Genomic DNA, 72,089 nt, shown 5'->3' with positions numbered 1-72,089 from the left:
TGGGGAAGACAAACCATAAACCAATAAATATATACAAAGAGTGTCAGGTGTGATAAATACAAGGAGAAATGAAGCAGTTTGTGGGGACAGAGCTGATGGACATGAGGGGAGGGTGTTGTTTTGGGTAGTGTCGTAAGAGAAGAACCTTTCTTGGGGGGAGAGGTGGCATGTAAGTGAAGTAATACATGAAGAAAGCTGAGCAGCAAAGAATTGATGCATTCGAATTGTGGTGCTGGAGAAGACTCTTGAGAGTCCCTTGGACTGCAAGGAGATCAAGCCAGTCCATCCCAAAGGAGATTCATTGGAAGGACTGATGCTGAACCTGAAATTCCAATACTTTGGCCTCCTGATGCAAAGAGCTGACTCATTGGAAAAGACCATGATGCTGGGAAGGATTGAGGACAGGAAGAGATGGGGGCTGACAGAGGATGAGATGGTTTGATGGCATCATCTACTGAATGGACATGAGTTTGAGCAAACTCTCGGAGATGGTAAAGGGCAGGGAAGCCTGGTGTGCTGTAGTCCATGGGGTCACAAAGAGTTAGACATGATTTAGAGACTCAACAACAACAAATGAAGCAAGAGAGTGGTCCACATGAATACCTACCTGATGGAGAATATTCCAGGCAGAGGAAATAGCTGTTGCAAAGTCCCTGAGGTGGGAGCGTGCTTGTTGGCCTCATGTGGAAGGAAGCAGGAGACCAGCATTGCTAGAGGGAGTTAGAGAGAAGAGGGGTCAGGAGTGAGGGTGAGGGAGGGTCACGGAGCCAGAGCCCCAACCATGGAGGGGCTTATGAGTTACGGAAGGCTGTTAGGATTTGAGCCCAGGACCTCTGTTCCCAGGTAGAGGGCTCTTTACACTGTGCCACGCTGCCTCTGCAAGAAGTTATCATGGGACTTCCCTGGAAGTCAAGTGATTGGGACACAGCTCTTCCAATGCAGGGGCCATGGGTTTGATCCCTAGTTAGGGAACTAAGATCCCGCATGTCTTGTGGTGAGGCCAAAAAAAAAAAGTTGTCATAAGAGAGAGTCTGGCTTTGAAGATCAGCAGAAATGATGCTTTGGACTCTCTATATTTTCTTCCCTTCAGTTTACTTGCAAACCAACCAATAATTGGAGTGAAAGTTATGCACAGATCAAAAATACAAAGAACAAGGCTTCCTAACACCTTTCTTAGTCTTCGTAGAGGCATATCCCAAGCTCTGAGTTCATATAGCCCACGAGGAGAGTGGGATCTGCCATCAAGAAGTGTCCAGAACCATTGGGCTGAGGAGGGTCCTGTTACCTTCAGCGGCTTGGTCTCCAGTGAGTTGTTGCATTCTCCTATGGATGAACTATGTCAACACCAAAATTCATATGTTGAAGCCCTAATGCCAATATGACTGTACTTGGAGACCTTAAGGAGGTAATTAAGGCCCTAAGGGTGGGCCCAAATCTGATATGACTGGTGTCCTTATAAGAAGAAGAAGAGAGCAGAGCCCCCTTCCCACCCTATTCCCCCCACTCCCTCCTGCTCTGTGCAAACAGAAAAGGCCATGTGAGGACACAGGGAGCAGGCAGTCGTCTACAAGTCAGGAAGACAGACCTCACCAGTGTGAAAGGTGAAATAAAATGGGATCACTTATATTAAGGGGCTTTCAGTGGAGCTGGGAGGACATCAAGGTGGGCCTAATGCATGTCCTCACTTGGTGGGACTGCGAACTTTTGAACTGGGCCAAGTTGCAAATATTCCAACAACTCTGCAAGAATACCTGCAACTTGCTCCAGTAACAGGCTTCTGTGTAGTGACCACCTTAGCAACCAAATCTTGTGTAGCCAAGGCAAGCTTTCTGCACCAACACCAATCAAAATTTTTTGTAAACAACTTATACAAGCATTTCCTTTTGTCTTTAAAAATCCCCTGACTGTCACTCCCTAATGGGATACTCTTTAGGTTGCTAATCAAATCTGTGCACCCTGAATTGCAATTCTTTGATCCCAGATAAACAGTTTGATTGATCATTGCCTCCTGAGAATTTAAAGTTGATACCAGGAACCCACCTTGATGGCACCTTGATCTTGGACTTCTATCTTCCAAAACTGTAAGAAAATGTAGTTTAAGCCACCCAGTCTGTGGAATTTTGTTATGGCTGCTTTAGCTTATACACATCCCAGTGATTTATTTGTGTATTCTGTTTATTATGCATCGTTTGACCTCTGGCAGGCCTGGCAATGGCTTACCTCTCCATTAGATTAGAGAAGAAGGCACCCTCTGACTTCTAGGAAATGCAACTTTGCTTGCAGGAGGGCTGAGCAAAGGGCTGTTTGGAATCCAAGATGCTATAACTTGTTTATGCTTCTATTTCTTCATCTGTAAAACTGGAGAAGATAATACCAGTGCTTTGAGGAAAGTTCTAAATATAAAATTCAGTTGAATAAATAGCTGTTGACATCATTTATGCATAAGGTCTTGTGCTGGGAAGGATGTAAGGGTAAATATGTACGTTCACTTGTGGGACATTTTTCTTGATAGTAAGGTGCATTGTTCAATAGCTGTAGAATTATTTTTTAAAATTAATTTATTTGTTTTAATCGGAGGCTAATTACTTTACAATATTGTGGTGGTTTTTTTGCCACACATTGACATGAATCAGGCACTGGTGTACATGTTTCCCTCATCCTGAACCCCCCTCCCACCTCCCCCCCATCCCATCCCTCTGGGTCATCCCAGTGCACCAGCTTTGAGTGCCCTGTTTCATGCATCGAACTTGGACTGTTGATCTATTTAACATATGGTAATATACATGTTTCAATGTTATTCTCTCAAATCATCCCACCCTCACCTTCTCCCACAGAGTCCAAAAGTCTGTTCTTTGTATCTGTGTCTCTTTTGCTGTCTCACATATAGGGTCATTGTTACCATCTTTCTAAGTTCCATATATATGCATTAATTTACTGTATTGCTGTTTTTCTTTCTGACTTACTTCACTTTGTATAATAGGCTCTAGTTTCATCCACCTCATTAGAACTGATTCAAATGCATTCTTTTTAATAGCTGAATAATATTCCATTGTGTATATGTACCACAAGTTTCTTATCTATTTGCCTGCCGATGGACATCTAGGTTGCTTCCATGTCCTACCTATTGTAAACAGTGCTTTGATGAACGTTGGGGTACATGTGTCTCTTTCAATTCTGGTTTCCTCGGTGTGTATGCCCAGCAGTGGGATTGCTGAGTCATATGGCAGTTCTATTTCCAGTTTTTCAAGGAAATCTCCACACTGTTCTCCATAGTGACTGTACTAGTTTGCATCCCCACCAACAGTGTAAGAGGGTTCCTTTTCCCCACACCCTCTCCAGCATTTATTGCTTGTAGACTTTTTGATAGCAGCCTTTCTGACTGGCATGAGATGGTTCCTCACTGAGGTTTTGATTTGCATTTCTCTGATAATGAGTGATGTTGAACATCTTTTCATGTGTTTGTTAGCCATCTGTATGTCTTTTTTGAAGAAATGTCTGTTTACTTCTTTGGCCTGTTTTTTGATTGGGTCATTTATTTTTCTGGTATTAAGTTGCATGAGGTGCTTATATGTTTTTGAGACTAACAGAATTATTTTTTGACATTTTTAGAAGAGGAGGATTTTTTTTCCATAATGTTAATGTTCTGCCCGTAGTCCGGATCTCTGATCGGGAAAGAAGACTCTTCGAGACAATGTAACTTGCAATAGGGGAATTTATTACTGACTCAAGCCAGGGCCTCCCACCCTCACCAAGGGTATGAGGATGAAAAGGCCTCGAGCCCCAGTTCTCTTGGGTATTTATTGCGTACAATTATTCAAATGTAAGCAGCAGGTTAGTTGGCGCAAGTGGATTGGTTACACAGTAGGTAGTTGGCGCAAGCGGATTGGTTACACAGTAGGTAGTTGGCGCAAGTGGATTGGTTACACAGTTGCAAGGCAATTTTTGTTGGCCCAATCCTTGTGGGCTTTCAGCTTTCCCCTGATAGGTTCCCTTTTTCTTGCTAGGCACATGTTGATTGGCTGGCTCCAGGTGGCCTGATAATTATGTTACTCCGGGAAACCAGGCCTACTCCTAATCTAGGCTGCCTGTCATGGTGTTAGCCGTGACAGCCTCACAGTTAACAATCTTATTACTTGCTTAGTGTAAACTTAATTGATTTTTAATCATTATAATATTTTAAATATTGCCTCTTAAGGTGTTAAAACATTTACACATCTAATATATTTGTGACTTCAATTTAACATTTAGAAGTATTAGATTAGATAGATTTGCAATGTCTAAATATTTGAAATAACTCACTTTATTAAATTTATATATTTGATTTATTAGTTATGTAATTAGTCTGGGAATATTTAGAGGGTTGTTGATTATTTAGCATTCAAATAAATGGTAATCATTTAACAAATTGCATGTGTAAGATCATTTCAGGCTTCCCAGGTGGCACAGTGGTATGGTAAAGAATCCACCTGCCAATGCAGAAGATGCAGGACACTCAGATTGGATCCCTGGGTCAGGAAGTTCCCCTGGAGGAGGAAATGGCAACTCATTCCAATATTCTTGCCTGGAAAATCCTGTGGACAGAGGAGCCTGGAGGCTACAGCCCATGGGTTTGAAAAAGAGTCAGACATGACTTAGGGACTAAGCTACCACTACCACCACAAACGGCCTAAACCTAAAATTCCTGCAAAATGACTGTGTCCAAGTTGATTTATAGATAGAGGATGATAGTATTTAGATCAGAGCATTTCACAAAAACCACAAAGGCTGGAACTTTCATCCAATGCTTGCAATGTTTCCCTTTTGACCTACAAAATGACCTCACGCACAAACACACACACACACACACACACATTGTGCTGGGATTCTTTATGGTTCCCTCTTTCATTACTATCTTGCAATACTATGAAAGTTCAAATTTTCTGACCCTGTGGTTTGATGGAATTCAGGACACAATATATCAAAATATGGCATCTTGGCATACTGAATATTTGGGGCTGAGAAAATTTGAAAGAGCAGCAAAAGCAGGAAGTTTCACTCCAATGCTTTCCTTGAGCCCTCTTCCTCAAAACTCCTCAGAAAACTTTCATGTTAGGGGTGTCCTTCTTATACCCAGAGGAAAGAGGCATTCCTATCTCCAAAGATAAAGGGACTCCAAGAAGAATCTGAATAGGACTTGCCAGCTTTCTCCCACTTTACTCCACTCATCTCATATTCCTTAACCTGTCATATTTCTGCTAGCTCTTTCTCAAACCTAGCATAAAAACACTCAGGTCTAAATGTTTCTTCCAGGTCTTCATTTCCTTCATTTCCTGTGACATGTAATAGTTATATTAAATAATTATGTATATGCTCTTTCTTGTTTATCTGTTCTAATGTGTGTTTTCCCAATACTACAAAGCAGTTAACTCAGTTCTAACCCTCTCTACCTGGTTGTTCTTCAGTTGCTCAGTCAGGTCTAATTCTTTGTGACCCTAAGGACTGCAGCACACCAGGCTTCCCTTTCCATCACCATCTCCCGGAGTTTGCTCAAATTCATGTCCATTAAGTTGGTGATGCCATCCAACCATCTCATCCTCTGTCATCCCCTTCTCCTCCTGGCTTCTATCTTTCCCAGCTTCAGGGTCTTTTCCAATAAGTCGGCTCTTCGCATCAGGTGGGCAAAGTGTTGGAGCTTCAGCTTCAGCATCAATCCTTCCAGTGATATCAGGCCTGATTTTCTTTAGGATGGACTGGTTGGATCTCCTTGCAGTCCAAGGGACTCTCAAGAGTCTTCTCAAACACCACATTTCCAAAGCATCAATTCTTCAGCGATCAGCATTTTTTATGGTCCAACTCTCACCTCCATACATGACGATTGGAAAAACCATAGCTTTGACTATACAGACCTTTATCTACCTGGAGAGAGCATCATATTCCCAGATTAAGGGCTCAGTCTCTCAAGACTGCCCTCCTCCACCCCATGTGAGATGTCAATTGCAAATCCAAGTTGTTACCTGTGCTTCTGACCAAACGGCTATACATTGGAGGGTCCCCTGATCGCCTCCTTCAGTTTGGTTAAGTTGCTAAAGTGTTAGCTAAGACTGACTAAAGACTTAGCTAAAGTAAGTCGCTTCAGTCATGTCTGACTCTGTTTAACTCTGTGGACCATAGCTCACCAGGCTCCTCTGTCCATGGGCTACTCCAAGAAAGAACATTGCCTGGAGTGGGTTGCTATGCCCTTCTCCAGGGGGATCTTCTTGACCCAGGGATGGAGCCTGCGTCTCTCATGCCTCCTGCATTGGCAGGTGGGTTCTTTAGCCCTAGTGCCACCTGGGAAGCCCATAGTGGCTCACAAAACTAGGAGAAGCATTTACTTACATTTACCAGTTTATTGAGTTTCTCTGGTGTCTCAGTGGTAAAGAATCTGCCTGCCAATGCAGGAGACCTGGGTTTGATGCCTGGGTCAGGAAGATCCCTTTGAGAAGAAAATAACAACCCACTCCAGTATTCTTGCCTGGGAAATGCCATGGGCAGAGGAGCCTGGTGGGCTACAGCCCATGGGGTCACAGAAGAGTTGGACAGGGCTTTGAGACTAAACAATAAGAGCAAAGAGTTTATTAGGGAATTCCCGGGTCATCCTAGTGGTTAAGACTCTGAGCTTTCGCTGCAGGGGCCCAGATTTGATCCCTGGTCAGGTAACTATGATCCCACAAGCCTGACAGGGCAGCCAAAAAACAAAAAAAAGACAGATTTCTGATCATTTGGGGGGAAAAAAAGAAGAATATTAAAGGATACAGATGAACGGCCAGATGAAGAGGTACAGAGGGGTCCAGAAGGGTCCCAGGTGCAAAGCTTCTGTCTCCATGGAGCTGTGTGCACGGTCCTCTCAGCATCCTCTCAGCACGTGTCTGCTCCTGCTCAGCATGAGCACCACAGACGCTCATCAGCTTTCACTGTTCAAGGGCATTTCCAGAGTTTCATCTGTAGCCCCACCCACCCTATCCCCGAGTCTAGCGGATGGTGCTGAAAGTTCCAACCCTTAATGACTTTGTCTTTCTAGTGACTCCCCTCTGCCTCCCTCCCAGTCACCCCAAGGCTATCTAGGGATCCTACTCTAAGGCACCTCATTAGCATAAACTCTGCATCCTTGAAAAGGGTACTTGTGAGAAACACACTCCTATAGCTCAGGAAGTGGCAAGAGATCCCAGTTCGATTCCTGGGTTGGCAAGATCCACTGGAGAAGGGAAAGGCTACCCACTCCAGTATTCTGGCCTGGAGAATTCCATGGATTATCCAGTCCATGGGGTCTCAAAGCAACTGAGTGACTTTTACTTTCACTTTTCTTTCAAGCTAGGACCTGGAGACAAAGAACAAATAGATTTCTTATTTTACTGCATCCATCTTCATCAGTTTAATTAAAAAACTCTCTTTTCTCACCTATAGGTTTACTCTACTAAAATAAGCACGACTCATTGAATGCCTCCTCTGTACCCAGTACTTTGCGTTATCATCTTCACAACACTGTGAGATTTCAATATTTTCAGTTTTACAGATTAGAAAATCAAAGGTTCTAGAGATTGCTTTCCTTGCCTGTGAATCCAGAGCCACAGTTCAAATGCTGGTCTCCCAGACTGTGAGTCCACAACCTCCCTCCCCATCCCCACTCCCAACTCCTCCACCCCACCACTCCCCCACTCCACCCACCTCCCCCCACTCCCCCGCACCCCCACTAAACTGTTTTTGAGAACCTTAGCTTTGAGTCTTGCATGTGACCCATAGCCTAGTCCTCACTATTCTGAGTGCAGCCTTGTGGTAAAATGAAAAAAAAAAAGCAACACAAAATAAACCCCATAACCTCTGGTTTAAGGTTATGCATTTCAAGCTTCCCTAAAGAACCAATAGTCAGGACTGAATTCAACCAGCTTTGGATCACTCTCGATTTCTAGCACACAGCTTTGAGAGTCTAACCTTTCTCTTTTGAGATTATGGCTCTATTGCCATAATTCTGGAAATGGCTAACTATATTTATGAAATAAGCTGTTTATAGATGCCTGCATTTGAGAAGAGGTTAAGGAGACTCAGAGTGGCTTTGAGTTATAGTAAATTAGGCTCCCGTGACATCACTTCTTAGGTAAAGAGGACCGAAGTCATGTTCCAGGAGCCCTTGCAGGGCACGTTGAGGCGTTCCTGGAGGCTTGCTGGTCGCTCATCACGTGAGCTGATGCCAACATCAGAGCTCCCTCTGTCCAGCGCTGCATTAGGCTCAGCATAATCACCACAATCTTTTAAGTAGGAACACGAGTGCTCCCTATTTTCAGAACGCTCAAAATAGCAAAATTCAAAGAATAGAAAAATCAGGGACTAACATCACAAATTAATTATTTGCTTTAAGGAAAGATTCACTGCCTGATTTCATTTAAGGGGCAGACTCCCCAAAGGCATTTAACATGTAAGTTGATTAATATGAACTCTGTTTATGCAAAACGTCTTGTAGCATAGAATAGCTGACATTTCTGCGGGGGCTGGTGGATTTCAAAAGGATTTGGTGTAGGTTTTCATATTTTATTTTGTCATCAGGGTGAGTATTGTCATTCCAGTGTTACAGATGAGAAAACCAAGCCAAGAGAGCTAAGTCCTTGGCCTGAGGTCACAGAGCTGAAAAATGTCTGAGACGTGGTTAGACCCCAGCTTATGGGACTCTTTGTTAAAACACTTTTTCCTTTATAAGCACACTTCTTTTTTAGAGTTACTTTCCCCTTTGAAGCAGAACTCAGATATTTAAGAGCTATTTTGGAGTATATTTATATTTGAAATGGAGAACTGTTTATAAAAAATGATTTGACTTCTTCCAAAGAAAGTAACTGGAAATCTGTGTGGTTCTGAAAAGAGGATCTAAAAATATACTTCATCATGATGAAGCTTCAAAAAAATGAAAAAGTTGATCATCCTGGACTACAATTATACTCAATAAGAATTTTCAGGTGTGGGTTTGTTTGTTTTTCTTTAAAGAGGCAAGTCAGCCACAACTAAAAAGCACAAGTTCAAATGTGGCCAGAGTGAGGAAATCTGAGGATAGCTGAAAAGACTGAGATTTTCAAAGTGAGTGGCTCCTATGCTCATAGATTTATGCCACTTCCTTGCAGGAAAACTTAATAAAATTAATTTGCTTTTAACTCCTCTAGCAGAGAAGAATGAATCATTTATAATTGAAGACAATCAAGAATAAGTTCTTTTAGCTTTAGAACATGGTTCTATATTTATGCTGAAGATCTAGCATATAAGCTACTTCTAAAGTGATGGTTCTCACACACAGATGGCTTAGTCATTATATTAATTAATACTACTTCTCTCAGAAGTTTGTCATGGTCTCCCATGGCCCCCTAAATACCTGTAAGTCCACCAGTCCACATTAGAGTGCTTACAGTTTTCAAAAAGCACTAGATTTTATTTGTGTCTTTATCCATGTCCCTCAATTAAAATTCCCTTTACTTTTCTGTTCCTCAGTGTCTGCCTGCTAATTTCTGTCTGTGGGTTGACTGGACTCAGCTGGGAAGTTCTCACTTGGGGAGTTTCCTGGGGTGGCAGCTGGAGGGAAGCTGGGGCTGGAGTCATCTGAAAGCTTAGCTGTCCACTGGGGAGGGCTCACTCATGTGGCTGGTGGTTGATTGGCTCTTGGTTGGAACTTGGCCAGGGCTGCTAACCAAAACATCTTCATGTTATCTCTCCAGGTAGTTTGGTCTTCTCACAGAATGACAGTCACATTCTAAGAGTGAGCATCTTAAGGGCAATTGTCCAAAAGACTCAGGCAGAAGCCTCAAGGCTTGTCATGACCAAGTCTTGTAAGTCCCAGAATGTCACTTCTGCTGTATCCTGTTGTCCAAGCAAGTTACTTAGCACAGACCAGATTCAAGAGACAGGAAATTAGATTCCACTTTGTGATGTGATGAACGCTAAGAAATTACAGATCGAGAAGGGCTCAATGGTGACCTTTCTGGAGGTCTACAGTACCTTTGGAATAAAGCTAGAACACTGCTGTAAGTGATGCCAAAACTTGGACTCTGTGTACGGGTGCCAAATTGAATCTCAGAGACAGAGTTTTAGGTGGAAGTAGAAAACAGTAGCTTTATTGCTTTGCCAGGAAAAGGAGAACATACTTAATGCCCTCAAAACTGTGTGTCCTAACATGGGGGATTTGGTGAGGTGCTTTATAGCAATGGTTCAAGGGGGAGTTGCTGATAAGGGTCAGGGTGTATGCAGGGCCTACATTCCTTTAATCTGGGTTTAGGTGGTCTCCTGAAGAGCTTCTGTGGTTTTCAGGATTATCAGACTGTGACCTTCCCTCTGGAATGAAGAGTGCTTCATCAAGCAGTTAACATCTTCCATTTGTTGGGGGTTTTAGTTTTGCAGAAGAGCTCAAAGATATTGTTATATTTATCCTTTGAGATGGGATCAGGATCCTGTCCCAGGGCTGTACTGTTTCTTGACTGCTCCTCCCTTGTTTCTGCATTGCCTTCCTTCCCTAATTAGCAGCTGTTTGAACCTGCTCTTTGGAACTCAGGGAAGGTCATGGAGACTGAAGCCTATTCCCTGCAAACAAGAAACGGGGGACACAGAAAGGCTTTCATGCCCATAGGGTCCTACTTGGTTTCATAAACTCCATTCTCAGTGTAAGAGCAAATGAGAAACAGACATCAGACAGAAGTAATAGACTTTGTCTGTGTGGACCCCTGAGGTGCAGGTGGAAAATTTGAATCACAAGCCAGTTCTTGGGGAATTATGGTCAGAATTTTCATTATTTGTGTGGTGTAAAAAAGAAATCCAGTAATGAATTTAATCTAATGTGGTCATAGGATTGCAATGCATTCAAGAACCTGGCAGAAAATAAAGGCAAAATCTCTAAGGAGGAAAGTCAGCATGAGCCTCAAAATTTTTTCACTGATCAAAGTCCAAAGTATAGGAGCCCATGGTCACTAAATCCCCCAGATTACTCCCTCCCCACTCCCATTCTGTACAAATAGGACCTCTATTTTCAACATCTTTTCCAAGAAGAAAAATGAATTCTCTATAAAAAACCATCTCCCTTACTGATAGTCCTCCGAACACATCTTTGACCAGTTTGATATGATCTCTACTCCAGTTCCTGGTGGCTCAGATAGTAAAGAATCTGCTTGCATTGAGCGAGACCCAGGTTCAATCCCTGGAATGGGAGGATCCCCTGGAGAAGGGAATGGTTACCCATTCCAGCATTCTTGCCTGGAGAATTCCATGGATAGAGGATCCTGGTAGACTACAGTCCATGAGGTCTCAAAGAGTTGGACATGACTGAGAGACTATCACATCACTACTTCAGAATAAATTACAGGTCAGCTTAACTAAATAAAAAACAGAGAATTGGTCATTTAAAATAGTTACAAAATAGAATGGCATTTGCCTTTTAGGTCCCATGGTAAAAGCACAGTCCCAGTATCAATTCTACTAACGTTTACACAACAAAAATCTTTTCTCTCCGTTGAACAATATATGTACTTTTTTGAGGAAATACCTAAACTCTCAAATAAAAAGAACTGTATCTAAAACCCCAGACACTCTTGGCTTTCACTTTGGTAAATGAAGAGCTCCCTTTTGTTTTACTGTTCAAGGACAACGTTCTTCACCCCACTGGGAAAAGGAAGTCTTTGGAAAAAAGAAAAGTAAATCATTAAGTTCCTCTCCCTTATAAACACACACACACCATAGACTTAAAGATACTAACTCACAACTCTTTCGTTAATACTCATCCCAAGGATCCTTGGTTGCTGCCAGTATTCCTGGCTTTATTTAGGCTGACCCTTGTAAAGTTATTGAGATTTCTGTGCTGTGTTGTGCTGTGTTAGACATGTCTGACTCTTTGAGACCCCATAAACTGTAGCCCACCAGGCTTCTCTGTCCATGGGATTCTCCAGGCAAGAGTGCTGGAGTGGGTTGCCATGCCCTCCTCCAGGGCATCTTCTCGATGAGGGGATCAAACCCATGTCTCCTGCGATTCCTGCATTGCAGGTGGATTCTTTACTGCTGAGCCACCTGGGAAGCCACCACTGAGATTTCTAATTGCCATTTAAAAATCTCTAAGACTGTAAAATAAAAACACATCTTTTAGCTTTCACCCTTCTTTGAGAACATCATTCCTTCCACCCTGCTCAGTTGCTGGGTCTGTCGAATGGATACAGATTATGTCCATTATAGATGGCTGGCTGGCTGGGGGTTCTCTTTCCACTTCACTTACAAAACAGAATATGTGGTCTCTGTAAGCACCATTTCAACCTGTTCCCTGCTGAGATTTCAATGGGTTTAACCATAGCCTTCTGCTATGGCTCAGCAGTATCTGCGTGCAATGAAGGAAACTCTGGTTTGATCCCTGGGTCAGGAAGATCCTCTGTAGGAGGGCATGACAACCCACTCCAGTATTCTTGTCTGGAGAATCACTTGGACAGAGGAGCCTGGCAGGTTACAGTCCTTAGGGTCACAAAGAGTTGGACATGACTGAAGCGACTTAGCATGCACGCAACCCTAATCCCTCTTTCTTTTTCCATCCATCTCTCTATTTATTTATTTTTATTGAAGTATAGTTGATTTACAGTATTGTATAGTTTCAGATGTACAGCATAGTCATTCATTATTTTTATTTATTATACTCAATTTAAAGTTGTTACAAAATAATGGTTATATTTCCCTTTGCTGAATAATACATCCTTGCTGATTATTTATTTTATACGTTCAGTTCAGTTTAGTTGCTCAGTCATGTCCGACTCTTTCTGACCCCATGAACCGCAGCACTCCAGGCCTCCCTGTCCATCATCAACTCCCAGAGTCCACCCAAATCCATGTCTATTGAGTTGGTGATGCCATCCAACCATCTCATCCTCTGTCGTCCCCTTCTCCTCCCACCTTCAATCTTTCCCAGCATCAGGGTCTTTTCCAATGAGTCAGTTCTTCTAATCAGGTGGCCAAAGTATTGGAGTTTCAGCTTCAACATCAGTCCTTCCAGTGAACACTCAGGACTGATTTCCTTTAGGATGGACTGGTTGGATCTCCTTGCAGAACAAGAGACTCTCAAGAGTCTTCTCTAACTCCACAGTTCAAAAGCATCAGTTCTTCAGCACTCAGCTTTCTTTATAGTCCAACTCTCACATCCACACATGACTACTGGGAAAACCATAGCCTTGACTAGATGGACCTTTGTTGGCAAAGTAATGTCTCTGCTTTTCAATATGCTGTCTAGGTTGGTCATAACTTTCCTTCCAAGGAGTAAGCATCTTTTAATTTCATGGCTGCAACACCATCTGCAGTGATTATGGAGCCCCCAAAAATAAAGTCAGCCACTGTTTCCACTGTTTCTCCATCTATTTGCCACGAAGTGATGGGACTGGATGCCATGATCTTAGTTTTCTGAATGTTGAGCTTTAAGCCAACTTTTTCACTCTCCTCTTTCACTTTCATCAAGAGGCTTTTTAATTCTTCTTCACTTTCTGCCATAAGGGTGGTGTCACCTGCATATCTGAGGTTATTGATACTTCTCCTGGCAATCTTGATTCCAGCTTCTATATGTAACATCCCCTTATTTCTATCTCACCCCTCCACCCTTCCCTCTCCCCACTGGTAATCACTAGTTTGCTGTCTATACCATGAGTTGGTTTCTGTTTTGTTAAATACTTGTGATTGATTTGTGGTTTCCACGTAGATAAGACCCCTTAATTTCTTGTAGGGTAGGTTTAGCATTGATGATCGATATTCGCTTTTGCTCACCTGAGAAATCTGTATCTCTCCTTCTATTCTATTTTATTATTTATTTATTTTGCTGCATTGGGTCTTAACTGTGGCATGCAGAATCTAGTTCCCTGACCAGGGATTGAACCTGGGGCTCCCTGCATTGGGAGTGTGGAGTCTTAGCCACTGGACTGTTAATCTAATTAAGACATGTCTTAAGTCATCAACATTGTATAATACTTTTATTATGCCTTTCAGACATTTCACAGACATTTCACAGGGACCAATCATAGCTATAGCAATTATTTCTTTCACTATAATCAATCATATTTTATGCAAGCCTATGTTCCACTTCCTTTTGTTGTAGCTATAGGAAATTTACAATTCAATAGAACTTTACATTCTGTAACTTGCATAAATTGTAAATTATATACTTGTCTTAACGCCTCTATTTCCTTAAAAAACGACTCCCTTTTGATTCTTTGATCTTGACATAATCTATGGTTACCAATAAATCTCCAATGGCCCTGGGAAGAAGGTCCCAAGGCTAGACTTGCTTCCCAGTTATTTACTAAATTGCTCTAGTGATCTAAACAATTCATTGGATGGCTGATTTTTGGCATTATAGGATTAATAACTATTTGCACCATTGCTGCCATCACTAACATTACTTTACAAACCTCAATTCAAAAACATAATTTTATCCAAAATTGGACTAAAGATGCTCATACTATGTGGGCCACTCAGGCTCAAATAGATGAGGATATTCAAAAAGAAATACAGGAACTGAGAACAGCCATCAAATGGGTTGGAGATCAATGAACAGATGTACAAAAACAGATGATGCTAAAATGTGATTGAAATTCTACTCAATTTCATGTTACTCCTGTTCATTTCTATAATAGTGGCTACAACTGGAAACAAATCAAGTTTCATTTACAAAACATATATGATAATGCCTTTCTGAATGTACAGTTATTACAAAAAAGAAATATGTGAAACCTTTTCTAATAATCTGCCCTCTTCCACTAGTATGGGAACTTTAGCTAAACAATTAGCTGATCAATTATCTGGGCTAGACCCACATAGATGGTTTCAAAGCCTTACTCATAGCATTGGGTCTAGAACTATAATTTTGGTGATTGTCTTAACAATTATATTTGTTGTCTACCGTTGGCTTCATGCAAAGATTGTCAAAACTGGACAAACTCTGATGGTCAAAACTCTTCTTACAAATATTATAAATAAATAAGGGGGAATTGTCAGGGAATGTTTGACGGGAGGATTCCTACGTGCTGTCTCTTATGAGTCCTTTGTCTCTCTTCAAGCGGAACAGCACGCTGCTCCCAGGGACTGAGGTCATTGTGTGAGGCAGGCTTGGGTCTCCTTTAGTAAACTTTCTCTTTAGGACAAAACTGCTTAGTCTCATTCCCCTTTCTTGAGATATGGATTGTCTCCTGACCTTGTGACTAACATTACCCCTTGTTTCCTTGGTAACAGTTGCTGTACGTTTGGTTTTTTGATCTCTATCATTCCCGAAAGAAGTTTCTTGTACCACAGCCTATAGATACTCATAGAAAAATCATTAAACCACCTTTGCTCCATCAGAGCTTAGGTCCCCGGGTCTTTTTTTGTCTCTCTCTCTCTTTCTCTCTTTTACTTTCTTATTGTCGACTCCGTACCACCAGGTTCGGGTCCATTAAAGGACCTCAACACTGGACCACTAGGGAAGTCTCTCCTTCTATTCCAAATGATGATCTTGCTGGGTAGATTATACTGTGTTGCAGGATTTTCCCTTCAACACTTTAAATATATCATTCCACTCCCTCTGGCCTGTGAAGTTTCTCCTGAAAAATCAGCTTATAGCCTTTAGGGTTTCTCTTGTACATGATTCTGTTTTTTTCTTGCTGCCTTTGGAATTCTCTCTTTATCTTTTAACTTTTGCGATTTTAATTATTATATGTCTTGGTGTGGGTCTGTTTGGGACCATCTTGTTTGGAACCTTCTATGCTTCCTGTTCCCAGGTATCTGTTTCCTTCTTCAGTTTTGGGAATTTTTCAGCCATTATTTCATCAAATACATTTTCAAACTCTTTCCCTCATTTCTTTCTGGAACCATTATAATGTGAATATTAGTACACTTGATGCTGTCTCAGAGTGTCCTCATTTTTTAAATTTATTTTTCTTTTTGCTGTTCTGATTGGGTGGTTTATGCATTCATTCTTCTGTATCACATAGTCTACTCGTAATTCCTGCTAGTGTGTTTTTCATTTCAGTTATTATGTTCTTCATTTCTAACTGACTTTTTCCTATAGTTTCTGTTTCCTTGTTAACATTCTCACTGTTTTCATCTGTTCTGTTCCGTAATCCAGTTACCATACTTATTACTACTCTGTTTGTTTCATCAGTTGTTTTTTTCAGGGGTTTTCTCTTGCTCTTTCAATTGAAACACATTTCTCTCTTTTCCTTTCGCTTAACTTTCTCTGTCTCTGTGAAATTAGGAGAAACTGTTACCTATATGAAGGGGTCTTGAAGGGATATCCTAGTGTTGGGTCACCCCTGTACCCACTGCATGTGCCACTGGCTTTGGTGGGAGACCTGGATCTGAACACGAGCATGCTAAGTTGCTTCAGTAATGTCCTACTCTGTGCGACCCTGTGGATTGTACCAGCCCACCAGGCTCCCCTGTTCATGGAATTCTCCAGGCAAGAATACTGGAGTGGGTTGCCAGTGCCCTCCTCCTGGGGATCTGAACACAAGTTCCATCTTCCTCGGGATGTGCTGGCAGCCGTCGTCTTGGTAGGAGGTGGGGCTGGAGGTGGAGGGGTGAGAGTCAGAGCCAGGTGTGTGCGTGCGTGCGTGCGTGCGTGTGTGTGTGTGTGTGTGTGTGTGTGTGTGTGTGTGTGAGACGGGGGGGGGGGTTCTTCTCTGCTCAGTGGCTGTCACTTCCCTATTGGAGGTGGGGGTGGGTCCCAGGTTGCTCGAGCGGAAGCCCTGAGGGTCGCATCTAAGCTGGCTCTACTCCCAGTAAGCGGCTGCTCTCCAGGCTCCCAGAACTAGCACCCCACCCCAGAAGGGAGCAGTGCTGGAGCAACAAGGGCTTGTGCGGGCGCTCAGCGTGGCTGGCGGCCTGGGCTGTGGGATCCACGTGCTTCTGCTTCTGATGAGCTGCCTGGGGAAAGAATGGCTGCCCTCCCCGCCCCGACTCAGATACCACTGGGGTCTGAGCCTCCTTTGTCCCTCACAGCCTAGCTCTCCCTTGACCTTGGCCACCCTGCGGCCGCCCTGCAGCGGCCCCTGCCCCAGCGTGGAGCTGCGTTGTGAAGCAAGCGGGGCCGGAGCAGTTCCGAGGTTCAGGCGGGGGCAACTGTGGAAAACCACCCAGTCACCCGTGCAGTTTCACTCCACCCTCTCCGCCCTGTTTGAGGAATAAGATATTGTGTACATGTTTCTCACGAGTGGAGTCCTGTCTTCCCACAGCCCTTCTCTTAGTCTTACCAGGCCTCCAAGCGGCCAAAGGGCTTCGTCTTCCTGGTGTCCAACCCCAGGGCAGGGGTGCTTAATATGTGGTTCTAACCGCTCACTCCCCAGGGAGGGTCTCCACCCATGTAATCTCCCTTCTCTTCTGAGTCCCAGTAGTTTCTCTTCCCTTGCTACCTGATTCCGTGTGGATCTTTCTTATAGCTTTGATTGCAGACGAGTGTTCCTGCCGTCTCCAGTTAGTTTTCAGTCAGAATTGTTCCACGTGTGGATGAATTTTGGATGTGTTTGTGGGGGGAAGTGAGGTCTGCATCCTCCTACTCCGCCATTTTGATCTCCTCCCCTCAACTCCCTCCTGAGGTGTAGACTCTGTTCATCCTCACTCAGTCAGAGCAATCCCTTGTTTCTTGGCTTATTAAGGAGCTGGTGTGTAATCTGAGTTGTTTAGTCACTAAGTCATGTCTGACTTGTTTTTGAGCCCATGGACTGTAGCCCACCAGGCTCCTCTGTCCAAGGGATTTCCAGGCAAAAATATTAGAGTAGGTTTCCATTTCCTTCTCCAGGGGAACTTCCCAACCCAGGAATCAAACCTGGGTCTCCTGTATTGGCAGGAGTGTTCTTTATCATGGAACCACCAGGGAAGCCCATGTAATCTGAGTAGGTCTATCAGAAGGAAGCTGGTGATTTTGTTAGATGAGGTAGGCAGGAGATACTATTTCTTTTCCTGGATACAAGTAAGGAAGCATGCAGCCCCTGGCTATTTTGCAATCAACTTATTTCCATGAGGTGATTAAGCCTTGGGACCAAGCCCAAACCTGAAGAGGAAGCCTCATAGACATCCTGGCTGAATAGGAGCTGAAGCCCAGCTTTCCTTTGTATGGCTCAGTTATGTGATATAGTGACTGTTTAAGCCCCTTGTAGTTGGGTTTTCTGTTACTTGCAACTAAAAAAAAAATTATATCATGCCAAATCACCCCTGACCTCAGAATCCCCTCACCTCAAAATGGACCTTCCTTTCCATGGCAAGGCTGGGTGGGCTACCCTCAGGGGCCCAGATCCAAATGTACTCCTTTTCTGCTTTCTTTTCTTCTCTCAGTGTTCAATTTCCATTTCTGGTGGCCTTTATTTCCTTCCTTGTCTTTTTAATTTTTTAAGGCAGAATTAATTTGAATTTAAAAATTTCATTTGATGTAATTTTTATTTTATTTCAGCAGTACATATTCACAAGTTAGACAGTTAAATAGTTATTAAAAGGAAAAGAGAAATCCCCATGCGATCTTCCCACACCCAACTTCTCTCCAGAGGCAATCCTATCAATCACTTTTACTGTTTATTTTGGGCTTTAGCTTCTATTGTTAAATAATACTTTTATACAGGTATTTATCATTCTTTAGCTTTAGTTATTATGCATTTTCTGTGATAAAAAAAATAGGGACATAGATTTCTTATACCCCTCCCCCCACATACACAACCTATCTCCCTCATTTCCTGAAAAAAAATTATATCACAGTAGTTTGCTATTTACATTCTCTATGTCAATATTGTTCACAGCTGAACCATGTAGTGTACTATGGTTTTATTCCCATTGTTGAACATCAGTTTCTTTCCCCCTAGTATTTAATAATTGCCTTGTCTTTTAACTTGCTTATTTTCCTGTGTATTTTTACCAGTTCATTCCACACTATCCAAGAAAGACATAAATCTCTCCAACACATGTAAATCAATCAGTTTCTTGTTTTTCTGCTACACACCAATGTCCTAGGAATTTCCTTCATCTTTATCCTCTGTTGGAGTCTCTGCTTTCTAGATGTCATGTTTTCCTTTATCTTGGTTTACTCTCTTATTTTGGAGAAGCAAATTCTCCTGTAGGTTTCTGTTAAAAAATGCGAAGTTGTTGAAAATGTTGAGACCTTTCATACTGAAAATGTTTCTATCTCCCCTCTCATTTATTGTTGCTTTTTCATGTTCTGGCCCTTTTCTCTGATGTGTAGTAGTCATTGACTGCTGTCCTATAGGAGGGTCCTCCAGGCATCTGTCTTGACAAGGTATGAGTCTGTCAGCATTCTGGCAGCTGAGTGACTGAACAAATCTGAGGCTCCTGTTCACTATGAGGACTTTCCCTCAGTCTCTTTCTACTTTCAGAACACTACCTCCTTCCCACCCTCCACTCTATCTTGGGGCTGACAATTTCAAAGAGAGAAACTTCAGCCTTCAGTCTTTTCATGAGAGTAAGAAGGGGTAGGTACCTGATGAGGGAAGAAAACTCTCACTTAGATGTTCAAGTAATGTCCCTGGAGGTTTGCAAGGGGAGCGGTGGGTGAAGCACCCAATCAGCCCCTCTGCACAGATGTTTTTAAAATTCTGGTGGAGCTGTATGAACTTGAACAAAATTCTTAATTTCTCTGGGCTTTAGTCCCTTCATCTGTAAAATGAAAATACAGGGCTTTGGTGTGAGGGTTAAGTGGGATTAATGGATGAGTAGTGCCTTGCACAGGCTTCTCTCGTCACTCAGATGGTAAAGAATCCACCTGCAGTGTGGGAGATCTGGGTTCAGTCCCTGGGTTGGGAAGATCCCCTGGAGGAGGGCATGGCAATCCACTCCAGTATTCTTGTTGGAAAATCCCCAAAGACAGAGGAGCCTGGTGAGCTAGAGTCTGTGGGGTCACAAATAGTCAGACACGACTAAGTGACTAAGCACAGCACAGCACAGTGCCTTGCACAGTGGCCCAGCACAGATAGGGCACGCGATCGTTGACAGTACAGTGGGCACGGTGGTAGCGGTAGATAGTCTAATTGGTTTTGCCTCAGTGGGCAGACAGGACCCTCCCTCCCTCAAACCAGTGCTTTTCTACACTCTCTCAGAAGAAAGCCACCCTTCTCATGTTCTGTCAAAATGTTCATCAAATTTCATAGAATTTCAGGGGTACCACAATCTTTGCAACTTGCCTTCCAGCTCACCCTCTCTCTGGATGCCCAATCAAACCCTTAACATCATCTCCTTTATTCTGGAGATTTTCCCCATCCAAGTGGATTAACTTGTAGGATGAGAACTGTAGTGAACAGCCCGAACCCAAATCTCAAGAGTAAAATTGACCCTCTTCTTTCCTGTTCTGCACATAATCCCTCCACCTCTAGGGAAATGCCTTGCATCCTTCTCCTAATCTTCCTGTCTTTCTTAAGCCCCTGACAAGAGAAAGGCATAGCTTTTGCCTTTGGATTTTCATTTTGCACTAGAAATCCTCTCTTAGTGCAAAACAAAATTCTGTTTCCCCTTTCTCTCTTGTCCCAGGGCTTCTCTCTGTTTTTCTCCCCCTGTTCTTGTTGGGGACCTTGACTCTGCTTTGTGAGAGGGCAATCTTCCTCTTCACAGTCTTTCTCCTGATTTCTAAGGATGCTTTTCTTATCTGTCCTGGGGGCTCCAGTAGCTTTGTTAATTGGCTGTATCTCAGGAGAATGAGATGGTTATCATCACCGATTCAATGGACATGAGTTTGAGCAAACTCTGGGAGACGGTGAAGGACAGGGAAGCCTGGCGTGCTGCAGTCCATGGGGTCGCAAAGAGTCAGACACAACTTAGTGACTGAACAATAACAACAGGAGATTGAAGAAGGACGAGGAACAAGAGAAGCTGGAAACGTCGGGGTTGTCTTAAAACTAAGCATTTAGAATGCCTAGTGGGCCAGAGAGCTTACTGATAACAGAATTTGATGAGAAGCAGCAGTCACTGTGCTCAGCATTTTCTCCCAGTCTGACATTTCTGGTTACAAGACTCTAAAGGGGATTTTTTCTGCTGTACTCCTTATTCAGGCTCAAACACTGAAGATACACCTAATGAAAAATTTGAAGTAGGTCTTCTAATAAAATCATGGTCAATTAAATCTTGGGAATCTACCTTTGTTGGGAATGGTGTAAATGCTTGGTTTTTTGGAGACCACGTGTGAATGAAGGTGGACACAAGACATAGGAACAGCCTACGAACCCCTTACACTCTTGTTTCATTTTCCAGCCACACACAGAAAGGAAAGCTGCACTTTGGTTCCTGTAGATGATCTTTCCTGAGTGCAGACTTTAGTCTGTCCTTAAAATTCTCCCCAGCAAAGTAATAAAGCAAAGGGTTGAAGCAGCTGTTGGCTGCCGCCAAAGCCAGTGTGACGGCCACAGCTTTATGCAGCGGGTCTCTGCATGTATCCGCCTTCCACTGGAGCAGGTGGAGGGTTCTCAGTATATGATAGGGCAAGAAACACAGGAGGAAGATGATCAAGGCAATGATGATGGTGGTCAGTGCCTTCCTGTGAGAAAGCCGCAGCCCTGATTCTGGGACCTCCACCTTCAACAGAGCTCGAATGATCAGCAGGTAGCAGATGCTGAGCGTGCAGAAGGGCAGCAGAAAGCCCACCACCAAGGCAATGTAGTTCATGGTCTTCAGTTTATTAGCTTTATTACGATTCAGCTCCAAGCACAATGTGACATTGCCCTTCAGCTCAGAGCCATTTTTCAGAAGCATTATTGAGGCCGACATGATAAAGATCCATATGACCCCACAAAGAATCCAGGCATTCTTGATGCTGGTGGTATGAAGGAGCCGGAAGGGGTGAACGGTTGCCAGGAAACGCACAACACTCAACACAGTCAGGAAATAAATGCTGCTGTACATGTTGACATACATAGAGTAAGACATAATCCTGCAAGTCAGGTCCCCAAATATCCAATTGGACCCTCTGAGGTAATAGTCCACCCTGAAGGGCAGTGTGGCTGTGAACAAGAGATCTGAAGTAGCCAGATTGAGCATGAAAATGTTCACAGATGTGGACTTCCTATAAGGCTGCAGGAAAACATATATGGAAAAGCCATTTCCCAAGGCTCCCCAGATAAATATTACCAGGTACACGATGGGGTAAAATTCTCTCTTAAAGTATTCAGCTGTGCAGTTCCTGTCGCTATGGAGATCGCTGAAGGTGCTGTTGGTTTCCATTTCTGATGCAGAGAAGGATGGAGATAAGGACACAAGTTCTCTTTCCATGCTGAATCAAAAGGAAACAGATACAAAAAGTTGCTTCCTGCTCACTGCTTACATTTATCCAGGTTTTAATGAAACAGAGAGAAATACTAGCTTTTCTTTGAAACTTGAATCAAAAAATATTGGCTATGTCTTACCATGGGCTTACACTTTTACCATCTGTCTTTACTATATGTTTCATTTCATTTCATGATAAACTTCTAGAATGCCATTCATTTATCTGAGTGAAGCTAAAGTCTCAAACTAGGGGAACTCTTGCTCAGTGTCCAGATGAAGATCATCTAAAGCTTGTCTCTGACCCTGGAGAAAGTCATCAATTACACATCTTCTGCTCTGGAAGCTGACAAAGATTCTCTTCTTGATCAAACTCTAGCCAGGCTCCTCTGAGTCTTCTTGTCAACCAGGTGTCAACCTTGGCTTATGCTGACTTGAATAACAACTAACATAAAAGCACTAACATAGTTTTGAACAGCTCAAGGCTGCATCTCTAGGATGACCATAACCTCCCCTTCTTGCATAGCCTGAGACAACCCAAGACAGCCAAAAGAATTCAGTGTTTGTTCCAGCCAACACCTGGACACAGGGCCTCTGCCTCAAGCCTCTGTGGGAGGGTAGGAGCCTAATCTCTTAAGCACCAGTTAGAAAACCCAGATATTTTCCACTTGGACCCAACCCCTCCTTCCTATTTGTAATTTTTTAAATTCCCTGACTCTACTGAGCTCCTGCTCACTCCCTCCCCTCTCCTTTCTCTCATTCTCTTTTTAAAATACCCAGGGACTTCCATTGTGGTCCAATGGGCAAGAATATTCCTTGCAGTGCAGGGAATGTGGGTTTGATTCCTGGTCAGGGAACTAAGATTCTGCATGCCATGGAGCAACTGAGCTTGTGCGCTGCAACTACTGAGCATACATGCCATGACTGGAGAGTCCAAGCGCAGCAGTGAGAGATCCCATGTGATCCAACAAGGATCCTGTGTGTTGCAACTGAGACCCGATATAGCCAAATAAATGAATAAGTAAGTATTTTTTAAAAAATAAATAAATAAAATAAAACATCCAGTTACTTCTGAGTTCAGTTCATGTTGGACTAGTATATTATTGAAAAAATTACAATAGTATATTATTGAATAAAATCTGTCTTACCACTCTTAGAAGTGTGCAGGTTTGTTTATCTTTGACAAAGCATTGGTTTAAATGTAAATTTACTAGGCATAGTTGTCATGGATAATCACATGGTTCTTAATTTCTTCTTTTCTAGTCAAAGAGAAATTTATACTAAACACTTCTTGCCTTACCTATGTAAATACTACAGGACAGCCCATAACTGCAGAGGTAGGGGCAGAGTTCTAGATGTCTATGGAAAAAAACAGGTGACTTGGTGGGACATATTTTCATTGTCTGGGTATGGTAGTCTGGGTCCCTATTTTACAGAGTTTTTTTATAAGAACTAATAACCATTTTTGTTTCTGCAAAGTCCTCCATTTTTTAATCTAACCCCCAAATTACCTAACACAAGCACAATTCCTACAATAATTCTTTTCCAACACCCTCTTCCTGAGATATTCTGATTTCCCACGGTGTGCATTCTCCTTGATACAACAAGTCAATAAACACAATGGTCTTCGACTACAGGGGTGTTCCCAAAGGCCTTTGACTAGAAGACACTGACTCTGAGAATTCACAGAATGATCTAAAGACTAAAAGAAGTATGGTAAAATGTTAGTTAAATTAACCTACCCAAATGGATGCTTTGCAAATGTATTTCCGATATGACGAATATGTTTTTCAATTCTCCTTCAGAGACTGATGTGAAGATGCAATTCAGAAAACATGGTTGGTATGTAAATGATGTAAAAGAAAAAAAAGTCTTTTCTTTAGTTCAGCACTTCCCAAATTATCTTCCACAAACTACGAATTCCATGAGATGTTCTGTGTAAGAAAAGGCTTCTGTGTTCAAATCAGCCTGAGAGACACAGCAAGCTTTAATATCCCTCTCTTGGAGATTCATAACACATGTCAAAGCTCTAGGAGGTCCTACAAGAAAAAAAAAGTCTGATTAATACAGGGTGTCCCTCTTTATTTATTTATTTTTTAACTCTGGAAACGTTTTTGCACATTGAAACATTCTACTATTCCACAGAACTAATGTTCTATAAAATCTTCCCTGCGCAATGCTGATGTTATTATATAATTTATCTAGAATATGATTTTGATAGAAGATGAAGAGGATCCCTACTTAATGGGCCAGATCAGCAAGCCAGGATTCAAGTATCTGGAATTAAAGGGCTCTAATCACTTACTACTGGGGGAATGAACATTTCTAAGCATCCCTCACTTTGTGAAATGAGAGTTGTATTAGTTTCCTTGGGCTCTTTAATAAAGTACCAGAGGGCATTCTCTGGTGGTCTAGTAGTTACAATTCAGCGCTTTCACTGCTGTGTTGCAGATTCAACCCCCAAAGCCATGGGGTGCAGTCAAAACAAACAAACAAACATACAAACAAAAAACATACACACGGGGCTTTGCTGGTGGCTCAGTGGTAAAGAATGTGCCTATCAGTGATCTTCCCTGTAGCTCAGACGGTAAAGAATCTGCCTGCAATGCAGGAGACCTGGGTTCGATCCCTGGGTCGGGAAGATCCTCTGGAGAAGGGAATGGCAATTCTTGCCTGGAGAATCCCATGGACAGAGGAGCCTGGTGGGCTACGGTCCATGGGGTTGCAAAGAGTTAGACACGACTGAACGACTAACACCACTACTACTACTATCAATGCAGGAGACATGGGTTCTATCACTGGATTAGGAAGATCCCCTGGAGAAGGAAATGGTAACCCACTCCAGCATTCTTACCTGGAAAATTCCATGGACAGAGGAGACTGGTGGGCTGCAGTTCATGAGGCTGAAAAGAATCAAACACGGCTGAGCACGCACACACCAGGAGGAAAGGAGTGGAGTGGGAGAAATTGGGAGACTGGAATTGATCCATACACACTATCAATACAGTGTACAAAATACACAACTGTTGGGAACACAGTGTGTAGCACAGGGAACTCTAATGCACTGTGATGTCCTACATGGGTTGTTGTTATTTAGTCACTAAGTCTTGCCTAACACTCCTGAGACCCCATGGACTGTAGCCCACCAGGCTCCTCTGTCCATGGGATTCTCCAGGCAAGAGTACTGGAGTGGTCTGCCATTTCCTTCTCCAGGGAATCTTCCTGACCAGGGATCAAACCCACCTCTCCTGTATTGGCAGGCGAATTCTTTACCATTGAGCCACCTGGGAAGCCCATGTGTTCTATTATCAACAGCCTTTTTAGAAAAGGACAGAGTCCTGCCCATGTGGCCCTGACTTCAGAGCCAGGATTTGGATAGAATCTTAGGAAAAGCTTTTATCAGGAAAGGATCTAAAAATGTAAAAAAAAGACTTGAAAGCAATCAAGTCCTTAAACGTTTTGACCATAAAGACCTTTAAACTGCTTCTCCCATCTCAAGACCAACAGGGTCCCTGTGACTTGCAACAAGGAGGGCAGTCTGGCCCTCCACCCTGTCCTCTCCATCACTGGGGGCGGTCAGCCTGCAAGGAGAGCGGCAGATGCTGGGAGAGTCGCTTATCCCAGGCAGAGCATGGGACCCAACAGGTATGAGCGTGGACAGCAGAGCATAAAAAAGATGGTAACAGTTGCTCCCCAGGATATTGATGGGTGTGAGGGAACCAACAAGAGCCCCTGGCAAGAGGAACTTTTTGAGCAACTGGGGAAGAAGGCAGAACTCAGGAGGGAAGGTCCGTCGGCAGGCAGCGAGGCGCTTGTACTGCCAGGCCACGATGGAGAGAGGACCCTGAACCTGAGAGGAGGCCTGGCCATTGCAGGCAGGTCCCAGTCACTGCAAGAGAACCTGAATGTTGGACAACACCTTGGGCGCAGAGATTTGGGCCAGGGGTGCCAAGAGAGGGGCCCTTTGCCTTTGTTGAGAAGAGGACCAAATCTTAGGAATGAGAGAGATGCTCAGTTTTAGAATCAGGGCACCAGATCAGGATGAGATCAACCCCAAGGGTAAGGAACACTGAGGCCCAGAGTTAGTTCAAGTCCTCTGCCTCGGATTGGGATGTGTTCTGGGCCCTCTGGAGGCAGGTGGGAGTAGGCGTGGTCCAAGGCTGTCGAACTGACCCAGTGGAAGGGAAAGGGGCTGAGGCTACAGAAGCCAGGGCTTTGATTCTAAGAGCATCGTCATCCTTGGAAATCTAAAGAAAGAAAAACACAACCCCCCCCCCAACCTAGAGGGTCTTCTCTGATGGCTTAGCAGTAAAGAATCTGCCCGAAAACAGGAAATGTGGGTTCAATCCTTGGATTGGGAAGATACCCTGGAGAAGGAAACGGCAGCCCCACTCCAGTATTTTCGCTTGGGAAATCCCATGGACAGAGGAGTCTGGCGGGCTACAGTCCATGGGGTCACAAAAAAGTCAGACACAACTGAGCAACCAAACAACAACCCTTCCTAGAAGCCTCACCTAACTAACAGCCACAGGTTAAAAGCAGGGCCAGCTCAAATCCAAAATTCCATTCAGCGCATGGCTTTCCTTTGAGAAATCTCTAAAACACTTTGTTCTTTACTGCCTGTAAAAAAATGCACTTGACTATACTATGTTGGAACCTTTCATTAGACTGTTAAAAAAAAAAAAAAGGAAAGGAAAAGAAAGTCACCTACTAGATGTGGCTATAAAAATCAGCCAGACCAATTAAGTATATGACAGGAAGCTGAGAAGAGGCAAATTCAAGGAAAATTAGGAAATAGATTGACAGCATAATTTGCACTGCCTTAGAGAGATAGGAGAGGCTTCCCAGGTGGCGCTAGTGGTAAATAACCTGCCTGCCAATGCAGGAGATGTAAGAGACGCGGGTTTGATTCCTGGGTTGGGAAGACCCCCTGGAGGCGAGCTTGGCTACCACTCCAGTATGGTTGCCTGGAGAATCCCATGGACAAAGGAACCATAAGGTCACAGAGTCGGACACGACTGAAGTGACTTAACACGCGTGCACGCAGAGAAGGAGAGCTTGAGGATGCGCATAGCTTCCTGGACTGATAGGGGCCTCAGAACAAGGAAAGAGTTGAGTCTTTGTCTCCTGTAGCTTTAATGGTACTAAAACGACAAAGAAGAAAGAGTGCAAAGCAGCAGCAGATGGAGCTTCCGTGTTGCAGTTATGAAGAAAACTAAACATGCTGCATGCTCAGTTAAACTAAACATGCTGCATGTCCAATGTTGAGGACAAAGAGCTTACCTGGATGATTAAATGTCTTCATGGTCACTGCAAAGCTGCAACTCTTCAAAACCTCGCAGAAGTTTATTTTTATTTATTCTTAGAAAAAAAATCTTCTATTTCTTTTTTCTTTATTGGCCAAACTGCACCTCACAACTTGCAGAATCTTAGTTCCCCAACCAGGGATCTGCAGTGGAAGTGTGGAGTCTTACCACTGGACCGACAGGGAGGTCCCCATCTCAGAATTTTTCAGTGCTTTGCCGGGAGCCTGATAGACCTGTCACGCCTCCTGTCCGCACTCTCAGCGCTGACCAGGATGGGGAGCCCACAGGTGTGATTACCTTTGTGTCTCAGGTACGAGCCTGTGACCTGGCTGCGGACCCCAAAGACAGAGGCCCTAGGACACAGTGACCTAGTCTGAGGAAGTGCAAGCATTATAGTCCAGGTGAGGCATGAAAGGGAGGACCAGGGGGGCAGAGGATGAGGTTTGGGTTTTACCTTGAGGGCAATGGGAGCCCTTGAATGCTGGAAAGTGGATTTGCATTTTACAGGTGTGATGGAGAACAAGCCTAGGTCCTGAGAGACTCCTGGGGACGCTCTTGCGATTGTCCAGGAAAGTCGGGGTGTGGTGTGTGTGTGTGTGTGCACGTGCGTGTGAACATATCTGAGAATGAGACTGAGAATGTAAAGAAATGAGAGTTGACTGGAGTTGGGCAGGGATTAATTATGGGAGGTTGGGAGGTCAGGAAAAGTTGGGGTAGGAGATGGTCAATAATCTCTTACTTTGTGAGAGAATGGTGCCTTATGTTAATAAAAAGAGCATGAAAGGAATAAGAGGAAGTTGCTATTTGGGAAGGGGCATGTAAAATGAGTTCAACTGAGCATTTTGAATTTGAAGCATTTATGAAACATACACAAGAAGTGTCCAATCGCAGTCTAGAGCCGGGGAAGGGGAGACAGGCAAGCCTGTTGGGTTTAGGGGCCATCAGCACTTGGTAATTGAAGCCAGAGGAGTGGACACGCTCCTGCAGGGGTGTGGCAGCAGAGATGGAAGAGGATCAGGGACAGAACCTCGGGGAACATCAACAATCAAGGAACAGGAAGAGAGAACGGGAACCTGGAGAGGCAACCGAGAAAGTGATTGAATGTAAGAGATGAGTCAGAAATGCAACTCTGGGACAGTCCTGGTGGTCTAGTGGCTAAGATTTCATACTGCCAATGCAGGGCACCTGGGTTCAGTGCTTGGTCAGGGAACTAGATCTCGCATGCCACAGCTAAGACCTAGTGCAGGAAACCCCCCCCCCCCAAAAAAAAAAAAATCAGAGAACTTAAAACAGACAGAGAATGCAACTTCAGGGAGGCGAACACTGCTTTAAGGAGTTTAAGGAGGAGGGAGTGGCCATGGAGGATAAAAAGCGCTGAAAGATTTCACAGTAAGCTTATCACGGCTCCTGGGCGAGAGCAGGTGTGGTGGCTTGGGAGCCCAAGGCCAGAGAGCTGATAAAGGAGCAGGGGTTAAGTAAGTGACCACTCTGAGAGGTGAGAACGTCTCAGTCAGCTTCTGTGAAGTGTTTGTTGCTGGAGGAAGTCAGGGAGGAAAGAGGCATTCTTTTCTCTGCAGACACCCTCTTATCTCTCAGCCCATCTCCAAATGGGCTTCCATTTCTTCTTCCATTCATTTCTCATCCTATCTCCTCAAACTTCATACACCTGAACCAAGCTAGAGTAGAATGGACACTGAACTTGAAATGTGACTCCCAGCTCTCCCAATTTCTAGCTGTTAAGACCTTGCACCACTGGTCACAGTTATACCCGTATTTTTATAAATGAGAGTCCGCTAATGGAGCCATGCCACAAGGCCACAGACAGTGGGAAAAGCACAGAAGTCTGGGTCCTGCTCTGTCGGTTTCTAGATACATGTGGCCTTGGTTAACACATCACTTAGCTTATTTGGGGAAGAGTATCTATGAAATGAGGCTAATGCTCTCCACTGATGCTGTAACTGAAAAGAACTGGTAAAGCACTTTGAAAACCATGAAGCTGGCATTATTGCTATTATTTTGCTGCTCCTTAATGCCAGGAAGCTGGGGACTGGATTTGCACTTCTTCAGGTATGTACCCATGCTGTTCACTCTGCTCCTTCTTTTTTTCCCTGGCCATGTCCTGCAGCATGTGAGATGTTAGTTTCACAATCAGGAATCAAACCTGTGGCCCTTGCATTTGAAGCATGGAGTCCTGAACACTGGACTGTCTACTCTGTTCTCTTTTATCTCCACCTTTTCCCCTCTTCTCCATCTCCCTCCTCCCCAGTAAGCAAGACACCCAATTCTGTGTGTGTGAGTGCTTAGTCACTCAGTCCTGTCCAACTCTTTGTGACGCCATGGACTGTAGCCCACCAGGCTCCTCTGTCCATGGGGACTCTCCAGGCAAGAATACTGGAATGGGTTTCCTTGCCCTTCTCCAGGGGATCTTCCCAACTCAGGGACCAAACCCAGGTCTCCTGCATTGCAGGCAGATTCTTTACTGACTGAGCCAACAGGGAAGCCCAACTCTAGTCAAACCAAATCTTCTTCAACACCTGCATCACCTTCTGCATGTCACCTTACCCAACTGACGTTTTGCACAGGTCTCTCTCATCAGTCCTGCAGCTCTTGTAACATCCTTGTTAACGTTCACAGAAATGTCAGTGTAAGGTCATAGAGCCAAATCTGCCACTTACAAGCATGGGAATCTTGCACTATTTATCTTCTCAGAGTCTCAGTTTCCTCATCTGTAAGTGGCATGATGACTTTATTTTTTTTCATTTATTTTTATTAGTTGGAGGCTAATTACTTCACAATATTGTAGTGGTTTTTGCCATACATTGACATGAATGGCATGATGACTTTAAAGTGTTTCACACTTTACAGGTGAGCACTCAATGACATCAACTACCAGGAGTAAATCTCAAAGTGTGGGCTTAGACCCATGATAAAGAGATGAAAAGGATCTCAGAGCATTAGTAAAAATATGAAAGGCTGAGAGGTGATTTAATGATAAAGATGGTGAAAGGATGACAGAGGTTCCCCTCTGCTGCAGGCAAGCAGTACTAGAGGAGCAGGTGAGAGTTAAAACTTTGGTTTGAAACCTGGTTCTTTCACTCACCAGCTCTGTGACATTGGACCTTATCTCATTGAGCCTCAGTTCCTTATCAATAAAATGGAGATAATGAAAACAATAGTCCTTACTTGTCTGGGTTGCTGTGAGAATTAAGCAAGACAACCCATGAGGTTAGAACCTGGATGAGAGGAAACCCTGGAGAAAGCAACAAGTGTTAGTGAAACCGAGCCCCCAGTGGGGCTCCTGGGCATGAAAGCCTTTCTGCCATTCTGTTTCTTGTAGGAAACAGATTCTAGCCCCCATAACCTTCCCTAAGTTCCAAAGCTGGTCTTAGAAAACACAGAGGAACCGGAGATCAAATTGCCAACATCCATTGGATCATTGAAAAGGCAAGAGAGTTCCAGAAAAACACCCATTTCTGCTTGATTGCCTATGCCAAAGACTTTCACTGTGTGGATCACAATAAACTGTGGAAAATTCTGAAAGAGATGGGAATAGCAGACCACCTGACCTTCCTCTTGAGAAATCTGTATGCAGGACAGGAAGCAACAGTTAGAACTGGACATGGAACAACAGACTGGTTCCAAATAGGAAAAGGAGTAAATCACCTGTATATTGTCACCCTGCTTATTTAACTTATATGCAGAGTACATCATGAGAAACGCTGGGCTGGAAGAAGCACAAGCTGGAATTAAGATTGCTGGGAGAAATATCAATAACCTCAGATATGCAGATGACACCACCCTTATGGCAGAAAGTGAAGAAGAACTAAAGATCCTCTTGATGAAAGTGAAAGAGGAGAGTGAAAAAGTTGGCTTAAAGCTCAACATTCAGAAAACTAAGATCATGGCATCTGGTCCCATCACTTCATGGCAAATAGATGGGGGAACAGTGGAAACAGTGTCAGACTTTATTTTTTTGGGCTCCAAAATCACTGCAGATGGTGACTGCAGCCATGAAATAAAAAGACACTTACTCCTTGGGAGAAAAGTTATGACCAACCTAGATAGCATATTAAAAAGCAGAGACATTACTTTGCCAATAAAGGTCCATCCAGTCAAGGCTATGGTTTTACCAGTAGTGATGGATGGATGTGAGAGTTGGACTATAAAGAAAGCTGAGTGCCAAAGAATTGATGCTTTTGAACTGTGATGTTGGAAAAGACTCTTAAGAGTCCCTTGGACTGCAAGGAGATCCAACCAGTCCATCCTAAAGGAAATCAGTCCTGGGTGTTCATTGGACTCCAATGCTTTGACCACCTGATGAGAAGAACTGACTCATTGGAAAAGACTCTGGTGCTGGGAAAGATTGAAAGTGGTAGGAGAAAGGAACGACAGAGGATGAGATGGTTGGATGGCATCATTGACTCAGTGGACATGAGTTTGAATAAACTCCGGGAGTTGTCAATGGACAGGGAGGCCTGATGTGCTGCAGTCCATAGGTTCACAAAAAGTTGGACACGACTGAGGGACTGAACTGAACTGAACTGAGACCAGGTTAGAGGAGTGTAGCCTCTGAACACACGCTAATCTTATTAGCACTCCTACCCTTGAATCATTTGCTATAAAACTCCTCATCAAATCCTTCTGGGTTGGGAAACATAGTTTTGAGGGCAGGAGCCCATTAGCCCCCCTTTGCCTGGCAAAGCAATAAAGCTATTCTTTTCTACTTCACCCCAAACTTTGTCTCCAAGATTCAGTTCAGCACCAGTGCACAGATGTTGAGCTTTCAGCATCATTTCACCATCAAGAATACTGGAGTGGGTAGCCATTCCCTTCTCCAGGGTAGCCTCCCAACCCAGGAATCTAAACCAGGGCCCCTGCATTGAGGTAGATTCTTTACTGTCTGAGCGACCAGGGAAGAATTAAAGAATTAAAAGTGTTAGTAGCTCAGTCATATCCAACTCTTTGCAAACCCATGGACTGTAGTCCACTAGGCTCCTCTGTCCATGGAATTCTCCAGGCAAGAATACTGGAGTGGGTAACCATTTCTTCTCCAGGGAGTCTTCCCGACTCAGGGATTAAACATGGGTCTCCTGCATTCACAAGTAGATTGTTTACCATCTGAGCTACCTGGAAAGCCCTTCTGTATCATTACTGTTATTACTGCAAAAGTTCACAGACTTAGCTCCCTGAAGTTGTGCAGAGAGGACTCAACCCTCTGGATTCAAGGTTTTACAGCCTCAAAATCCCAGAGGCCCCAGAGTGGTAGCTAATATGCCCTCCAAAACAAAGAAGTATCAATGAGTGCCTTGTTCTTGAAATCCAGCCCTGCTAGCTCAGCCCTCAGTTGTAACAGGCTCCAAATGTCCAGGTGGAAATGTATAGCTTGGGACACTTCTTTAGCCTCCCTGAAACAGTCTTGTATTAATACTCTTAGAGTTTTTCAAGGGCTAACGTGAATTAGACACTTACAGATCAAAACAGAAATACAAACGAACAGATCCGAGATTACCATCTTTTGAATGAGGAACTGAGCTTGTCTCTGGGCTTCTAAAATAAACAGGGGACAGAGAAGTGAACCACTCAGAGCCCTGTTCTATGGAGTCAGCATTTTGGAGCGTTCTGCCACTCAGATCCTCTGCCTCATCTGTCCCACAGTGCCAATGCCTCCCATCCTTTCCCATACCACCAGCCTAATGGTCCTTTGCCTGCCAAATGCCATTTTCCTCCCACACTTCATGGCTATGACATCAGCCTGTCAGTGAAAGAGGTGCTAGTGGATCTGCTGTATACCAGTAGGTGTTAAATAGCATTTAGGGCTTGGGAAGTTCCCCCAGGAGCAAATTCTCCAGTCTGTGCTGCCAAGATCTCTTTAACAGATCTGGGACCCAGAGGGACCCCTCAACCAGAGTCCTGGGCCTGATAGGATGACCTTGAAGCTTCCCCTCCAGGGCCTATGGCTTTCACTGTAGACTTTCATTGTCTCCTATCTGTCCTCTGCCTAGGAGTTCATGTGCGCAAGTTACAAAGCTCATAAGGCCCAACCTCTCCTCCCAGATCCCAACCAAACTGTAGCAGACTCACTCCAGGGCTCAGCAGACAGAAAAGTCACTGTGCTCTTCCTGAAATTCCCAGGAGCTCCTGGGGAGCCTGAAGACCCAACGAACAGTCTTTGGACCTAAGTCTCTTTGTCATCAGGGGCAGAATTGAGTGAGTCTTTGCAGCAAGGGTGGGAATCCTTGTGGCAGAGGGCCCCTGTGGGAGACCGAATGCCCTGAGTAGTTCCCTGCTCATAATTGCCTCCTCTCACTGGCTTCTTTCGTAAGGAAGCTGCCTGGCCTGCCTTCATCTCTCTGCAGATTTCTCAGGAACCCAACAGGATTTGGCAAGCAGGAAGGGGGAAAGTGTTAGTCACTCAGTTGTGTTTCTGACTCTTCGCAACCCTATGGACTATATAGCCTGCCAGGCTCCTCTGTCTGTAGAATTCTCCAGGCAAGAATAATGGAGTGGGTTGCCATGCCCCACTCCAGGGTATCTTCCTGACCTAGGGATGGAAGCCCTGGGAGCCACCAGAACCTTCCTTGCCTGGACTCAGCCTCAGGCTGCTTGAAATCCTGCCTGTCAGGCCCCATTGGGGTGGGGTGCACATGCAGTGCACAGCAGCTATGGCCTGCTGCCACCAAAAGGAGAACTTGACTCAGATGCAGAGTGTGCGGTCAATGACATTCACCACCGCAAATGCACGCGGGCAGACACAGGAAGAAGAACCTCGAGAAGAAGCATGTTGCCAGGGCCACCATCAGGGCAAAGATCAGCACGGATACATGAAAGGTGACAATTTGGAAAGCACTGGCGTTGTCAAAATGTCAGCTCCTTTGAGTCGCAGCGTCTTGCTGATGGTTTAGCAATAGCTGCCCTTTTTCTCTCTTTTGCCAAGCAGTTGTCCCCCCACTGTTCACTTGATCGGTCAGTTTGCACATTCTCTTCTGAAATTCGATTCTCGAGAATTTCCCTGTGCCAAAAGGTGCCTGTGGGTTATGGACATATGTGGGGAGAACTACACCTTAGAACTGGGGTCTCTGCACAATTTTGTTATTTGATGTGCTATTTGGAGGAGAAAAATGCTCCCAGAGAACACCTTATCCCAGGGGACTGAACCCTAGGGGAGGGTTAACACCCAAGCCAGTGAAGGGGCATTTCTGCCTCTGAGAGCGAGATGCATGGCTCACATCAGTGGACTGACTCAATGGACACTAACTTTGGCAAACTCCGGGAAAGAGAGAGGGACAGGGAGGTCTGGTGTGTTGCAATCCATGGGGTTGCAAACTGTTGGATATGACTGAGTGACTGAACAACAACAACAGCAACAAAGCTGATTATGGATTTAATTTCATAAAGAATCTGAACATTTAAAAAATTGTTTCCTAATGCACTTCTATGAAGATTGGAAGTATCTGTTATTAACCCAATTTCTGTTCCAAGAAACATCAAGAAACATCCAAGAAAGATAATAGACTCATTCTGCAGCTGAGCCTCTGATATCCAAGTCTTCTGATTCCAAAGACAGAAAACCAGCAAATGTGATCTCAGAGGCCATTGCCCTACTCACCTTAGTAATTTCACAGGGGTCGTGTCAGCATCAGGACTCTCACTGTCCACAACCCAAGTGACTACGAGACATGAGTCAGGGGTTCGGGCTCCCCTAAAGCCCACTTATTCAAATGAAAACTCCCTCTCTGTCTTTCCCCTTCCAGCTTAGCATGTCACCTTCCATTATTAAATTTGCTTCTTGGAGCTAAGGAATTATTGACTAAGGTAGGCAGTTAAGCATCATATGATTCCTGGCAGGATACAGCGGTGGGATGAAGCCATAGAACAATTGGGGGAGTAAATCCCAACAGGATCCAAACCCTGGCTCTAGCCCTTAACGGTGGCCTGAGCATTATCAGCAAGTACTCAGCCTTTCGGCATCATTGAGAGGACCAGGGAGACAAAACGGTGAAAGACCCCCACAGCTGCATGGAGCCTGCACATCACACACTTTCAAGGCATCAGCAGCCCGTGCAAGCCTGGCTACTGTCAGGGGAAAATAGTACGCCAGGTGCAGGATACCTGTAAAGAATGCTAAGAAAACTGTAAGACAGTGATTCCCAGTCTTTTCTGCACCAGGGATGGGTTTCATGGAAGATCATTTTTCTGTGGATCAGGGTGGGAAGTGATGGTTTCAGGTTGATTCAAGCACATCACATTGACTGTGCACTTTATTTCTATTATTATTATTACATCAGCTTCACCTCAGATCATCAGGCATTAGATATTGGAGGTTAGGAGGTTAGGGTTACCCCTGCTGCAAAGGAAAGTAAGAAACCTGTAAAGGATAAGAAGAAAATGTTTTCCTAGATCTCAAAAAAATTGAAAATCAGGAGAATTGTCCAGGAAGGTGTCCTAACCAGCTGCCAGGAGCCTGGAGGACAGTGGACGTGGGTGACCCAAAAAGGAGAGGTCAAAGGACAAGCGCACCGCTGGCTCCCCCAGCCCTCAGCGCACAGCCCCAGATCATCCTGCTACTCAGTCTCCTTCAAGGAAGTCCTGCCCTTGTTACCCAAGGTTCCCACCAGCCCCCCTTTCCAGCCAGCTGTCATCTCTCCACTGCTGTCCTCAGTAAAATCCACTCCAGCCTCATAACTTAGCTCAATGCTCTGAATATACCAGACTCTGTCTTACCTACTTAATCTGAGCTCCAGTTCCTCACCTGGCCCTTAATTTGTGTGTGTGTGTGTGTTCAGTCATGTCTGACTCTTTGCAACCCTATGGACTGTATGTAGCCTGCCAGGCTCCTCTGTCCATGGAATTTTCCAGGCAAGAATACTGGGGTGGGCTGCCATTTCCTACTCCAGGCTCTTTCTTACCAGCCTCAAGTTTCTGCCCAGAATCACTTCTAGAAAGAGCATTCTCTGAGCTCTCCCTGTCTTGGCTGTTCTAGTGCTTCCTGTCTTCACACCACCCATGGGGCAGCCACTAGCTCCTGCTTATCCCTACTCTGCAGAATGTTCACTCACCAAAGCAAGAACACCTTACTTGTCACTGCTGTATCCTGGGCCCTGGCATAGCTCGTGGCCATAAATGTGCACAAAGATATAACCAGTGAGTGAGTGAATGAAGCTATGATTCACCCTCTCCCTGCTCATTTTATGCTTCATGATAGATATCTTCCAGGGAAGAAAAATTCTTGATGGTCTTTTACAACAGAATTGAAGAACTGACTCATTGGAAAAGACCCTGATGCTGGGAAAGATTGAAGGCGGGAGGAGAAGGGGACAACAGAGGATGAGATGGTTGGATGGCATCACTGACTCAATGGACATGGTTTGTAAGCTCCGGGAGTTGGTGATGGACAGGGAAGCCTGGCGAGCTGCAGTCCATGGGGTCACAAAGAGTTGGACCCGACTGAGCTACTGAACTGAACTGATGTCCAGGCATTTTTCCTCACAAACTTTTCGTCTCTGAAGTTCAAATCTAAGATCTGGGGACAGGAATGCATGTGAGTGCTTAGCCACTCAGTTGTGTGTCTAACTCTTTGTGACCCTTTGGACTGTAGCCCGCCAGGCTCCTCTGTCCATGGGGTTTTTAGGCAAGAATACCGGAGTAGGTTGCCATTTCCTCCTCCAGAGGATCTTGCTCATCCAGGGATCAAGCACACGTCTTCTGTGTCCCCTGCATTGCAGGTGGATTCTTTACCTGCTGAGCCATTGGGGACAGGAATATATCAGGTCAATGGTCTAGAGGCCAGAGGAAGGTAGCAAAAGACACCCAGACATCATAGGCGGTGACTGTCTTTTTATCTCTGAGGGTTGCAAATTGTCTTTCTGGCTCTGGGCCAATAACTTCCACTGCAACTAACAAGGGGAGTTGCTTGCAAACCTCTCAGAATTTGCAAGAGAACAAAGTTCTAGTTGAGCTAAGATTCAAAATAAAAAGAAACAAACTTCAAAGAATCTGTGATGCTCTCAAGCATTTTGTAGATGACTGTGTTTCCTGTACTAGAGGAACAAACAAGATAAAACTATAGTCCCACAGGAAGACACTTACTTGGGGAATGGTGTTTTGTTTTTTCCAAGGTAAACATATTCTTGTTTTCATAACATGCAATAGAAATAATAACTGTGGACTGGACCCTTTTCAGTTCTCCCAGTTTGATGAACGTCCGGAGCAAATAGACTCCCCATCCTACCCCATATTCCTCTCTCTTCCTTTCGCTGCTCCTCCCCTGACTTATCCACATATCCCCCCTTCTTCTTGTTCTTCCTCAGATCTGCTTGCTTCTTTAAAACCTCTTCTTGAAAGACGTAAAAAGCTTCTGCACTAACCCTGGCTCTTCCTGAGGATGCTCCAACTTTAAGATTCTTTGGTTCCAGGCTGCTCTTCCAGCTTCCATTACTTTCTCTGTCCAAGGGGTCAGCCCTTATTGCCACCAAGCCATAGGAGAAGATTTTCTTTAAAGATTGTCCAAGACTATATCACTTTCTCCATTGGTCAGTTCACATAAAGAGGTTAATAGGTTCAATAGAGATAAAAAGAAGCTGTTAACTAAAGTTCATATTCATTGATGAATTAATGTATTTACACCTGCCCATTTATTCTTAGGGCTTCCCAGGTGACTCAGTGATAAAGAATTTGCCTGCCAATGCAGGAGACATAGGCTCGATCCCTGGGTTGGGAAGATCCTCTGGAGCAGGAAATGGCAACTCACTCCAGTATTCTCCCCTGGGAAATCCACTGGACAGAGGAGCCTTGTGGGCTGCAGTCCATGGCACGCAAAGGAGCCGGACACGACTTAGCGATAAACAACATTTGTTCTTAATGGAGCCCGTGTACTGGGCTGTCTGCAGAGACTCCATCTTCAGCCGTTCTTCATCCAGCAGAAGGAATGAGACTCACACATAAGTAATTCCAATGCAAAGAATAGTGGGCAGTTCGGTGAGAACGCCATAGATGCAGTGCTGTGGGTTCTGTTGTGGACTTGATAAGGCTCTACAGAAAAGCTGATAAACCCAGGCCAATTCTTGACTTTCTCAACATTGCCCAGCTTGGCTGCTGTATTAACCGGAGCTCACTGGGTCATTGCACAATCCCTGGTTAGGCTTCTACCTTCCAGATTTAGCCTTGGGGGAATTAGCATGCCTCAGATGTCCGGTGAGCAAGACAAACTAGGAAAGCAGGAGTCCCTGAGTCTGGAGCACACGTGAGATACTCAAATGCCCAAGGTGATCCTGACATATAGCAATGTTGTTGTTGTTCAGTCACTAATCATGTCCGACTCTTTGCAACCCCATGGACTGCAGCACGCCAGGCTTCCCTGTCCTTCACTATCTCCCAGAGTTTGCTCAAACTCATGTCCGTTGAGTCAGTGATGCCATCCAATCATCTCATCCTCTGTCGCCCTCTTCTCCTTTTGCCTTCAATCTTTCTCAGCATCAGGGTCTTTTCCAATGCAATGAGTACACCACAAAAAATATATCACTTTCTTCCCAAATGAGTGATGTGTACATGATGTGGGTACCCTTGATGACCTCAGGTCAGGGAGGAAAGATGGTATAACGAATGAAAACATGTGTTTTGAGTTAGAGGGGACCTAGGTTTGAGCCTCAGCTCTGCCTCTTAATCACTCTTATTCCTGTGTTTCAAGACCTTCATCTGCAGAGGGAAGACTGGGCATTGATGAGGAAAACTGATACAATTAATTCAATCCCTGACACTTGGTAAGTTTCCAGGCGATGCTAGCTAACAATAACAGAAATATTTGTGATAAGTATGAACAAAACTCATCAAGAATTAAAAGAAAGGCTTCTTTATGGCCAAGTAAAATGAGTTGGTACCATTTCATCTAGAGAAGAGCTAACCAGAAAGGTAAGAACAATTCCATTCAATTACTTCACATCTTTATTACACAAGCAATGAATGTGGTTAAAAAAAAAATAAAGTAATACCAGCTGAAATAAACTTAAACTATAAGATTTACTACCAACCAGACACATACAAATGTTTTGTGCCTTTACTTCCTTTCACTTTTCTTCAAATATACATATTTTCAAACAAAAATGAGTCCATATTTTAATGATATTTTGTAACCTTGCTTTTTTCTTCTTGCTAAATCATGATCATTGTCATGTAAATAACTATTACATGTCAATGTCATGTAAAGAGCCAAAAGAATATTCAATTATATAGACATAGCAAAATTTGAACAATTTTTTCTATAATAACCATTACTCAAGATGTATGTGCCCGAAACTGAACCAGATTGGGCCAGTTCTGGTTCGACCCTAGGAAAGATCCTGTGTCCTCTTGGTCTCACTTTCTTATTTTAAAGTAAGAGTTACACATTCCAGCACTCATGTGAATCAAATGAATGACTGTATGTGAAGGAATTTCGTAAACAGTGAAGGCAGTGTTGAAAGGGAGACTTAGACAGCTTGCTTGATAGTGTATCCCCTTTCCCTTAAAATGTATAGCTTTTAGGTATGGGTCAGAGAGAGAGAAATATTACAGATAACCTAGGTTGGTTGTTATTATGCTTCTCACCCGTCAGAGCCACCTGAGAAATTTTTAAAAGTTAAAACAACAGCAACAACAACAGATGAGTGGCTCCTCACCGAAGTTAATTTTCAATTATTCTAAATATAATTTTCTAATCTCCCCAGAATCAAATGATTCCGATGGAATGTACAGCCAGAGCTGAGAACCACTGGCTGAGGTCCCCAAAGGGCAACAAGCAGATTATAAGCACATGGTCTCATACACGCCTTCCCTCTCACTGTGCCTCTCAGTAAAACTGAAACTCAGGAGAGCTGAGAGCTGAAATCTACATTCTCAAGTTCAACCTCCTCTCCTCAAAAAACAAGACTCTGAAAGGAAAAAATATATATCTTATGTTATCAAATGACCCACTCCATGAAAAAAGGAAAGACGCTACATGACCCCATATAGGGGAATGCTTGGGCAAAGAACAGAAAATTTCCTCCGTGTAATACCATGCAGCAATTTTAAATTATGATCATAAAGCATTTACAGCAATGTGGGAAAATGTATGCTCTAATGGAAAAAAGGAATATAAACGTATCCGTTGTGTACAAGCATGACTATGAAAATTAACTAAAATCATATGTAGACACACATAGTCAATGGAAAGAAACAACCCCCAAAATATCAATAGCAGCTATCTCAGGGGTGGTTTTTGCTTCCTGCTACTATTTTTGTACTTTCCCAATATTTTTTAAAGTACCATGTAGTAGAATAAAGTTTATAGTAGAACAAAATAAACTTACTTTTAAAAATTATTCCTCTTCCTATGAAGCATAGCAAAGCATAATTTTTAACAACAACTAACAGGGCAAAGACAAAAATGCTCACCTCAGTTTTCTTTCTTTCAGCTGCCTTGGCTCTGTCTCTGTCTCTGCTGTCTTCCTCCTCCAAGTAATTCAGTTTGCTTGTTCAAAAAAAAAAAAGCAAAACAGCAAATTGTATTTTATGAAGTGTCAGCCAATGGCAAGAGAAGGCACTCTGGTCAGATAGCCATTTGTGCTGTAAGGAACTTTGGTGTCAGAGCTGGTGCTGGCTTCCTTCTCAAGATAAAGAGTGTAAGATTTCTACTTAGGGACCACAACTAAAGGAAGAAATCTGTATTAGCTCTGCCCCTCTCATTGTTTTTATTGGCATCTTTCACAACAAATCAAGAGGACGTGATGGGCTGGAGTCAGGAGTTTTAAGTGGCTTTAGTTCTCCTACATGTTTTTTGTTTCTATGACAACATGCAAATCATCACCACCCTATTAGTATAGCACTTCAAAGCTGTTCAGGGCAATTCCAACGCCCTCTTGCTTTTTCAACTTACTTGTACATAGGCAGAGATGTTATCCAGTCTGGTGAAAATGCTGTCAAAAGGTATCCATGGTATCCTCGTTGCTCACCTTAAAGGTCCTTTTTTAGCCCTCATCTTCCTTCCTCAATTTGTTTTGCACAGTTAACCACAGTCAGTTTCTTGAAACTTTCTCTTCCTTGTTTCTCTGACTCTCTTGGTTCCTATTCTATTCCTTGGATTATTTCTTCTTTGCTTCCTTTCTGATTCTTCTTCTCTCCTTTTTCTAAATGTGAGCTTTTAGAAATGGGCTACAAGACCAGAAGACACAACAGTCTGTCTTCTGATCTCTTCTCATCATATTCTGCTTTTATCTATATTACCCACCTGGATGCATGCTCAGTCACTCCGTCGTGTTTGACTTGCAACCCCAAGAACTGTGGCCTGCCAGGTCCTCTGTCCATGGGATTATCCCAGCAAGAACACTTCAGTGGGTTCCCATTTCCTCCTCCAGGGGATCTTCTTGACCCAGGAATCGAACCTGCATCTCTGTGTCTCCTGAATTGGTAGGCAGATTCTTTACTACTGAGCCACTTGGGAAGCCTGTATTATCCACATTCATGGATGTAATGTGGCCAAACAGAGCTTTTCTCTTCCCCACCCAAGTGCGCACTCTCTCATTTACCCAATCTAATGAAATGGCACCACAGTGATTCAGCCAGTCAATCTCACCATAAACCTAGTTTCTCACCATAAATCCTTAACTTCTCTCTTTCTCCCACAGCCAACATGCAAGCCAACAATTCCATTTGTTCTACCTGCAATATATGTTCTAAGTCTAACCATTTTTCACTTTCCCCATTTCATTAATATCTTCAGCATTAATGCTGCAATAACATTCAGTTTAGTTCAGTTTAGTCGCTCAGTCGTGTCCAACTCTTTGCGACCCCATGAATCGCAGCACATCAGGCCTCCCTGTCCATCACCAACTCCCAGAGTTTACTCAAACTCATGCCCATCGAGTCGGTGATGCCATCCAGCCATCTCATCCTCTGTCGTCCCCTTCTCCTCCTGCCCCCAATCCCTCCCAGCATCAGGGTCTTTTCCAACGAGTCAACTCTTCACATGAGGTGGCCAAAGTATTGGAGTTTCAGCTTCAGCATCAGTCCTTCCGATGAACACCCAGGACTGATCTCCTTTAGGATGGACTGGTTGGATCTCCTTCCAGTCCAAGGGACTCTCAAGAGTTCTCCAACAGCACAGTTCAAAAGCATCAATTTTTTGGTGCTCAGCTTTCCTTATAGTCCAACTCTCACATCCATACATGACTACTGGAAAAACCACAGCCTTGACCAGACGGACCTTTGTTGGCAAAATAATGTCTCTGCTTTTTAACATGCTATCTAGGTTGGTCATAACTTTCCTTCCAAGGAGTAAGTGTCTTTTAATTTCATGGCTGAAATCACCATCTTCAGTGATTTTGGAGCCCCCAAAAATAAAGTCTGACACTGTTTCCACTGTCTCCCCATCTATTTCCCATGAAGTGATGGGACCAGCTGCCATGATCTTAGTTTACTGAATGTTGATCTTTAAGCCAACATTAGGTAAGAAATGAAACCCACACCAGTATTCTTGCCCAGAGAATCTCCATGGACAGAGGATCCTGACGGGCCACAAAATCCATGGGGTTGCAGAGAATCAGACATGACTGAGTGACTAAGCACAGCAAAAGGCATCCAAATTGGAAAGAAAGAAGTAAAATTATGTCTGTTCATAGATGATATGATCCTACATGTAGAAGACACTAAAGACTACACACACTCAGAGACCTGACAGAACTAATACAAAATTTTTGCAAAATGGCAGGATACACAAGAATCAATTGCATTCCCATGCACTAACAATGATCAATCCAACAAGGAAATTTCATTTATAATAGCATCAAAAAATTCCCATAGGAATCAACTTAACCAAGGAGGTTAAAGATTTGTACACTGAAAATAAAACATGGCTGAAAAATATGAAAGACATAAATAAGTGGAAAGATATCCCATGCTTATGAATTGGAAAGCTTCATATTATTAATATACTACCTAAACTGACCTACAGATTCAGCACATTCCCTATCAATGATGCTTTTTAGAGAAACAGAAAAAAATCCATCCTAAAATTCATGCTGTGAAAAAAATTCCTAGAAAATTCCAACAGCAAACAAAACCAGATTGCACAACTAAAGCTAACCTAAAATAATTTTAACTAAGCCTATTTTATTTTCCAAGACAAACTTAACCTCAGTAAAATCGTTTTGACAAACTTCCCAACAACATATTGTGAACTGGAGTCTTTTGGACCTGGAAGCAAGTTGAGATTTTGTAGAAGGCCCCTACAACATTGCAAAAGAGTCATCTTGTCTTTTGAAGGAGATAAGTTAAACTGATTAAGTTTATTTAATATCAAATTTTATGAGAATCATTGTCAATTAAGTGATACTAAGCTTTCTTTATGTTGTGTCTGTATAGTTACATGTTATGTGTTCTAGGAAAAGGGGGCACCAGAGGATGAGACAGCTGGATGGCATCATAGACACAATAGACATGAGTTTGAGCAAACTCCAGGAGATAGTGAAGGACAGGGAAGCCTGATGAGCTATGGACGGAGGTTCATGACGTTGTATAGGACACAGGGATCAAGATCATCCCTGCCGGGGTCCTTGCCCCAGCAGGATCCAAGGGTACCCTCAGGATGAATGGTGTCGGGGAGAGAGACACACAGTGAGACAAAGCTCGGGGGCTAAGTCTGAAGTTTATTTTCGCACGGCCCCTTCAAATCCTTAACAACATCTTTTTGGGGGAAGTGCATATTGCTTACACTCAGGTCATCTCAAAACATTACAGCAACTTGACCTTCAACAGAAACAGGATGTCACCCACATACTTTTCGTTCACAAGAGTCTTTCTTATCATTTGGCCTTCAGGCCTGCTAGCATTTTATGGCTTGCACCTGGTGTGACTTAAGCAACTTCAGTAGCCGACCCTGTTTTTCTTGTGATTAATCTATTTTCTTTCTAATAGGCGTCATCTCCATGGGAACTACACAGGCTTACATTTTTACAGAACAGAAATGCAAAGGATTGCAAAAACAGCAGATAAAGCACAAAACAGCTCTTAGTCTAAAAGTTAACTACCTGCAAGAAGTCACCAGCTAATCTCTATCTAAAGCATTTTCTATTAGGCACATTTGTGGCTATTATATTTGTGGAGCTTTTCTCACCCCACGGAGGGACCTATGCTTAATAGTTTCCTTTGTTAGCGTACTATGCTTAGGATGTTTAGAACAATCCTGAGCATTTTGTGCAATGAGAGCACACATTTATCAAACAAGCCAGAATGCCAGCAAAAGGGTTTGAATTGAAGCATTTCTTTCATCCCTGGCCCCTTCATAGGGTACCAGCATCCAGGAGATTTATTAATTAGCGTTTTAAGTTGGTCTTTATTCAGTGAAAGAGGAGCAGGAGAACTCTCAGCAGGCAACACAAGAATCTGCAGCAGGGCAAACAAGAACAACAACAGAAAAGTGGGGAGGATACAGGGTGGGGTAGAGGCCGAGGCCAACCTGGAGGGTCCCTTGTATCCTGAACGGCCTTGCCTGTCAGGTATTTTCTTCATGACCTCGTCATGGGTGGGATCTCCCACAATGGCTCCCAGCATCTCCCCCTTTTTTATTTTTTAAAACAGCCAGATGGATCTCAGTTGCGAGGTTCTGAGTGCTCTGCCGAAGAGCTCTGATGATACAAGGGAGGATGACAATAATAATAATGATCAGTGCTATTACAGCAATGTAACAGAACAGTAGACAAAATACTTTTGGCAGAGGTAAAGTTGAAGAAGGTTTTAAAGAAATCACTGGCAGCTCCAGCGGCAGTAAAATTTAATCGGGAATGCTCGATTGTTCTAATCTGTCCATGCAGTCTGTCTAAATTTAAACTTTTGCTGGAGCTATTCTACGGGGACCAAAGCTCTGATGGAGCAAAGGTGTTTTAATCAACATGGCGTGGGCATATATACTGAAGTTATTCTCAGCAAAGATAAAGATTAAAATCTCAGACTTAAAGAACACAAGGCGATCTCTATTAAAGAGAGAAGAGGGTACTTATCACCATAATGAGAAACTAACGAAGGAAATGCCTGGATTTCTCAGCCCCCGGAAAGGCGTGCCTCTCCTCTTAATTCTTGAATATTCAGGAATTAATAATGTCCAAAGGTTTCCTGACAGATCTGTAACAGCACACAGGAAGCCTCCTGTTAAATGCTTCCTGACAATTTTTTCTATTTTATTATATTTGTAAAAAAAGTCCTGACCAAATGAGTTTGGTTAGTATTAACCAACCTTATAGAAAGGCAACGATGAACAACAAATACAATTATCAAGACAATCACCAAAGTTACAGTTCTAGACCCGATGTTGTGGGTAATACTTTAAAACCATCCTTGAGGGTTTAGCCTGGATGATTTGTTCAGCTAAAGTTTCCAAATTAGTGGAAGAGGGAGGACGTTTAGAAAAAGTTTCAAGGATTTTCTTTTGCAGTAATAGTACATTCAGAGAGGCATTATCATGTAAATGAAATTTGATTTGTTCCCAGTTGTAGGTACAATGGTTGAATTGAACAGGAGTAACACAAAATTGGCAATGAATACAAGTTACAGATTAAATTGTAAGTGGGACATAGGCCTGTATAAAATATGACTGATTATAGTGAAAGAAATAGTTACTATGACCACGACTGGTCCCTGTGAAATGTCCGGTCCGAGTCTCAAGTTTTCTGGTGTTGGCAGCAAGTTTTTATGTTTTATATGTCTCATAGTTCAGGCCCAATTTGTTTATCAAGGAGGATTCCAGGAGTAGGAGGAGGGTGTCATTCCACTGTCAAGCCAGCCAAGAAGTCCTTTGTCATGGTAGTGTTTCAACATAGTGTTAGTAACCTTTTAAGCCACTTAAGCAGCATAATATATAATGTTTTTTGTTCTTTCCCTAACTCTTTCCCTAAAGTTTTAGTAGTATAAACATGGTTCATAGACAGAGAAAGGGCTGCAATGTCTGAAAGCCTTTTTTTGGAGGTAGGACGAAAGCCCAAGTTTGTCGACTGACGTTTGTGCATAATTTTTCTGGGCCCAGGCAATGGAAGGACTTCATAGCCTAAAGAAATGTTAATTAGTTTTTTTTTTTCCTCCACAGGGTGTGAGGGTTTCAGGGAGAGGGCATATGGGTGGAGTCACTGGTTGATATGATCCATCTTTTTTCCGTCTATTTTACGACCTGTAATAAGGGTGGGGGGGGGGGGTTGGGTAAGTAATCCCAGTTAAGTTTGGGAGACACAGGCTAACAGGAAAATGTATTCAGGACTCCGAGGCATTTCCTGTTGAGAGACCACATTTTTAGCTTTACTAGTGAGGGTTTTCATCTGTCCCCAAGAGGGGAGGTCATAGGGTTGATGTCGCCAAGTGCGGTACTTTCTGGAGATCTTTAGAGCCGCCACGGCCTGTATTGGAATTTTCTTCCTCCCAGGGTTCTTGTTGTTTTCTCTCCATTTTGAATGTAGGGGGCCCCCTTGGGTCAAATTTTCTGAGGAAAAAGTTTGTTGGATCCATCTGGGGAAATATAAGCATACCCCTTTCCCCGTAAGATTAATTTCCCAGATTTTTATTGATTATTGAACCCGTCTTGGTACCAAATGGGCAGAGGAAGAGAAGTGTCTTTCAATTTTTTGAAATGTCTTTCTGCTCTTGTTAAAATATTTCCCTGTGGTAGGTTTAAAAAATTTAAAACAAATAAAGCTGTATTAACATTAGTTATAGGCTTAGAAAATATCTTATGTTGGACTCTAGCAAAGTCAGCTTTAGATAAGGAAGACAGTAGTGTACCTGTGTATTATAAGGAATACCTGTAATGTGTTTAATAGAAAAAGATGGTAAAAATTGTTTAAAGTGTCTAGAAATATAGGCAGGGCCATTGTCTGTTTTAATAGAACTAGGAGTTTATGGTGGAGGTTTTTACACAAAAACTGAATATTTAGAATCAGAGACTATATTACTGGGGTAAGGATATAGGCAAATAACTTGAATAAGAGCATATAATTTATTTTGTTGAGCAGAATGGAATTTAGTATAAAAGACTTTATATCTTTTAAGAGACCAGAATGAAGCTTTGGTATTTTTAGTCCAATCTATGTAAAAGAAATGTGAGAAATAATAAATTCAGTGTTTTTGAAGAAATTTCACAGCTTACCAGAAGGATAATGAAATGAAATTTTTCTAAAATATTTTAGAAAAGGTAACTGGAAATTGGTAGAAGTTTGTAATGTGTTCTCAAATTGAATAAAGTTTTATTAAAGTATAAGGGAAATAGAGAAAGCTTCTGACATAGGCATCAGAAGAGGGCAGAAAGGGTGCCCCCCTGCTAGTCTTTAGCCAGGTGTCATATAACTACCAGCAGTCTGCTAATTAGAGGAAGGAAATGTCTCAAAACTCAGAGAATAGCACTAGGCCCCTCACCCACAACATGCATTTTGAGATAACCTTGGCACCAGGTGTGTTGTCCCGGGCCACAAAATGATTGACAGGAATCTTGAAGAAAGGCAGGTTTCCAAGCAAATACAGTTTCATTGACATAGCTGAAGAGAACATTTGCATAAGAAAAACGCATTGGTTAGCTCAAGGTTTGAGAAAAGTTAAGTTCAGGTGGAACCAGGTGTGGTTATGGCAACATGGAATTTTAAGAGAAACCTCTTTTTAAATTTGTATAGAGAAGGAAAAAGAAAAAAAGAAAAAAGAAATATCACTAGTTTGTTTCCTCTTACTGCTTAAGAGAGATAAAGATGTCTGACACTTGCAGCCTATTTTCTGTATTTGGAGACCCCTGGCCTTCCTGCCTGTTAAGTCAAACTAGATTGGCCAAGTGAAAGACCGAAGGTTTGTGGGGGCAGGGGCCCAATTGGAGATATATCTCTTAGACTTTTAGGAGCGTCTTCGGCAAAAAAGGACCAATCCTCATTAGAATGATAGCAAGCTGATGCTTCTTCTAAATTTTGTTCATCTTGGGGCAAAAGCTGTTCTTCTTTTTATCCCCGCTTTCTAAATGACTATTGGTGTTCATGGCAGCTAGCTTCTCCCTTAGCTGTCGATAACTAGGTTTGGAATCAGTATCTTCTTCCTCCTCTTTAATTTTCACTATTTCAGATTCATGAAGGGGATCTAAAGCATCTCTAATCATATTGCACAAAGAAAAGGTGTCAGCCGGCACTTTCTCGGGGCCATGCAGTGTATAGTAAGCTTTGAGTTGTTTTCCTACCTTTTCCTATGTTTCCAGGTTTACAGTGCTCTCTTCTAGGAACCAAGGACATCGCTCTTGGACAAACGTAAAAAAGGACTGAACACTGGTCTTTTTAATTTTAATTCCTCTACGGTTAAGAAGTTGCATTATGACTCCAATAAAAAGCTGCCTTTCTTTTGACTCACTGTTACCCATTTTTGTTACTAATTAGAAGAAGAAAAAGGAGAGGGTCTTAAACTTAGAAAAGAAGGAAGCTGAAACCTACCCACCTTTTTACCCTACCTTTCTTATGTAGGGGGCCTATAATGCCCTAGTGGGGTCCTACCTCAAACCTACCCACATTTTTTGCCCTACCTTTCTTATGTAGGGGGGAGGGCCTGTAGTGCCCTAGTGGGTTCCTACCCACCCTCCTTAACCTACCTGTCTTATGCAGGGGGGCCCGCGGCACCCTGGTGGGGTCCCAGCTGTTCCAAAAACCGGACAATGAGAGACTTACCTTTGGGTTCCTGTTCGTGGCGCCACCTGTTGGGGTCCGGCCCCAGCAGGATCCAGGGGAACCCTCAGGATGAACGGTGTCGGCGAATGAGAGAGAGAGAGAGAGAGAAAGAAAGAGAGAGACCAAACCGGGATGTGCAGCAGAGTCTGGCAGTTGCTTTATTTTTCACCGTAGCCTTTATACCCTAAGTTGGTACGTTTCTAAGGGGCAGATAAGCATACAGACTTAGTTTAACATTACATCAGCTTGTCCTTCATGAAACCAGGTGTGCTCTGTATATTTTTGTTTATGAGAGTCTTTTCCCACAGATTTTTTGTACATTATCTTTTGGCCTTGAGCTTAGCAGAAAACAGCAAAGTGGCAGTCTCATGGTACAGCAGGTTGCAACATAATAGAAATACAATCCTGTTAACACAAAACTCAGTCTTTTTGCAGAAGTTCTCAGCTAAATTTATCTAAAACGTTTAGCACACAAAGACTCTGCGGCTCAGGTGAGGCAGCCCCTGTTTAGCACTCCCGGTTAAAATTAACAGTTATCTTATTGTTTTTACACTAAGGCTAAACTCTTATTTTTCTAGATCTCCAACTATATTAACAATAGTTTCCACTGCACAACCTCAGCACATTAACATCAATCAAACGTTGATCCAATAACCACTTTTAAAACAATATTTTTTGTATTCTCTAATAGGGCTTCCTCACCCCACAAAGGGCTCTGTGCCTATTAGGGCCTTTTTTATGGTTAATCTCTATGTATAATATCTTTTGGCTTTCAGGCCTGTTGACAATTTGTGGCTTGCACCTGGTGTGACTTAAGCAACTTCAGTAGCCGACCCTGTTTTTCTTGTGAATAATCTATTTTCTTTCTAATAGGCGTCATCTCCATGGGAACTACACAGGCTTACATTTTTACAGAACAGAAATGCAAAGGATTGCAAAAACAGCAGATAAAGCACAAAACAGCTCTTAGTCTAAAAGTTAACTACCTGCAAGAAGTCACCAGCTAATCTCTATCTAAAGCATTTTCTATTAGGCACATTTGTGGCTATTATATTTGTGGAGCTTTTCTCACCCCACGGAGGGACCTATGCTTAATAGTTTCCTTTGTTAGCGTACTATGCTTAGGATGTTTAGAACAATCCTGAGCATTTTGTGCAATGAGAGCACACATTTATCAAACAAGCCAGAATGCCAGCAAAAGGGTTTGAATTGAAGCATTTCTTTCATCCCTGGCCCCTTCATAGGGTACCAGCGTCCAGGAGATTTATTAATTAGCGTTTTAAGTTGGTCTTTATTCAGTGAAAGAGGAGCAGGAGAACTCTCAGCAGGCAACACAAGAATCTGCAGCAGGGCAAACAAGAACAACAACAGAAAAGTGGGGAGGATACAGGGTGGGGTAGAGGCCGAGGCCAACCTGGAGGGTCCCTTGTATCCTGAACGGCCTTGCCTGTCAGGTATTTTCTTCATGACCTCGTCATGGGTAGGATCTCCCACAACAGGTCCCGGCACATCCCCAAGAACAAGAAATGCAAAAAAGCAAAATGGTGGTCTGAGGAGGCCTTACAAATAGCTGTGAAAAGAAGAGAAGTGAAAAGCAAAGGAGAAAAGGAAAGATTTTCCCATTTGAATGCAGAATTTCAAAGAATATCAAGGAGAGATAAGAAAGGCTTCCTCAGTGATCAGTGCGAAGAAATAGAGGAAAACAACAGAACGGGAAAGACAAGAGATCTCAAGAAAATTAGAGATATCAAGGGAACATTTCATGCAAAGATGGGCTCAGTAAAGGACAGATTGTATGGACCTAACAGAAGCAGAAGATATTAAGAAGAGGTGGCAAGAATACACAGAACTATACAAAAAAGGTCTTCATGACCCAGATAATCATGATGGTGTGATCACTCACCTAGAGCCACACATCCTGGAATGTGAAGTCAAGTGGGCCTTAGGAAGCATCACTATGAACAAAGCTAGTGGAGGTGATGGAATTCCAGTTGAGCTATTTCAAAGCCTAAAAGATGATACTGTGAAAATGCTGCACTCAATATGGCAGCAAATTTGGAAAACTCAGCAGTGGCCACAGGCTTGGAAAAGGTCAGTTTTCATTCCAAACCCAAAGAAAGGCAATGCCAAAGAATGCTCAAACTACTGCACAATTCCACTTATCTCACACGGTAGCAAAGTAATGCTCAAAATTCTCCAAACCAGGCTTCAACAGTATGTGAACCATGAACTTCCAGATGTTCAAGCTGGATTTAGAAAAGGCAGAGGAACCAGAGATCAAATTGCCAACATCCACTGGATCATTGAAAAACCAAGAGAGTTCCAGAAAAACACCTATTTCTGCTTGATTGACTATGCCAAAGCCTTTGACTGTGTGGATCACAACAAACTGTGGAAAATTCTTCAAGAGATGGGAATACCAGACCACCCGACCTGCCTCTTGAGAAACCTGTATGCAGGTCAGGAAGCAGCAGTTAGAACTGGACATGGAACAGCAGACTGGTTCCAAATAGGAAAAGGAGTACATCAAGGCTGTATATTGTCACCCTGCTTATTTAACTTCTATGCAGAGTACATCATGAGAAACGCTGGGCTGGAGGAAGCACAAGCTGCAATCAAGATTGCTGGGAGAAATATCAATAACCTTAGATATGCAGATGACACCACCCTTATGGCAGAAAGTGAAGAGGGACTAAAGAGCCTCTTGATGAAAGTGAAAGAGGAGAGTGAAAAAGTTGGCTTAAAGCTCAACATTCAGAAAACTAAGATCATGGCATCTGGTCCCATCACTTCATGGTAAACAGATGGGGAAACAGTGGAAACAGTGTCAGACTTTATTTTTTTGGGCTCCAAAATCACTGCAGATGGTGACTGCAGCCATGAAATAAAAAGACGTTTACTCCTTGGAAAGAAAGTTATGTTTCTGGCTTACTTCACTCTGTATAATGGGCTCCAGTTTCACCCATCTCATTAGAACTGATTCAAATGAATTCTTTTTAACGGCTGAGTAATATTCCCTGGTGTATATGTACCACAGCTTCCTTATCCATTCGTCTGCTGATGGGCATCTAGGTTGCTTCCATGTCCTGGCTATTATAAACAGCGCTGCGATGAACATTGGAGTGCACATGTCTCTTTCAGATCTGGTTTCCTCAGTGTGTATGCCCAGAAGTGGTATTGCTGGGTCATATGGCAGTTCTATTTCCAGTTTTTTAAGAAATCTCCACACTACAGCATACTAACACATATATATGGAATTTAGAGAGATGGTAATGATAACCCTATATGCAAAACGGAAAAAGAGACACAGATGTACAGAACAGACTTTTGGACTCTGTGGGAGAAGGTGAGGGTGGGATGTTTCAAGAGAACAGCATGTATATTATCTATAGTGAAACAGATCACCAGCCCAGGTGGGATGCATGAGACAAGGGCTCGGGCCTGGTGCACTGGGAAGACCCAGAGGAATCGGGTGGAGAGGGAGGTGGGAGGGGGGATTGGGATGGGGAATACATGTAACCCCATGGCTGATTCATGTCAATGTATGACAAAACCCACTGCAATGTTGTGAAGTAATTAGCCTCCAACTAATAAAAATAAATGAAAAAAAAAAGTTATGACCAACCTAGAAAGCATATAAAAAGCAGAGACATTACTTTGCCAACAAAGGTCCATCTAGTCAAGGCTATGGTTTTTCCAGTAGTCATGTATGGATGTGAGTTGGACTAGAAAGAAAGCTGAGTGCTGAAGAATTGATGCTTTTGAACTGTGGTGTTGGAGAAGATTCTTGAGAGTCCCTTGTTCTGCAAGGAGATCCAACCTGTCCATCCTAAAGGAATTCAGTCCTGAATATTCATTGGAAGGACTGATACTGAAGCTGAAACTCCAGTACTTTGACCACCTGATGCGAAGAACTGACTCATTTGAAAAGACTCTGATGCTGGGAAAGATTGAAGGCTGGAGGAGAAGGGGAAGACAGAGGATGAGATGGTTGGATGGCATCATTGACACAGTGGACATGAGTTTGAGTAAACTCTGGGAGTTGGTGATGGACAGGGAGGCCTGGTGTGCTGCAATCCATGGAGTTGCAAAGAGTTGGACACGACTGAGTGACTGAACTGAACTGAACTGAGGGAAGCCTGGCATGCTGCAGTCTGTGGGGTCACAAAAAGTTGGGCATGACTGAGCAACTGAACAGCAACAACATGTTCTAGAAATTTAATAATATAAACTTCCTAAAATTCTGATACAATTGTCAACTACAAATTGGCACTTACCAAGAGCATTGCCAGTGACTGAACAACAAAGGCATTTGCCATCTGCCATGGAGATTGAACCCCATGCTGCTATAGCTGTTGACCTTCAACACCCACTGAGGGAGTTCAGAGGGGAGTGAGGCACTCTGTGTCCCAGGGAATCTGGTGGGACAGGACTTTAGACAGTTGGGTGTTTTTAGGAACAGATTTTATGCTCTCAATCCTTGCATCTCCTCATATCTAGAGAAGCACTAAATCCCTTCATGGTGACAACAGATACTCATGACTAACAAAAAACCTTTGTAAAATTGTATTGAACTCACTTCACCAAAACCTTATATATTGACCTTCCCCCACTGCAGCTTTGGAGCGGTCTCTCAGAGCTATCTGAGATGCTGCCTCCTGGGCTATAGTCTTCATTTTGCCCCAAATAAAACTTAACTCACAACTCTCAAGTTGTACATCTTTTTTGGTCAACATAATGTTATCAATCAGAATTTTTAAATATATGTCACAGAAATAACTAAATTTATTTGTCAATTGTCATTATTTGTGTGTGTGTCTGTGACCTTTCACTCGATCTATAACCATGGCTGTTTTTCAGTCTTTTGTTATTTGTCAATGGTTATTGCGTTACTCTGATGCTTTTGCAAAAGTGTTCTTGCAAAATTGCTTCAGAGATATTACAAGATATCTTTGAAGAAATTCATGGAGAAGACCCTGAAAGTGCTTTAGAATGAGGTTTTCTGATAACTTGAAGATCATAACAGTAAACAAAGTAAGAATTTCTGAAACTCTGATGGAAAACTGATGAATTTATAAAACTGCTAACAGAGGATCAAGATAAATAAGAATTAATTACAGGCTACTAAATGAACTGATGAGGATGACTATAATTTTTATGACTTCATATAATACTGCTGTTTCTTTAATGTTTTACTTCTGGGATTCAAAGGACTCCCTTTTCTCCTCTCTTTAAAGCAATCTACCAATAACTTATGATAATTTGGTAAAGGGTATCCTTGCAACAAAAGTTAGCATATTTACGTTTTTCTCCTTACCTGATCCCTCCAGAATTTTGAATTTCTTATTAAATATTTTTATTTTTCATGACAATGTCTGAATTTGTCTGTGCTCAATAGGAATCTGTGCTAATCTAATTTGTGCTCAATAGGAATCCAATCTGTTGTTGTTGTTTAGTGGCTAAGTCATGTCCAACTCTTTTGCAACCCCATGGACTGTATCCTGTCAGGCTCCTCTGTCCATGGGACTTCCCAGACAAGAACACTGGAGTGGGTTGCCATTTCCTTCTCCAGGAGATCTTCATGGATCAGGGATCGAACCCAAGTCTCCTGAATAGGCAAGTAAATTATTTACCACTGAGCCAGGACACAATTGGACAAGTTCTTACTTTGACTTGGTAGCCTTGAGAGGCTTTCTTTTTTTCCCATCTTTGCTTTTATTTATTATTTATTTATTTTGAGAGTCTTTTGAAAGTTCAAGCTGAGATTTCTGACTAAAGTTCTAGCAGAGATTTAAAATAATATAGTCAATCACTATTCATACGGCACTTATATAAATAATCAGGTCAAGTTTATTGAAACTAAGCTTAATTTGCAAACAAATTAGTCTTACTGTAATCAGTTGTGATTTAAAAAAGAGGGGAAGGTTATAGAGAGAAAAAAATTGTATTTTATTAATACACCTTTTTGGATATCAGATTCTAGTGCTGTCATCTTTAAGGTTTTGTTTTCTACCTAGTCACTGGACTGAAAACTGAATTCTTCTAGTTTCTTCCAATATTTGGCCAGAACATTCCAAATAAACATTTCAGATTTTTTTCCCATTTTGACTTATAAACAAAAACTGTCCTATTTCCCAAAGTCATGCAAGCAGCCAAAGCTGGACAAGTTAAAATAAACTTCAGAGGAACCATCACAACAGCTCATGTGTGGCCCATTTTGTTCCTGTTGCTATTTGATCACTTAGAAAAATCACCTGAGATATTTACACTGCAAACCAGGGAAACCTATCTATCTGATTGCTGCTGCTTGCCCGCCTTCCACCTGAAGAAGGGCAAACTCAACATCTGGAAATTTTCCCAACTGGCTGCTCTCCAAACTCAGAAACTGAATTTATAATTTGCTCAGAAGTGGAATTTATAATTTTATATTAACCTTTATTTTTCTTTTGTTTCCATGGAAACTACTCTCATTAAATTACCTGGTTGCTCACACTCTGTGTTGTATGCTCAGTCACTTCAGTCGTGTCCAGCTCTTTGTGACCTCATGGACTGTAACTTGCCAGGCTCCTCTGTCCATGGGATTCTCCAGGCAAGACAATAGTAGGAGTAGATTGCCATTTCCTTCTCCAGGGGATTTTCCCGACCCAGGGATTGAACCCACATCTCCTGCAAATCTCCCTCATTGCAGGTGGATTCTTTACTGCTGGGCCAGTGGGGAAGCCCAGCTTATACCCTAGAGAAGCTTAATCTTAGTGGAAACTCACCTTCAATACCATCTCTTGGATTACAACATCCTCATGTTCATCTTGCAACCATGAGAATATGAAGATATGTGTTTGCTATTACATCATGCTGTGGCCATGTAAATAAGTTTAAAAATTTAAACCCAGTTACACGTTATCCAAAAAATTGTAGATAGACTTAGAGGTAAAACTTGCATCTGATTATAACCCATTTGAATTATTTAATTGCTCAAATCTTGTCTCCTGGGGATCTCTGCTTCAGGAAACTTTCCAATTCTTGGTTATTAATTTCCTTGTAGTTATCATATTAACCTCCTGAGGACATTGCATTCTCTTGAGGATTTTTAAAGCCTGTCAGAGCCACTCTCACGCAACGTGGTATCCATCACAATCAGACAACCGGGTGAAATCAATAACCACAAGATAAATAATGAAGATGATGACCACATGGCCCTCTGGCCTTGTGATTCAACTAATGGACACAGCAAATATGCCATTCTTTGGCCTGACTATCCATCAATAGTAGGTAAATAAGAGTAAAGCTGTATCAGTTGGTGATACTCTCAGGCTTCTGAAAGAATGACCAAAAGGACCATAAAGAAGGCTGAGCATGGAAGAATGGAAGCTTTTGAACTGTGTGCAGAAGAAGACTCTTGAGAGTCCTTTGGACAGCAAGGAAATCAAATCAGTCAATCTTAAAGGAACTCAACCCTGAATATAAATTGAAAGGACTGATGCTTAAGTTGAAGCTCCAATACTTTGGCCCCCTGATGTGAAGAGCAGACTCACTGGAAAAGGCCCTGATGCTGGGAAAGGCTGAGGGTAGGAGGAGAAGGGGACGACAGAGGATGAGATGGTTGGATGGCATCACCAACTCAGTGGACATGAATTTAAGCAAACTTTGGGAGATGGTGAAGGACAGGGAATCCTGATGTGCTGCAGTCCATGGGGTCAGCAAGAGTTGGACATGACTTAGTGACTAAACAACAATTAAAATAAAAAATAAATGGAGACCTGCCTTGAAAAACAAAACCAGTTTAGTTATATAAAGCTTAATTTCATTTACTGGCAAGGCTAACATGCTGGGGTCATTTCCTGTTTATGCTTCTGGAAATCATAAGCAAAACTTGAACTGTTTCCCAAGACTGGCATGAGCCAATCACTGAAAATTCTAATATTATAACCAATCGCTGTGAAAAATGAACCAATCACATGAAGAATGAGCAGTTACTACTTTCTCCCTATAGAAGCTACTTTATAACAATATACTTTTGTGCCTCATTCTAGGTTTTGATTTGAATCCTCCCAGTCTGTAGAATCTTTTCAATACGTGCACAATAAACTTTTACTAATTACTACTGCAGGGATTCATTAGCTTTGCTTCAGCTCTTCCTGAACGTTCAAAAAGGGACCCCCAAAGGGCCAAAACAATGTTTAAAAAGGAGAACAAATTTGGAGGTCAAACACTTCCTGATTTCAAAACTTACTACAAAACTACAGTAATAAAAAAATGTTTAGGGTTAGCAGAAAGACAGACATATTGCTTCCTGGTGCAGCATAGAGAGCTGAGAAACAATCATTTTTTGACAAGATTGCCAAGACCACACTTAGGCCTGTGGACACTCCAGCCTTCACATCTGTTTCACTGCCCCTGCAAACAGCCACTCTTGGCCACCCCTAGGCCACAGAGGTACACAAGATGTATGCTCCAACACAACCAGGGAAGAGAGCATACAGCCCCTGGGAATATTTGACTGGGGAATTCTCAGGAAGGGGGCCGAGGGGGTGGGCACACCCTTCAGCCCCACAGACTCCCAGCCCCCTTCTGACAGAAAGGGCTGGGAGAGAACCAGAGCGGGGTGGACCAAAGCCTGACACCCAGGGCAGTGTCTCCCCATGCCTGAGGCTACCAGAAGTTCCGCCCTCAAGGTCCCACCTCAGCCTTTCTTTCTGGTCACGTGTCCTGTTAAGGAGCCCTCTTGCTCCTTACCCACACTTCAGTCAAACGGAACTATGTTCATCTCCCAAAATAAAAAGCACTATTTTCAGGCCTGAGTGCAAAATGGTAAGGAGTTTATTGTGCTGGATAAAAATAAATAACAAATCCTTCCTTGAACCATAAGAAGGCTTTGGTTGTTTTGCTTGTTTATAGTTTATTCGCTGGAACTATAAAAGATCTGGGGAAAAAAAAAATCATGATCCATGTGAAGAAACAGAGGCTCAGACCTGCTGAGCCCTTCACTCCCCTCCCCAGTCCCTGCACACAGTTAGTATATATTCCTCTAGGCCTGGACCCCAGAGCAGGCGTCTGAAAAGCTGCTGAGAGTCCATGATGCCTGCTTCCCCTTCTGCCCTCTGTTGACCTAGAGGCCATAGGAAAGACAAGCTATCTCTGGACACACGCTTATCCTTGGACTCCTCCGTTCCTGGAAACCAGTCAATTCCGCACCCAGCCCCAGTCCTTCCCAGCCCCGGTCCTGACCTTCCTCATCCAATCTGTACCTCCCCAGAAATGACGAAAAGCTTGAGACTTATATAGTACATAGTGGTACGTGGTGTTAGTTGCTCAGTCGTGACCGACTCTTTGTGACCCCAAGGACTGTAGCCCACTAGGCCCTCTGTCCATGGGATTATCCAGGCAAGAATACAGGAGTGGTTGCCATTTCCTTCTCTAGCGGATCTTCCCAACCCAGGGATCGAACCCAGGTCTCCCACATTGCAGGCAGACTCTGCCATCTGAGCCACCAGGGAAGACTTGGGGCAATGAAAAATAGGTCTTCCTTGAAAGCTCTGGGCTGCTGCTGCAAAGATGGAGAGGGAGGAGGCTCCTGGATCTGTTGCCTGAATGTCCCATTGCTCTATGGCCATGACTGTGGCCAGGACAGTATGGTGGTCTGATCTTCACACTGAAGAACTGAGTATGAGGGCAGGTAGTTCTCTGTGCTGCTTCTCGTGGATCTGTGGAGAAGGGGCTGAGGCCAAGCCTGTTGCTCTGAAAACAAGATTCTTCCTGAGCCTGGGACTCTATTTCTAATATTTAATTAACTCAAGTGGAAATTCACAGTGTACAAATATTACAACATTACTGTTCTTACTCTTAGGGGAAAATAAAAGCTTGAAAAAATAATTTCATAATTGACCACTATAGCTTTTCATTCCTTGGACAAAAGTCCAATAGATTGACTAATTTCGTTCAGTCACTAAGTCATGTCTGACTCTTGCAACCCCATGGACTGCAGCACGCCAGGCTTCCCTGTCCTTCACTATCTCCTGGAGTTTGCTCAAACTCACGTCCATCAAGTCGGTGACGTCATCCAGCCATCTCATTCTCTGTCATCCCTTTCTCCTCCTGCCTTCAATCTTTCCCAGTATAGGGGTCTTTTCCAATGAGTCAGTTCTTCGAATTATGTGGCCAAAGTATTGGAGTTTCAGCTTCAGCAGCAATCCTTCCAATGAATATTCAGGATTGATTTCCTTTAGGATTGACTGATTTGATCTCCTTGCTGTCCAAAGGACTCTCAAGAGTCTTGACTAATGTACATCTCATTAAAATAAAGTTAAAAAGAAATTCAACTCTCTACTTCCAGAGCTAACTCTGCATGTCAGGTTTTCAAGGAGCAGAACAAGACTCTTTTTTAAGAATGATAAGGAGAGAAAAGTTTCTTCTTCATTTTTTTTCCTCCCTACTTCTCAACATGTTAACCTCAGGGAGAGGAGAAATCTCGTCAAGATTTTATTTTTAGAACAGCCTAGGATTTCAAATAGTTATGTAGACAGGATGAAAGGTACCCTTTGTAAACTCTTTCCTTGTACAACTTGATCTAAGGACATATAGAAATAAAATCTCATTTTAATCAGATTTGCCAGGATGAAAAATGAAATTGTTTGTTTGGAGTAGACAGGGAAAGAGTCCATGGCTTTAAAGAGAAGATAATCCTAAGACAGCAAAGAAATGAATCAACACATTTTTCAACTTCTTACTTTTGATGACCTTGAGAAATAAATAGCAACAACAAAAATGGCAGCATGTTCAATATACACAGTGCTCAGAGAACTTCTCTGGGACTCTAAAGGGCCTGAAGAAGTCACCAAAGATGAGAATCAACTCTAACTTTGAAGGAGATCTTTAAGTTTATTCCTGGATGACAAAGTGAGTAAAGGAGAAATGGGGCCAATTTCTTGCTGGTTACACTAAAGCACTAGTCACAGGGTAGTTGACTCAGACTTTTAGACGTAAGCTTGGCTCAGTTGGTAAAGAATCTGCCTTCGAGACGTGAGTTTGATCCCTGGGTGTGGAAGATATCCTGGAGAAGGAAATGGCAATCCACTTCAGTATTCTTGCCTGGAGAATCCCATAGACAGAGGAGCCCAGCAGGCTACAGTCTATGGTGGCCACAAAAGAGTCGAACACAAGTGATCAACTAAACCACCACCACCACCAAGCTTGACTCTAGCAAGTATGTTCTCACAAACACAAATCTGGGAATTTTAAACAATTAGAACCAGAGAGAGTAGCTTATTTTCATAACATGAGGAAGAAGTAAATAGGAATCATGTTTCTATTTTACATCATTTATTTTTGTTCAGTCACTAAGTTGTGTCCAACTCTTTTTGACCCCATTGACTGCAGCATCCCAGGCTTCCCTGTCCTTCACTATCTCCTGGAGTTTGCTCAAACTCATGTCCATGGAGTCGGTGATGCCAGCCAACCGTCTCATCCTCTGTCACTGTCTTCTCCCGCCTTCAGCTTTTCCCCCCACCAGGTGGTCGTTTGCAACGAGTCAGCTCTTTGCACGATGTATTGCACCATGTATTGGCCAAAGTATTGGAGCTTCAGCCTCAGCATCAGTGCTTCCTGTGAATATTCTGGGTTGATCTCCTTTAGGATTGACTGATTGATCTCCTTGCTGTCCAAGGGACTCTCAAGAGTCTTCTCCAATACCACAGCTCAAAAGCATCAATTCTTCAGCACTCCTCCTTCTTTATGGTCCCACTTTCACATCCATACATGACTACTGGAAAAAACATAGCTTTGACAATACAGACCTTTGTTGGCAAAATGATGTCTTTTTAATATGCTGTCTAGTTTTGTCATAGCTTTTTTCCAAGGAGCAAGCGTCTTTTAATTTCATGGCTGCAGTCACCATCCTCAGTGATTTTGGAGCCCAAGAAAATAAAATCTATCATTGTTTCCAGTTTTTCCCCATCTATTTGCCATGAAGTGATGGGACCAGATGCCATGATCTTTGTTTTTTCAATGTTGAGTTTTAAGCCAGCTTTTTCAGTCTCCTCTTTCACCCTCAAAAAGAGGCTTTTTAGTTCCTCTTTGTTTTCTGCCATTAAAGTGGTATCATCTACATATCATATTTCTCCCAACAATCTTGATTTCAGCTTGCAAGTCATCCAGCCTGCCATTTCTCATGATGTACTCTGCTCTGCATAGAAGTTCAATAAGCAGGGTGATAATATACGGCCTTGATGTACTCCTTTCCCAATTTTGAACCAGTCTGCTGTTCCACGTCCATTTCTAACTGTTACTTCTTGACCTGCATACAGGTTACTCAGGAGACAGGTAAGGTAGTCTGGTATTCCCATCTCTTGAAGAATTTACCACAGTTCATTGTGATCCATACAGTCAAAGGTTTTAGCATAGTTAATGAAGCAGAAGTAGATGTTTTTCTGGAATTCCCTTGCTTTTTCTATATTGCCAATTTGATCTCTGCTTCTTATGCCTTTTCTCAATCCAACTTAGGTAATTAACAAAGGGAAAAAAATGAAACCAAAACTTGAAAACTCATGCAATTTAGAAAACCACAAACTTCATGTGCAGTTGGACTCATTCTGTGATAAGAGAAAAGAGTTACTCAGTTAGTGGACTGAATAGTGGCACCAAAAATATGTTCACATCCTAACCCCAGAATCTGTACATGTTTTGGAGAGATGTTCTAAATTTATTCCGAATCAGATTAAATTATGTTCAGCATGGCTCAGTTCTTTGCATATCAGAAGTCTTGGATAAGTGTTAAAACACTTAACTGGTTTTGATGTTTATTCCTTAGTTATACCTGATAAACATCAATTAATTCTACAAAAGGCAATGCTGGTGTGGTTTACTGTGATGCAAAGTGTGGTGAGGAGACCGTGACCCAGCAATTGGCGAGTGAGGAATCCACAGAAACTCTTTAGGACCTCCTTCCTCCCAGGCCATCTCTTGAGTGCCCACTCTTCAGGCATCCCTTGATGTTGAAGTAGAACAAAATCTACTACCAGAGTTTAATATTGCAGTGACTGGGCTTGTCCCAGTAACTTAAAATTTAAAAAACAAAAGCAGCAAAAAGAAAGCACACTTAATAGTTAAAGTACTTCATCCTTGGGACTTCCCTGGTGGTCTGGTGGTTAAGACTTCCAATGCAGGGGTTGCAGATTGAATCCCTGGTTGGGGAATTAAGATCCCATAGGCCACATGAGATGGCCAAAAAGTTCTTCACCCTCTCCAGTGTGGCTTCTCTGATGTTTGGAAAGATCACCTAATACTGCCTTATATGGCAAAAGTTGTGACTGATATAAGGATCCCAAGAAGAGGAATCACTCCTGGATTACTCATGTGGGCTCAAAATGCAATCACAGGGATTGTTATAACAGAGGGGCTGAGGGACTTCTGACAGAACTCCACAGGGGAGAAGGCCCTCTGAAGCGGGCAGAGTGGATCCACTGTCCTTGATTCCAACTGGAAGCCACAGAAGCTGGAAAAAACAAGGAAGGATTCCCCTGGAACCTCCGGAGGGTGCTCTCCCAACACCTTGATGTCAGAAAAGTGGTTCTGGAACTGTAAGAGAATAAATTTTGTTGTTTAAAGCCAAGTTAATGGCAACTTGTATGACAGCCTTAGGGAGTTCATACACCTACCTTCTCCAACCTCAAGGACCTAAAATTCAGGAAGAAAGTGGCCGGTTGCCATGAACCATGCAAAAGTTTAATCCATAGAGAACTTACTTTGTTTTTATTAAGATAAAAATGCTCTTATGTTAATATTTTTATTTTCAGTCTTTCATGATTAATCCTCCCTTCAGAGGAACAACTTAGCTTCCCAAGGAGGCTGGCTCCCTGGAGAGATGCTGAGGCTGGAGGGAGCATTGCGTGCTATGCTAAGTCACTTTAGTCCAGTCTGACTCTTTGTGACCCCATAGACTGTAGCCATCCAGGCTCCTCTGTCCATGGGATTCTCCAGACAAGAATACTGGAGTGGGAGATCTGAAAGAGACACGCGCACCCCAGTGTTCATTGCAGCACTGTTTATAATAGCCAGGACATGGAAGCAACCTACATGCCCATCAGCAGACGAATGGATAAGGAAGCTGTGGTACATATACACCACGGAATATTATTCAGCCATTAAAAAGAATTCATTTGAATCAGTTCTAATGAGATGGATGAAACTGGAGCCCATTATACAGAGTGAAGTAAGCCAGAAAAATAAAGACCAATACAGTATACTAACACATATATATGGAATTTAGAAAGATGGTAATGATAAGCCTATATGCAAAACAGAAAAAGAGAGACAGATGTACAGAACAGAATTTTGGACTCTGTGGGAGAAGGCGAGGGTGGGATGTTTTGAGAGAACAGCATCGAAACATGTATATTATCTAGGGTGAAACAGATCACCAGCCCAGGCTGGATGCATGAGACAAGTGCTCGGACCTGGTGCACTGGGAAGACCCAGAGGGATCGGGTGGAGAGGGAGGTGGGAGGGGGGATCAGGATGGGGAATACATGTAAATCCATGGTTGATTCATGTCAATGTATGACAAAAACCACTACAATATTGTAAAGTAATTAGCCTCCAACTAATAAAAATAAATGGGAGAAAAAAATAAAGAAAGTACTGAAAACAAAACAACAAAAAAAAGAATACTGGAGTGGGTTGCCACAACGTCCTCTAGGGGATCTTCCTCACCCAGGGATTGAACCGGAGTCTCTTGGGTCTACTGCATGTCTCTTGTGTCTCCAGGAAGGTTCTTTACCATAAGCACCACTTCGGAACCCCAATGTGAACATTAACAGCCACTATAGTCCAGCCAATCAGAGGGCAGGAAGAAGGAGATGGAGGAGAACCATGCTGCTGGTCAGTCACGTGATACATTACAGCGCCCCCACCCCCACTCCCAACACATACACATTTATCCCATTGCAAAATACTTTAAAAAAAATTTATTTATTCATCTTTAACTGTACTGGGTCTTCCTTGCTGCACAGGCTGTTCTCTAGTTGCCAGGAGCAGGGGGTTACCCCCCAGTCCCACTTCGGGGGCTTCTCATTGCCGTGGCTTCTCCTGTTGAGGAGTACAGGCTCTAGAACACAGGCTCAGTAGTTGTGGAGCACAGGGTACTGCTCCGAGGCATGTGGGATCTTCCCAGGGTAGGGATCAAACCCATGTCTCCTGCATTGGCAGGCAGATTCTCTACTACTGAGCCACCAGGGAAATCCTGTAAAGCACTATTTAAAAACACGTTGAGCAAATTGGTGATGCGTTGCTGAGTTGAGAAGTCTAACAGGAGGTTAATTTTCCTTGCAGAATATTGCATGATAATGAGTCAGGAGACTCCAGGTCTAGACATTAAGGGGCCCAGCTGACAGTCTTGGCAAAGAAGCAAGTTTGTTTTCCTCAGTATAATGTGTCCAATTGAGTTTACGCAGAGGTTTCTTTGTGAAGAGGGTAAACAGAGGAGCCTGACAGGCTACATACAGTCCATAGGGTCGAAAAGAGTCAGACACATCTGAGCGACTAACCCACGAAGATGGAGAAGGCCTCCCACTCTTCATTCCCTTATCAGACCCCCCCGCTACTTTTCAGGCTCCCCTCTCTGAGCCCCTGAAAGTCTCTTGTTGCCCATCCTAGACCTTTTAGAGGAAACAAAGTCACTTATGATAAATTAGGGCCTAAGAATGTATTAGAACATAATAGCTTTCTAGAAAAAGCCCACAGAATTAGAGCCTGAACAAAACACATGTACAGAAGAGAATCTAAACTCACTTGTTTAGTTTCAAATCTGGAATTGCTCATTGTTGCCTTCTGGTTTCCTCTAAATCCCAACCATGACAACATGAGCCCAGCCTGACCAGCTCTCAAGTCTCTTTCTGCCCTCTGTGACTTCCGTCCCAGCAGCTGACTGCCTTCTTCATTCCCATCTTTGCCTGAGGTGACAGGTGGCTAGATAAGAACCCTGAAAAGAGAGTCAAGAGATAGTTTGGTCCGATGTCTTCAGGCTGTGTTGTGTGGTTTTGGAAACACACTGGAACTCCTCCATGGGGCAAGGGGAAGAAATTGAGGACACAAAGGCAAGTATGACCAGTTACTACTGAACACAAGGATTTCTAGGATAAATTTAGTTTCCTTCCACAAATATCAGTCCTACGACTAGTTGTAGTAATGTCAGTCACTCATTTGTGTCTGACTCTTTGCGACCCCAAGGATGGGAACCTGCCAGGGTCCTTTGTCCATGGGATTTCCCAGGGAAAGGATACTGGAGTGGGTAACCATTCCCTTCTCCAAGCGATCTTCCCAACCCAGGGAGCAAACTCAGGTCTCCTGCATTGTAGGCAGAATCTTTGCTGGGTGAGCCACCAGGGAACCCCGTCATCAATCATTCTAAAAAGCCCCCAAACACAGCATTTTCCTGCTCTGCCTTCTGGACATTTTACTATGTTGTTTGCTCATTTGTCACTTCCTGTGTTTGACATAAATTTTCATTCCACTTTTCCCTCACCATACAGTTTAACAGATCTTCCCAGGTCAGTATACACATTTTAATGACTGAACTCATCAACAAGACAGTACAGTTGGGAGAATAAACTGTCTTCATTGTTATCTATTTTCCCCTGATGCATGAAGCTTTCCCCAAATTTGAGGTGACAGACAGCTGTGGATGGCTCCAGGTTAGTTTCAATAACAGAATGTAAGGAGGGAGTTTGTAAACATTAAGCTCAACACAGCAGATAATGGAAACTCTCTTGAAATAAATGACAAATGAGCCACCAGAAAATCCTAAAAATGTTCTGCTCTCCACATTCCCTGAGTTGAATCTGAGGCCAGGGTTTTAAGAACTGCTAATATAGGTGGCTCGGGGAGTGGAGTCTCCCCTGATATGACACCCCGAGTCCAAGCGCCCGGGGATCTGAAAAATCCTACTTCTTTCCAATTCTGGGCAGAGCGCATGTGCCGCAGGGGCGTGGTGTTGCCAGAATTCCGTGTTGCTTGGCACTCAGACCTTGCACGCGCACTGACATTTAGACAGTGGTGCTGCCCTGATGGTGAAGTGGGCCTGCTGTCTGTTCTCCTTTCCCATCTGTAGATGGAGGAATGACCCAGCTTGAGCAGAACACCTTAGGGACATCGGGGAAAGAGAGGCTTGGGGCCGACTGGGGGCAAGGACAGAAGAGGAGGAGATGGATTGGAAACAAACTCACCCCAGATGAAGAGCTGGGAGCCAGACCACTTCACTTGGTTCCTCTGCCACACAGGCTCTGGAGCCAGCTGTCTAGCCCAGGGCCTCAGCCGGTTGACTCACATCTGTGATCCTGTCTCTCCCTGTTCTTGCTCTTAGTGGGGCGGTGGAGGAGGGTGGTGGTGGTGAGTCTCTCCCCCTAAAAGCAGCACAGCTCAGATTCCCAGGTCCACCCAGCTTCCAACTAGATTTGGAACTAGTGGAAGAAAGGGAGGAAAAAAGCCATGGTATTTCTTCTCATCTGCTCCTCAGGCGTCATTCTTTCTTTTTCTTTTTTTGGCAGTGCTGCATGCCATGCCAGGGGTTGAACCCAACCCCCCTGCAGTGGAAGTGCAGAGTCTTAACCACTGGACCACCAGGAAAGTCCCTCAGGTGGCATTTCTGATGGCAGCTGTGTCTCTACTGTGGCTCCAGCTTCTGACCCCACCCCCCCGCCCCCAACCTGCCATGGGTCCGACTTCTGCTAGGAGACCCCTGAGCTTGGGGAAGGCCACGTGTGCCCTCTGTCAACGTAGCCCATGATGGTCACATGGGCTGTTAGTCTCAGTTACCCTAGTCTGTCTTTTCCTCTTTTGGTCTCTCCGCTCTTGCATCACCTGAGCAAACCTTCCCTGTTTTTAAAAAAATTTTTTGGTTGCCCCACGTGGTATGCGGGATCTTAGTTCCCTGACCAGGGATTGAACCCCAGGCCCAGAGCAGTGAAAGTGTGGAGTCCTAACCATTGGACTGCTAGAGAAGTCCCCAAAACTTCCCTGTTTTAAATATTCAGAATGGCTTCTGTGTTTCTGGTTAGTCTTTGGTGACTGTGTCACCAAGGTCCAGGTAAGCTGAGGGAGGGGCTTCCCTAACGAGCTCCTCGTCTTTGAGGGATGTGTTTGCCACACTCACTTCTCCAGCAGTCAGCTACTGGCCACCCTTCACGTGCCAGGCCCGTGCCAGGCCCGTGCTAGGCACTGCCACACCCAGATTTCATGTAGCGATTGCAGTGACAGTGAAATACAGTCCTATCTCATAATATCTAAATGATAAGGATCCTGCATTTCAGAAAAGTTGAGTAATCATGCCTGCGTGCCAAGTCACTTCAGTCCAACTCTTTGCAACCCCGTGGTCTGTAGGCCGCCAGGCTCCTCAGTACCTGGGATTCTCCATGGTAAGAATACTGGAGTGGGTTGCCATTCCCTTCTCCAGGGGATCTTCCCCATCCAGGGATTGAACCCGAGTCTCTTTTGTCTCCTGCATTGGCAGGTGGGTTCATTACCTCTAGCCTGGGAAGCCTGAGTAATCATGTATCCTCCTATCATTAGCAAATACTAACAATACCAACTGTAGTTCCTTTGGCTGTGATAAACCCATCGTGCCCATATTAGAGAATTTCTGCTTACTAACAGAACCAATAGCTTCTCTTAGCCTTGCTGAGCATTTATGTGACACTCACATTCATCGGGCACCATTGTTTCCTCAGTGAAGCAGGCTTCTGTGCATCTTAACTTTTTGAGGATAAGAGCAGCAAGGGCCTCTCGGACAGGCCGAACTAAAATGGAACTGGGCATGTGCAACAGAATAGATGGGCTAAGAAAACAAAATAAAACAAAAAACATGTATCATGCATTTAAGTACCTAAAAGAGGCCTTCTCTGGTGGCTCAGTGGTTAAGAATCCAACTGCCAGTGCAGGAGACGGGTTCAATCCCTGATCAGGGAACATCCCACGTGCTGCCAGCAGCTAAGCTCATGGACCATAACTATTGAACCTGTGCTCTAGAGTCTGGGAGCCTCAACTACTGAGCCCACGTTCTCCAGCTGAAGCCCCTGTGCCTTGGGGCCTGTGCTGTACAACAGGAGAAGCCACTGTAGTGAGAACCAGAGCCCCCAAACTACAGAAAAACCCACCCAGAAGTGAAGATCCAGCACAGCCCTAAACAAATAAATAAATAAAATTATATATTTCATAAAGTATCTCAAGAGTACTTTGCAGTTGCTGTAATAGCTGGAGACTTCAGAACTCTGCAAAGCCCAGGAAATTGTATTATTTCATCCAAGTGATTAGGGATGTTCAAGTACCCAGCCCTTGGAACCGCCCAGACCAGCCAATTCACTTTGCTTCTCCTAGATGAGCCAGGAGGCTCCTGTTGACGACAAACCAGGGTGCAATTAGAGGCTGCTCTCTGTGCTGGTGGGGAGCAGGGGAGCTTGATGCTGTGGAAGGAAAAGAGCCTGGACTCCATCCTGGTGGCGTGCAGGGAGGTGGTTTTGGCAAAGGTGTGGGTGCTGCAGATAAACAGATGGGAAATGCACAGTGGAGAAGGCTTTCCTCTTGTTGTTGTTGTTTTTTTTTTTGCTTGCAACGCCACAAGACTTGTGGGATCTTAGTTCCATGATCAGGGATTGAACTCAAGCCCTCAGCAGTGACAGCGTGGAGTCCTAACCACTGGATCACCAGGGAATTCACCGGGGAAGGCATTCTGAGTTTCTCACACTCTAGGATGTCAGTGTTTATAAATTCCTTCCGCTGGTGCACATAGAAACACTCTTCTGTTTTGATCATGTATTGTAATTAGGAGCCTGGAAGTCTGAAACCCCAGGAAACCTAGCAGGGTGTGTTAAGGAACCAGCTTGATGTAAGGCTGATGGTTTTTCTCTCTGTGTAAAGTGATAGAAAAGAAAAAAAATTAGTTTCCTCTTATGAGCCAGAATTAGAACACCCAAGGTGTCTCTCTAGTCCCACTGTCTCCTAAGGCATGGTTGTTTTTGTTCAGTTGCTAAGTCCTGTCCAACTCTTTGCAACCCCATAGACTGTAGCACACCAGGCTCCCCCATCCTTCACTATCCCCAAGTTTGCTCAAACTCAAGTCCACTGAATCGGTGATGCCATCCAACCATCTCATCCACTGCTGTTCTCTTCTCCTCCTGTCCTCAAACTTTCCCAGCATCAGAGTCTTTTCCAATGAGTCAGTTCAAAGTTTAGTAGTTCAGATAAGACACTTATACAAAAATTATACTCCAAGTAGAATATGAAAGTTCTGCACAGGAGATGATTAAATTTAGACTCCTTAATGTTGAATTATCTTCTAGGCAGGTATTATGGCTAATTTTATGTATCAACTTGGCTAAGTTATGGTGCTCAGTTATTTAGTCAAACACCAGTCTGGATGTTGCTGTGATGGTATTTTTTTAGATGAGATGAACAATTAAATCAGCAGACTTTGAGCAATGCTGATTATCCTGTATCATGTCTGTGGGCCTCATCCTATTAGTTGAAGGCCTTGAGAGCAAAGACTAAGATTCCCCAGAGTAGGAGGAAGTTTCAAGATGGCAACACAGAAACCCTGCCTGAGATTCCAGCCTACTGCCCTGGGAGATTTGGACTCAAGACTACAACATAAATCTTACTAGAATTCCCAGCCTACTAGTCTGTTTTCTGGTTTTGGAACTTGACCCTACATTCATGTGAACCAGTACCTTAATATAAACATCTGTGTGCTGTGAGTACCTTTGTCCCATTGGCTTGATTTCTCTGGAAAAAACTTGATAAGTATAACATCTGACATAAATGTATGAGAAATAAGTAAGATTGATATACAAGGGAAGATAGTAGGCTAAAAACTGCTCTCTCTGGGGATTACAAATTCAGAGCATTTTTGAAGCGAGACTGGGGTGTATAATAAACAAGCAATCAAGCCAACTCTCTGTTTGCAAGTTTCTGATTTGGGGCCTCTTCAATCTCAGTTCCACATTGCATTAAAGCTTGTCTTCCATGGGGAATTTCTTGGTGGTCCAGTGGCGAAGACTCCACATTTGCAATGCAGGGGGCCTGGATTCAATCCCGAGACAGGGAACTAGATCCGACATGCAGCAACTAAGACCTAGTGCAGGCAAATAAATAAAATTAAAAAACAAAACAAACAAAAAAAAGTACTCAGGCCTTCCAGAGATTCTAAAATTTCAAACAAACCTCTCAAGGAATTTACTTCACTGTCAACAGTGCGTGACAAGTTGCTTTGGTTGTGTCTGACACTTTGCAATCCTATGGACCATAGCCCTCCAGGCTCCTCTGTTCATGGGATTCTCCAGGCAAGAATACTGGAGTGGGTTGCCACTTCCTTCTCCAGGGGCTCTTCCCCACCCAGGGATCAAATCCTCATCTTTTGTCTCCTGCGTTGGTGAGTGGATTCTTTGCCTCTAGCGCCACCTGGGAAGCCCAGCAACAGTGTGTAAGGCTTTTTATTTACTGTTTGGCACTTCATTGAAGCTGCCCGACATTCTAACGCCTGGTTTATGCCCTCTCTTCAACTATGGTATAAACTTCCTTAGATATTCTCAGCATAGAACCTGCCATTCGAAACACTACAGATGCTCAGTAAAATTGGTTGAATTGAATGGAGTCAAATATGTCTTCCCATGGACCTCAGATTACTCTGCTGCTGCTGCTGCCAAGTCACTTCAGTCGTGTCCGACTCTGTGCGACCCCATAGACGGCAGCCCACCAGGCTCCCCCATCCCTGGGATTCTCCAGGCAAGAACACTGGAGTGGGTTGCCATTTCCTTCTCCAATGCACGGAAAGTGAAAAGTGAAAGTGAAGTCGCCCAGTCGTGTCCAACTCTTAGCGACCCCATGAACTGCAGCACCAGGCTCCTTCGTCCATGGGATTCTCCAGGCAAGAGTACTGGAGTGGGGTGCCATTGCCTTCTCCGATTACTCTGCTAGAGGCTATTAAAGTCTCCCAAGTGACAGCTTTCTAGGCAGGTCCAAGGGGACAGGAGATGATTTAGAAACTGCTATTCCTTCTTCCCCCCCTCCCCCTCCCTCCACAGTCATTACTAAATCCATCCCTGCTCCCTCTTCCCCTCTGTACCTGGCATCTGGCCCAACATTTAGTCAACAGTTCCCAAGGACTGATAGAATGTAGGGCCTGGTGGGAGCGGAAAGGGCCTGAACTCCAGCCTCTTAGCTTCTTGACTCCAATGTTCCCTTTCTCCACCCAGTCTCAGCCATCCCCTGGGAGCAGCCTCAGCTCCATCTGCACCATTAACCACATGGTCTCCAAATCCTTTATTTCAAACATCCTATTCATGCGTGACCACCACTTCCTCAGCTCCTGACTCATTCATTCGTGTTCCCCCATTTCAGTTACCCTTCAAAATCACGAGGTGCCCTGATGCTCAGTACACACGCACGCACACACACAGACACACAGGCAGCATACAAAAGAGCCACTCTCTCCATCTCTTTCTTTCCCAGCTCAGAGTTCAGCATTCTAGCCCCTCTCCTACAAACAGCCCTGGTCTCCTGTCTCTCTCATTCCAATGAAGTCACTTGGCAGAACTCCAGCCCTAATTAAACTCAACTGTCTGCCTACCTCATATAGGCACTCCGGCTGCCAAAACCAGATGAAGAAAAGCAAACATCCTACTGCTTTTTTTGTTCTACTTTAAATTGATGATAGTCTTAACTGGGTGGGTTTCCCTGGTGGCTCAGTGGTAAAGAACCCACTTGCCAACACAGGAGAAGTGGGTTTGATCCCTGGGTCAGGAAGATCTCCTAGAGAAGGAAATGGCAACCCACTCCAGTATTTTTGCCTCAGAAATCCCATGGACAGAGGCACCTGGCAGGCTATAGCCCATAGGGTCCCAAAATATTGAACATGACT

General features: G+C 43.4%; 1 protein-coding gene across 3 annotated transcripts; it reads right to left on the bottom strand.

Annotated features, from left to right (window-relative positions):
- Window positions 1-18,380: 18,380 nt before the first annotated feature.
- CYSLTR2 (cysteinyl leukotriene receptor 2) lies at window positions 18,381-49,306 on the bottom strand. Of its 3 annotated transcripts, none has more exons than XM_043892303.1 (4): window positions 49,193-49,306; window positions 40,926-41,001; window positions 23,955-24,251; window positions 18,381-22,222 (listed from the first exon to the last, which is right to left on the bottom strand). In XM_043892303.1, exon 4 carries the CDS (start codon window positions 22,219-22,221, stop codon window positions 21,184-21,186), a length of 1,038 nt encoding a protein of 345 aa, XP_043748238.1. In that variant the 5' UTR covers window position 22,222; window positions 23,955-24,251; window positions 40,926-41,001; window positions 49,193-49,306; the 3' UTR covers window positions 18,381-21,183. The 3 variants fall into 3 exon arrangements, with proteins under 3 accessions (XP_043748238.1, XP_043748239.1, XP_043748240.1); XM_043892304.1 differs by lacking the exon at window positions 49,193-49,306 and adding an exon at window positions 41,407-41,440; XM_043892305.1 differs by lacking the exons at window positions 40,926-41,001; window positions 49,193-49,306 and adding an exon at window positions 25,067-25,122.
- Between the last annotated feature and the right edge of the window lie 22,783 nt (window positions 49,307-72,089).

The sequence above is a fragment of the Cervus elaphus genome, chromosome 30 (assembly GCF_910594005.1).
Source record: "Cervus elaphus chromosome 30, mCerEla1.1, whole genome shotgun sequence".
In the NCBI taxonomy this organism is placed as follows: Eukaryota; Metazoa; Chordata; class Mammalia; order Artiodactyla; family Cervidae; genus Cervus; species Cervus elaphus.
The sequence above is the reverse complement of the archived record's forward strand: the minus strand, read 5'-3'. Positions and strand labels throughout refer to the sequence as shown.

Coding starts and splice junctions, on each gene's coding strand:
- CYSLTR2 (XM_043892303.1), bottom strand. CDS start 22,221: ATGGAAAGAGAACTTGTGTCCTTATCTCCATCCTTCTCTGCATCAGAA.